Here is a 70,986-nt window from a genome sequence, read left to right as displayed (position 1 = left end):
ACACACACACACACACACACACACACGAGGAACCGTAAGTTTGCCTAGAGGGTCATGCAATGCAGAGACGGCAGCTTTCTGTGTGTATCTGAATCTCATTCATTATAATTCGGGGCCAAGGACAGAGGAAAAGGCAGAGATGGAGCAGTTTGTAAACCGTCTGCTGAAACAGAGTCCAAATGTCACTGCTGGAAGGATCTTTATCAGTTGAATAACTGGATTTAAGAGGCCTTTTGCTGAATCCCTTTGTACTGTCAAAATAAATATCAATCACAGCAGTGTGTGATGACCACAGCTAATCTCTATTATAGTCCACAGCTTAGTGCCTCCACCTCCTTCTCATTTCAGGGTTGGTAATTCTGATGGACAAAAGACAGAACATCATCTTTGGACAGTTTCTCTGAGTCCACTCGCGTTTGGGAATCATGGACGATCACCCCGTCGACCCAGGCCCAGAACAGCCGCTCCAAGTGGCAAACACTGAACAGGAAGAGGAACAGGAAGAGGAAGAAAGGGTCAAATTCATTCGTCAGACCACCAGAGCCGCTATTATAGTTATAGATGTGCTTTTTGTTCTCCTCCTTCCCACTACAGGACAGGCTCTGAGGCCAATTGATTAAATCAGGTATGAACTGATGAAATCTATGTCTGGAGAGGAGGTACACACTGGAAGGGGGCAGCAGCAGTAGGTGGCATGTCGTAGGTGGAGGACTTGGTCATCTTGTTGAAGAAGAACTTCATCTTTGAGTTCTTACTGTACGCCATTGTCCACGGCTCTGAGGAAGGGAGGACACATTTTAAACATTTTTATCAGAAATATGAAATACTAACAGTGTTCTCTGACGCTACACTCACAGGAATGAGTCAACAAATCTATGTGTCACGCAGTCGACAATGAGCAGCAGCACAGACGCTTCTACGTACCACTGACAGTCTTAATGATGTAAAGGCCTGTGGGAAGGAAATGTCGGTCATCTCTGCCTGTGTAGGACAGACGTGGGACGCCTCCTGAACTCTTTGTCACCTTCATCTCTAGTCTAAATTGAGGAGAAGAAAATTGTTATTCTTTGAATCTTGACTTGATGCTTCATAGATAATGTCATTAATAACACGATGTTGGTCGTACCTGACAAAGATTTTCTCCATTTCCTCCAGTCTGTAAACCTCCTTCACTCTGTTTGGGACATAACAGACGTTACAGTCAAGACAGACACAGTAATTCTTTGTGTCTGATGACGACTTTAAGTTTTATGAAGTTATTAACTTGTTGAGAATATGAGACTTATATATACAAACGGCAATGGTGTTAATTACATGGTAATAAACTTCTTGTCATGATCACCCTAACTTCCTCCAGTATTTAAATGTTTTGCCCGTAAGAAAATAACAGCATCAGAGTGGTTACATGCATTTAAACCCATAAATATGTGTCTTATCAATAAGCGGATACCTGATAGGGTTCATGTCTGTTCTGCTGGGTTTGGCGACTGCCTTCACAAACTTCTCAGCCATCTGGATCCTGAACAGATGAGAATGTTTGAGTAAACAGGGAAAAGACACAGAAGCCTACGGTAGGTGGAGCTGGCAGCGTGTCCTACCTTTGGTTGAAGTGTTTATCTCTTACATCAGTTCCATTCAGTATCAATGCATCCATTACATGAACCGCATTGATTCTACGCTGAGCTTTTCCCTGACGATTGTTAAATGTACAAAACAAAGAGAAGAAATTATTAGTTTGTTCAAGTGTTTCCATCAGTGAAGAAATAGATTCATCCAGTTTTTGAGAATAAGATTACAATGATCACAAACTTCTAAAAACACAAAGATAAAAACTATCTTGTTGCTCAAACAGCTGTTTCCAGCACTGATCAGACGGATAATAGGTACTAGAATACTGGCTCCCATAATCCCTCTGTTCAGCTCCCTACCTCTTTCCAGCCCCTGTCCTTACCTCGCCTTTTAGCTCTTGGACGATCTCCACGCTTAAAAGTGTATCTCTTGGCAGCTCAAGCTTAAAATTCTCTAGTTTCCTCCAACGCAAAGGCATCTTTCCGTCCCACGTGTATATCTGAGACTTCTGCACAAACGGTGAGGAGAGAAGAAACTGTTTAGTCACAGGAGACTGAGCTCCAGGAGAGCCTCTCCGGCCTGCAGTCACACTCCAGATAAAAATAAAATCATTATTTACATCTTCTCCTGAAATGAGGTATCAGTCTGACACATAAAACAGCTGAACGTGATGACACTGATCTGTGTATCTGTTCATTTTACATACACATGAGCTGCTTCCTGCTGTCAAAGTAACTAGTCACAGTCACATTATTCATACGGGCTGCAAAAGAAAACCTCAGGACTTAAAGTGAGACATGAGTTTTAGACGTACATTTAGGTGTGGTGTGTTTCTAAGGACTCACCCCCAGCGCCAGCAGGAAGACCTGCTCTCCACCTCCCACAATGCACCTGTGATCCAGGATATGACGCAGTTTCTCAAGTGTGCTGGAGTTCAGAGGTGTGAGTTTAGAGTGGAACGATTCCACATCTGAATTCTGTGGTGCAGGAGTAAGGCGAAGCAGAAAAAAGGACACATAAACATTATAAACATGCTGAGAAGTGTTTTCTGCTCTGCTACTCGCTTCAATTTCCAATGAAATATTTTCTTTAAAAATCTGATTTCAAACCGAGAACGCTGGACATATCCAAACATTACTGTACTCGTGCACAAAAGGATGCTCAAAATGTTCTTTTTAAAAGTGTGAAAACAACCAAGCCCCATCTAATTTCTTTTCTTTTTTTAAAATCCCATTTAATTAACTGACCTTAACAAGTTCATAGAACTTGGACTTTGGATCTGACGAAGCAGGAGCGACTCTGGCCTTATCAGGAACCTGGAATTGGAAATAAAATGTTTCTGGAGATGGAATTACATTTAAGGTTGAATTATTAACAAGCTTTTGTTTCTATGAGCTAAGTTTAGTCTTTTAGTTCCAAATTAGTCCATGTTACTGGAGCTTCTCCACTAACCCCCCAAAGCTTCAGACATTCCTTCCTGATGTCTGCTTGCCGTGGCTCTGAAAGGGTCCTAGAGAAACAAATATAACGTCACTGGTTTTTGCCTGCATAAACAGTCCTGCACAAAATACACAATCCTTGAAATGTCACTCACGGGTCAACGACAAAGGCCTGTATCTTTGCCAAGGCTTTGATCTGGACTGCACAGAGGCTGCAGAGAGTTAACACGACCTCTGTGAGTGGATGGGTTTGAAAAGACATGAAGGCTTCTCTGATGCTGTGAGTCTCTACCTCTCGTTGGAGTTGACCATAAACTGATAGAAGTCAGTGTCGTCCTTGATGATGCTCAGAGGAACCACATCCGTAATGTCGGTGTCCGTGTTCCTGAGTTGGTTCATTTTCAGGTTGACTCTGAACATGTACTCCCTGACGGCGTCTGAACCCGGCTTCAAACCACGACACACTACGTACCTGTGTGTGTTGTCAGTGATCAGAAGCTTAGAAAAGCACGAAAAACTCAGCTGTGATTCAAGTAAAGGAAAAGACAGTTTACTTGTGTTATAATATTACACCTATGGATATTTAGTCTTGAACCGCCCGATGTTCAAAGTGACGTTCAAAGCTACTGTGGTATAAATAATCACTTGGAAACACTCAGGCCCACCTCTCAGAGTTGGCAGGTCTGCTTGTAACGGGTTTGAAGATGGAGATTCTATCGAAGCAGAGGTAGAGCAGGTAGACCAAGCCCACACTGACGGAGGTGAAGAGGTCAAAGGTCTTACAGACAAAGTGGCCGCCTGGAGAAGACAAAGAGCAACACAATGATGTCACCTGAAACCTGAACACGAGCACACAATTGCCTGAAAATGAAATTAGCTTTACAGAACATTTGGACACCAGCTTGCAGGTAAACGAGGCGACTCACCCATTCATGCACATACCTGTCCTGAGAGTAGAGAGGGCTGTGAGCATCTGACACAGCAGGAGCTGCTTGCTCAGGATCTCCTGGAGGTTTTCCTGGCCTTCAACAGAGAAACCCTTCCAAGCCAAAAGTAATCCAATCAATAACTAAGCTAAAAAGAAACCTCAGTTAAACCCACCAACAGCAGGACTCATTTGAGTAGTACATGATAGACAGACATGGCCACAGACAAGCCTAAAGCTGAACATGTGAAATCGTCTCACCCCATCTGCCATGAGGAAGTGCAGCCCTCTTTTTTCTGTACTCTCCAGGACAAAGTTTCTGAAGGCGGTTATATTTTCAGGTCGAGTGATGTCGCCATCTCCATCAACTCCTCCCTCACCTGAAGGCAGGAAAGTCTAGTTTTCACTGAGGTATTCGCCACTTGAGACATAACCATTCTGTTCTCACTCTGAAAGTGATGCACATACCATAATAAGGCTCAAACAGCTCACTCGGCGCTGCATAGAAGTCTTCCAGTTTGAAGTCACAGGGTCCTTTCAGTGTCATGCCAAAGCCCTTGGCGTGCCATCGTCTCTTCCACAGGATGTATTCTGAGAAGCCTCCAGGTCCGGCACAGACATCACCGAAGTAGAGGAGCTCACCTTCACGGTCTTTCGTCAGAGGTTTCTACACAAGCAGGGGTTTCTGTTTCAGTGTTTGTCACCTTTCTACATATTGAGTCTTTGCATGTTGAGCAACAGAAGTTCAGTGCCTCACACATCAGCCCCTCAGTCGACCCACTCACCGCTTGAGAATCCTTCGGGTTGGTGAACATATTGTCAAAGCAGTGGTCGATGTCTGACATTTTCATGGCTGCTCTAAAAACAGAAAGAATATGATATGGTCATTGCCTTTATAGGATAGTTATGCTATTAAACTATGTAAAAGGTTAAAGTAAACTTTAACTGAAGCATTCATTTGGTATAAAAAAGTCAAATAGGAACACATCGCCCACGCAACAGTGATTATTATAACAAGCAAGACAATAAACATTGCTCTAAAGGCCTTTAGTGCTAAAGAAGAAAACATGACAGGCAGAAATCCGGAATACCTGACATACCATTTATTTATCATTTGCTTTCTATGCATTAATATCACAAATAAAAACCCAAATAAACAAAAAAAAACCCCTTCTAACAGGAAGGTTTTTTTTTTGTTTATTAGGAGTTGCCACACCTCGTGATCCTGTTTCCATATTAGACGGATGCTCATATTTGTTTGACAAAGTTTTTTATGCCCAATGCTCTTCCTGCTGCTATCCTCTGTATTTATCTGGGCTTGGGTCCGGCCTACAGTTGACACTGGCTTGTGCCCCCATGGGTCTACAGATGCCGGGTATACATGCAAAGCATGCACTCTACAATCGAGCTAAATCCTCGGTTTAAACAAAAAACAAAATATGACCCAAGAAAAAAAATACACACTGATAATTCCTCCAAACTGCAGCTGACCAACGACTGACCTGTTGAGGAAGATGCCTCCTCTGATCATCTCAAAGGGATTGGAGCGTGTCCGTGCTCGCCTCATCTCCTCGCCCTCCAGGTTATCAAACACCGACTATAACACAAACAGACAGAGGCAACACAACTCAGGGTTGTTGAGCTACTATGACATGGTTCCATCTGGTAAAGAGAAAAATTCACAGACCTTTAGCCACAGACAAGTCAGTTGTTATCTTTTTTAACAACCATGCAGTAAATGAGGTCTCCAAGTACACACAGAAAATAAATGCTGTAAAACTCCTCTGTTGCTGTAGACACATTAACATAAGATCAACCCACATACAGCATTGCCACCAGATCGATCTGAGTTTCATCATGTTGTTTGTTTTCAGGATGAATCTCTTCTAGTTAATACTTTTATTGTAAACATAGTATCAAATACAGACTCTTTCATTAAATGTTTATGAAAAAAGGAGAAAAAGAGGACAACTCACCTTGTACTTTATAAGAGTTTGCAGGAAGTCTTCAGTGCAGAATTCTGTCTCATCCTCAATCTTAAGTTTTCTCTGTAAACATTCAAAAACAAAAGTGTAAACATAAATGCCAATGAGAGAAGAGAGTATGCCTGATCAAAAACTGTGTTTAGTATACATGTGAGTGTTAGTGTATGTATTAACCTGTCCAAGAGTCATCCAGTCACGCAGTTCATCTGAATCTGGAATCTCTGTGGTGCATTCTGGGAACCATTCAACCTTCTCTATGGCAGTGGGCTGGAGAGAGGAACACAAAAGGGGACGGAAAATGCAAAAGACAGGAAAAAGTTGATATAAACAACAAAAATTGCTCTCAGAAACAAAACAATAGACTCAAGTGAATTTTCTTCAACGCTGTACCTCTGGTTCATCTCGCCAGTCGATGTTGAGTTCCCCCTGAAAGCCCTGCAGTGTGAGACCAAGACCTCTTCTCCCTCGCTGAGTAGAAGCCTCAACAATCTCTTTGCGCCCCTGGCCAAACTTCCCCAGACCTTCTCCCTTACGGTAACCCATCTTGGCCTAAATTTAAGAAGTGATGCGTTTAGGAAAATATGGTGGAAAAATTTGTTTGTTTGAAAATGTTTGCAAAAAACACAAAAAAGATATATAGCCAATGAAACTTTAGTTTATAGTTTTTTTCTTTCAACACAGACTGCAAGCTTTAAAACATTACCATGAGTTTCTGTGACACACTATTGTACATCGAGAAACTGGAAGAGTTCTGAGTACTGTCAGTGTCATCAAAGGATGAGCCAGATGCGAATCCTGGTCTGCGGTCCTCTGGATCATCGAATGACTCATCTTGGCCAAATTCTACACAGAAACAAGCCCATAGACACACAGATTTAATCATTCATGTAGAAAATCAGCTTAACACAATAACATTAGAAAACTAATCTACCTTGTGTGGATAACTGTGACTCTTCATCTGAACTGCTATCATCACGATGCCTTTTAGTCCCATGCAGCAGTGCAGACGTTTCTTCAGTTCTCCTCTTCATCGTGGCTGAAAGACAGATGACAATTAGACCAGGATCGTCTGCTGCATGAGTGGATGAAAATTATTTATAAAATCAAAGTAGCAACCTGCTGATTTTACAAATTAAATTTTATTTAGGCTTATAAATTCTTTAGAATCAGAATCCCGAGGGGGTAATTACTTAAATCTTTACGTTTACATATGACATTAGTGGATAACTTTATATTGGACAGAATTAACCAAAGGCTGCAGGATTTACAACGTAGCATACAGTATATTCAATTACATGTTTTACATTCTGTATGCATAAAAGGAAAATAATAAGCAGTTCTGCAAATAGCATGCATTTTTAAATGTTGTGGTGTCCTGTCCAGACAGGTACAGGCAGCCATCGCCAATGAACATGACTGTCAACAAGTCTCGACAGCAGCGCTCAGTGAACCACACTCTTCTTTTGGGGCAGTTCTCGCTGCCTTTCGTTGCACACAGAAAAGACGTAGATTTAACAAACAAACACATCGTTTTCCACATTGATTTAAATTGATGGTAAAACTTGGGAGATATCTTTTCAGAGAATTCAAAACGTTACCTCTTCTAGTTCTGTTGTAGTTAGCAGCAGTGAGATATCGAGAGTTGGTCAAATAAACCCATGCCACTCCGATATAATGTCTACAGGAACAAAAAGCTCAACAGGCTTGACTAGTTGGTGTCAGTGCGGGTGTTCGCGGTGTTTTCACTGAAACAAAACTGCGCAGCTGTAGCAGCTTTAGCGCTAAGCTAGCTGAATTAGCCGTTTTTCAAAAACAGTTCAGAAGAAAAACGTGTTCTCCTCTGTGGTGAGGTTGCAGCGCCGAAACGTTGAAATGGCATATGTTTCGAGATTTATCGGTTAAGTTTTTATTTGCAAGTACACACTGTGTACAAAAAATGAACAGTTTACTGATATTTGCACTAGCCCGCGTTCTGATTTCAGAGAATCCAGGGGTCCTTCCTTTGCCGGCGACGCAGTAGTGACGTACGTGCAGTTGCTGTCTAGTCAAGTGCCGGTGTGTTGTTATTGTTATTATGATTATTATTATTATTATTATTATTATTATTATTATTATTATTATTATTATTATTATTATTATTAAAATTTGAAGAAAAAGTGCATGAAAAACAGTATCTTCAATTTTAAATCAATCATTTTGTGACAACAGTCTTGTCAACAGGATTTTTTGTTTTTTGTTTGTTTTTCTTTAAATATTATTCATAAAATGAAAATCACAATAAAAACGAAAAATTAACAGGCTTGTAATCACACTTTAGCTGGCTGAGGTAAGCCGTACATACACAAGCCTGACAATTGCTACAGCACACTTATGTTGCTGTAGACCACATGTGTCAAACTCAAGGCCCAGGGGCCAAATGTGGCCCGCCAAATCATTTTATGTGGCCCACGAGAGCATAAAAGGTCAGTGTTTAAAAGTGAATAAGTCAAAAGTTTGCTTTGACCAAAAACTACATTTCCCACAGTGCAGTAAGCACGCCCATTTTAACTTTAACAAAAACGTCTTGAACAAAGTTAAATGTCCTAACTTGTGTTTGTTATTTTTCTTTATTCTCTTGGATAGTTTGATCCTTAATTGATGGAGTTCTGTGTGTTTAATACCTGACAAATTAAAGTATGTTATAACAGAGCAATAAGCAGACATTTTTTCTGTGCAACTGTAATGTTTGTAACTTTTATAAGTAATAAATTCAGAGTTATTTAACATTACAGAGTAGTTGTTTTTTTTTTACATTCATAAGTTACATTTGGCCTTTAGAGGACAGCCATTATGCCGATATGCCGGCCCTCGGTGAAAATGAGTTTGAGACCCCTGGGGTAGAGTTAGATCATACCATTTTGAGGATTATCAGTATGTTGGACTAATTAACTTACAGTAAAACTCTAATTGCGTTGTTTTGTTTGCATGTGTGACTAAGTGATTAGATTTTCTTTTTTTGTCAGTGGTGCATGTCTGTGCCAGGAACTAATCCGCTCCTGGTGTGTGAGCTAAGGTTTACTGGGTGCTTTTCAACATTCATAGGCTTTTAAAAAAGATATTCTGTACAATATTTTATCATGTATTTTATAAAAGGCTTATATGCAGTTCTAGGAAATTAAAAGTCACTCTGAAATATGTCAGCAATAGTTCTGTCTGCAAATTTAATGAAAATAATTTGACTCCCGTAGGCAAAATAATAAAATTTCTAAATTTCTCATCTAAAATGAAAATGTGCAGCCGCAACAGACACTGTAGTAATATTATGTCTAACGTGAAGTCTTCTTCTTCCGTGATACGCCTGATAAACCAGCCAGGAAGTAAGTAAGTCAGTAAATTGCATGCCATCATTGGTGAGCCTGTGAAATCCTTCTCAAGAGAACCTGTGTCACTACCTTGTTTGCATGGCACTAAAGAGGTAGCAAGAGGAAGCACGCATGCAATAGTTAATAAACAATTAAGGAATATTGCATAAAAACCTGTTATGTTGCTTTAAATCACAGGTGTGATTTCCACAGGGTATGGAAAATGGCTTCACATTTTCTCTTCACATTTCACCAACTCAAGCTATTCATTCTGCTTGTTTATTTTATTTTAGATGGTCAGTAAAGACTTTGTAATGTACAATATACTTTTATGTGCAATTTTTTTTTTTCATTTAAATGTGGGTGATGCATTGGGTAATAATGTTGTTACAGCATGAAAGTTCTTAGTTTGATTCTTTTCTGTGTAGAATTTCTATGCTCTCTATGTGTCTGTGTGGGTTCTCATGCAGCTTAAGTGAACTGGTCACACCAAAGCTGTAAGTGTGTACAGGCATGGTCAGTTAGCTTTTATGTTGCCCAGTGATGAGCTGGCAGCTTGTCTGAGGTGTACCATGCCTTTTGGCCCTACCTTTTGCTCCTAGGATAGGGTCCAACAGATGGATGGATGGATAGATGGATGGATGGATGGATGGATGGATGGATGGATGGATGGATGGATGGACAGACGGATGGATGGACCTGTGGATGACCGTTTGCAATTGTTTTATCGCCAACATAATGCTCTTTACACACACATAAATGTCTTCTCACCCACATTGTTTAACAATGAAATCTATTTATTTCCACCTATATATTTGAATAAGCTCACTTGAAAACCTCACGCTATCACGTTTCCACCGTCTACGCAGCAGTTTGGGCAAGTAGGTAGCTCCGGTCTTCACATTTGTACATGTCTCCCACTTACGGAGCTGTTTTGGCTTTGTCAGACATAGTGGTTTGTATTCTTTGATTGTGACGGACCTCACGTTGTCGTGTGGGGAACCCAATGCTTTATTCACCAGGATCGAACTCACAAGGCCAGAATCTACCAGGATGGCCGGACTGTAACGCCGAAGCAGCCTTCGTTTTCGCATTCGTCTGTCCCACACACACAGAGCCGTTACGGTTAAGGTTAGCGTTAGGGGTTGGGGTTAGGGTTTAGGGTAAGGGATTAGGATTAGGGTTAGGGTTAGGGGTTAGGGTTAGGGTTAGGGTTAGGGTTAGGGTTAGGGGATAGGGGATAGGGGTTAGGGGTTAGGGTTAGGGGTTAGGGTTAGTGTAAGGGTTAGGTTTAGGGTTAGGGGGTTAAGGTTAGGGTAAGAGTTAGGGCAGGTTAGGGCTTAGGGGTTAGGGTTAGGGGGTTAGGGTCAAGGGTTAGGGTTTTGGTTAGGGTTATTGCTTTGGTTAGGGTTAAGGGTTAGGGTTAGGGGTTGGGGTTAGAGGGTTAGTGTTAGGGTTTAGGGTTAGGGTTAAAGTTAGGGGTTGGGTTAGGGATTAGGGGTTAGGGTCAGGGTAGGGTTAGGGTAGGGTAAGGTTAGGGTTAGGGGTTAAGGTTATGGTTAAGGCTAGGGTTTAGGGTTAGGGTTAGTGGTTAGGATGAGGGTTAGGGTGTAGGGTTAGGGGTTAGGGTTAGGGGGTTAGGGTTAAGGGTTAGGGCTTTGGTTAGAGTTATTGTTATGGTTAGGGTTAAGGGTTGGGGTTAGGGGTTGGGGTTAGAGCGTTAGTGTTAGGGTTTAGGGTTAGGGTTAAGGTTAGAGGTTAGGGTTGGGTTAGGGATTAGGGGTTAGGGTCAGGGTAGGGTAAGGGTAGGGTAAGGTTAGGGTTAGGGGTTAAGGTTAGGGTTAAGGCTAGGGTTTAGGGTTAGGGTTAGTGGTTAGGATGAGGGTTAGGGTATAGGGTTAGGGTTAGGATTAGGGGTTCGGGTTTTGGTTAGGGTTAGGGGATTAGGGTTAGGGTTAAGTCTTAGGGTTGGGGTTAGGGATTAGAGGTTATGGTCAGGGCTACGGTAGGGTTAGGTTTAGGGTTAGGGTTAGTGCTAGGGTAAGGGTTAAGGTTAGACGTTAGTGTTAGGGTAAGGGTTAGGGGTTAGGGGTTAGGGTTTAGGGTTAGGGTAGGGTTTGGGTTAGAGTAGGGTTAGGGTTTAGGTTTAGGGTTAGGGTTAAGGTTAGGGGTTAGGGTAAGGGGGTTAGGATTAGGGTTAAGGGTCAGGGGTTAGGGTTTAGGGTTAAGGGTTAGGTTAAGGTTTAGGGTTAGGGTTGGCGTTAGGGATTAGGGGTTAGGGATAGGGCTAGGGTAGGGTTAGGGTTAAGTTTAGGGTTAGGGGTTAGGGTTAGGGGGTTAGGGTCAAGGGTTAAGGCTTTGGTTAGGGTTATTGTTATGGTTAGGGTTAGGGGTTGGGGTTAGAGGGTTAGTGTTAGGGTTTAGGGTTAGGGTTAAGGTTAGGGGTTGGGTTAGGGATTAGGGGTTAGGGTCAGGGTAGGGTTAGGGTAGGGTAAGGTTAGGGTTAGGGTTAGGGTTAGGGGTTAAGGTTAGGGTTAAGGCTAGGGTTTAGGGTTAGTGGTTAGGATGAGGGTTATGGGTTAGGGTTAGGGGGTTAGGGTAAAGGGCCTGGGCTTTGGTTAGGGTTATTGTTATGGTTAGGGTTAAGGGTTGGGGTTAGGGGTTGGGGTTAGAGCATTAGTGTTAGGGTTTAGGGTTAGGGTTAAGTTTAGGGGTTAGGGTTGGGTTAGGGATTAGGGGTTAGGGTCTGGGTAGGGTTAGGGTAGGGTAAGGTTAGGGTTAGAGGTTAAGGTTAGGGTTAAGGCTAGGGTTTAGGGTTAGGGTTAGTGGTTAGGATGAGGGTTAGGGTTAGGGGGCTAGGGTTAGGGTAGGGTTTGGGTTAGGGTTAGGGTTAGAGTTAGGGGTTAGGGTTAAGGTTAGGGTAAGGGTTAGGGTAAGGGTTATGGTTAGGGTTAAGGTAAGGGGTTAGGGGTTAGGGTTAGGGGGTTAGGATTAGGGTTAAGGGTCAGGGGTTAGGGGTTAGGGGGTTAGGGGGTTAGGGTTAGGTTACGGTTTAGGGTTAGGGATTAGGGGTTATGGACAGGGCTAGGGTAGGGTTAGGGTTAAGTTTAGGTTTAGGGGTTAGGGTCAGGGGTTGGGGTTAGTGTTAGGGTAAGGGTTAAGGTTAGGGTTAGGGATTAGGGTTAGGGATTAGGGTTAGGGGTTAGGGCACAGTTAGGGGTTAGGGTTAAGGGTTAGGGCTTTGGTTAAGGTTAGGGTTATTGTTATGGTTATGGTTAGGGTTACGGTTAGGGGTTGGGGTTAGAGGGTTAGTGTTAGGGTTTAGGGTTAGGGTTAAGGTTAGAGGTTAAGGTTGGGTTAGGGATTAGGGGTTAGGGTCAGGGTAGGGTAAAACAATGTGTAAAAGTAATCAACAAGAAAAACCTGTGTAACAGAGCACCCACTACCTGGGCCAACAGGATGACGGGAAATGGACCTGACCCACAGTGGAGAAAAAAACAGCCGACCTCCAGTGGAGGATTTTGCATGGTGCCGTCGGTTCCAATGCTTTTGTCTCTGTTTTCGCCCCTGCGTTGTCCAGCCAGTGTCCCTTCTGTCCCCTTCGTGAAACAGTCTTTCATGCTTTCAGTGAGTGTGGGAGACTTGCAGTGCTCTTCACTCTTCTAACGAATGTTTTTAACTTGTTCAATGAAAACTTTAGTATCACGCAATTCATGTACGATGCTGGGTACAATAGATCGAATTAGAGAAAGTGGCAGCTTTTAAATTTTATTTCTGGGGAGGCCAAACTTGCAATTTATGTGACCAAGAAAAGGAAAATTGAAAACAATACTGTTCAAGAAGCAGCTACTGTTTTTGCTGTAACATCAGATGTCGCTTAAAACTAGAATTTGGTTTCTATAAATTGACAAAAGACCTGAATAACTTTAGGAACATCTGGTGTTACAAAAATGTCCTATGCACTTTAGTTGATGACCACCTCACTTTTGCAAACTTCCTGTTATAATGCACTAATTTTTATATTGTATTTCCTTTTGTTTCTTGGTGTTCAATGTTTTTGAGTGTTTAGTGTTTTTGAAATTTCATCTAATGAAAAATTGTAAAATGTTCTAAATGTTCTAAATGTTCTAAATGTTCTAAATGTTCTAAATGTTCTAAATGTTAAATGTGACTGGAGTTTTTTTGGAAAAGATCTTCTGAGGCACTTAAATGCTTTCATCTAATGTAAAACTGCAAAATGTTTGAATGAGTGTTTTTGCAAAAATCAAAAAAAAAAAATTCTTCTTCTTCTTCTTCTTCTTCTTCTTCTATACATCCTTCTGGGACATTCTAGCATGTGATATGCTAGAAGTATTCACCGAAAGTCTATCCTCAGGCTCTTTGCCACTGTCCTGCCGGAGGGCGGTCGTTGCCCTCCTGCCTAAAAAAGGCAATCTGCAGGACATCAAGAACTGGCGCCCTGTGTCACTGCTCTGCACCGATTACAAGATTCTGTCCAAGCCTTTGGCTACCAGGCTGAGAGAAGCTATGGAGCAGGTCATCCACCGGGATCAAACCTACTGTGTGCCCGGCAGGTCCATGGCAGACAATGTCTACCTAATTTGTGATGTTTTGGAGGTTTCCAGATCATTGGGTATAAACGCTGGTCTCATTTCATTAGATCAGTAAAAGGCATTTGACCGTGTTGAGCATAGCTTCCTCTGGACAACTATGGAGAAGTTTGGGTTCAGCACCGAGTTTATTGCCAAGATCAAGGTGTTGTACAGTGACGCTGAGAGTATTCTGAAGTTTAACGGCAGTTTATGTGCCCCCTTCAGGGTGCAGCGGGGCATCTGGCAGGGCTGTGCCCTGTCTGGGATGCTCTATGCACTCTCTCTGGAACCCCTCGACTGTAGAATCCGCAAAAGCATTGACGGTTTGATTTTACCTGGTGTTAGAGAGAGCATTCTTTTATCTGCCTATGCTGATGATGTTGTTGTTCTTATCAAAAACCAAAGGGATGTTGATGTCTTGGTGGGTTTGACAAACTCATTCAATGTTTTAACTGCTGCAAAAGTAAACTGGAACAAAAGTGAAGCCCTTGCTGTTGGTGAGTGGCATGGCAACCTCCCGGTTCTTCCTCAAAACTTGTGTAGGAAGACTGATGGTCTTAAATATCTCGGTGTGTACCTGGGAAATGAGACAACAACCAGGAAGAACTGGGAGGGCCTCATTGAAAAAATAGAAGGGAAACTTAAAAATGGAAATGGTTGCTCCCCAGAATGTCGTACAGAGGTCGAGTTTTAGTGATAAAAAACCTGGTGGCCTCGCAGCTGTGGCACCGCTTGGCCTGTATGGACCCTCCATCAGGGTTTCTAGCCCAAATCCACACCAAACTTGTTAACTTTTTCTGGGATGGGCTGCATTGGGTGCCTCAAGGAGTGTTTTTTTTATCAAAAGAGGAGGGGGGACAGGGCCTCATCCACCTAGCTAGAAGAACAGCCACGTTCAGATTACAGTTCATCCAGCGGTTTCTGACCGGACCAGCGGATCTGACGTGGAGAGAGGTGGCCAGCTGCACATTCAAACGTGTGAGTAACTTGGACCTGGACGCTGCACTGTTTTTAATGGATTCTAAGTTTCTAAATTTAAGTGGTTTGCCTCCGTTTTATCATGGTGTTTTTAAGTCATGGGCCCTATTTAAAAACAGCCCAGGAAAAAGCTCTGACTCTGTGTTCTGGTTACTGAAGGAACTACTAGTGCATGGAGCCAGGCTGGATGTCTGCAGTGGAGCCACACCTGGGCTGTCTGCAGCGGTTTGCAGAACCGGGACCATGACTCTCCAGCAGCTGGTGGACAATGGTAGGATTAGGGTTACGGGGTTAGGGTAGGGTCTGGGTTAGGGTAGGGTTAGGGCTAGGGTTAGGGGTTAGGGGTTAGGAGTTAGGGTTAACGTTAAGGGTTAGGGTTAAGGTTTCAGGTTAGGGTTAGAGGGTTAGTGTTAGGGTTTAGGGTTAGGGTTAAGGTTAAGGGTTGGGGTTAGGGGTTAGGGTTTAGGGTTAGGTTTAGAGGTTAGGGTTGGGGTTAGGATTAGGGTTAGGGTAGGGTTATGGGTAGGGTTAGGGTTAAGATTAGGGTTAGGGGTTAGGGTTAGGGGGTTAGAATTAGGGTTAAGGGTTAGGGTTAGGGTCAGGGTAAGGGTTAAAGGTTAGAGTAAGGGGTTAGGGTTAGGGTTAAGGGTTTAGGATTAGGGGTTAGGGTTAGAGTTAGGGGTTAGGGGTTAGGGTTTAGGCTAGGGCAGTGGTTCTTAACCTTGTTGGAGGTACCGAACCCTGCCGGTTTCATATGCTCACTCGCCGAACCCTTATTTAGTAAAGCAAAATCTGTTTTTTTCAAATTTAAGACATACGTATAGGTTTTACTGGTGTATTTAAAGAATTGTGCATTAATGTCACCTTTTTCAAAGAACAAAGCCAAGACAGTGCATGACCTCACATGAAATTACCTACCTGCATATCAGTCTGACTTCTGCTGTTGTTATTGAGAGACCAGTTCAGATATGCATGGTTTCACTTTGGCAAGTTCTACTCTTATGTCATTTTCACAGCAAAGTCAGTTTCTTTTGTTTTCCACGCAGTTTAAGGAAGCATTTCCTTATTTTTGCCAGTGCGAGACCAGAGTTGCTCAACTTGACATTGTAAATCATACAGAACGCTGACTCCCATCACGTTCCGTTATATAGTACATGTAAATTCATGTTGCACATATTCATCCGACCACTTTCTTTTTTTGCTAAACATAGTTACTATGAATTAAAATATTAAGAAAGCAATCAGATGACGTACCATCATGACAGGCATAAATGGACAACTGAGTGCGAAAAATTCCATGTAGCACAGGTGATCACCTGCAGCCAGTGATGGCTAAGGGGGGCGTGTCATCACGAATTGACACGATGCGTCAAACGTACATAGTGATTTGTGTATGTTCAGCAGACACGATGTGTCGGGTGTTTTGTCTTGACCTCCATCTCCGCCGAACCCCTGAGACTGACTCACCGAACCCCTAGGGTTCGATCAAATCCAGGTTAAGAACCACTGGGTTAGAGTTAGGGGTCAGGGGTTAAGGTTAGGGTTAGGGGTTAGGGTTAGTGTTCGGGTAAGGGTTAGGGGAAGGATTAGGGTTAGGGTTAAGGGTTAGGGTTAGTGTAGGGTTAGGATAAATGTTAGGGTTTATGGTTAGGTTTAATGTTAGGGTTAAGGTTCGGGTTAGGCTAGGGTTAGGGTTTAGGGTTAGGGTTAGTGTGGACAGGGTTTTAGCCCCGTCGGGGCCCAGAAAAGAATTGTTGGTCCCTCCGGGGTACAGGACGTGCATGGTCCTCTCGACCGCCCTATCCGTACCGCTTCCCAATATCATTGGGGCGGGGGTTACAGCGACATTTGCCGTACCTTACAACCGTCCAATTTTCATGGAGCATTTTTGATTGTATTGAAAATATATATACCCTGAAATGAAATAATTTATAAGCAACGGAGAACTAAAAAAAAAAAAACTAAAATAATGAATTTATAGATGTAAAATTAAAAAAAAAAATCAAATTAGTGTAAAATAAAGACATTAAAATAAGGCCACAAAATCTAATGAAAGTCTAGATCAAGTGCCCTGTCGTGACGTTTCTAACTCAGTGGTTCTTCATCAGGCTTAGGGCACTAAGTAGTAATATTGAGCTTTAGCATACTCACCAGCTTGGGAGAGAGTCTCAGCGCACGTGGGTATCTTCACAAAGGGAAAAAGAGTTATGGTTAGGGTTAGGATTAGGGTTGGGTTAGGGTAGGTTTAGGGTTAGGGTTAGGGTTAGGTTAGGGTTAGGGGTTAGGGTTAGGTTAGGGTTAGGGTTAGGGTTAGGGTTAGGGTTAGGGGTTAGGGTTAGGGTAGGTTTAGGGCTAGGGGTTAGGGTTAGGTTTCGGCTTAGGGCAGGGTTAGGGTAGGATTAGGGTTAGGGGGTAAGGGTTCAGGGTTAGGGGTTAACGTTAGGGGTTAGTGTTAGGGTAGGGGATTAGGGTTAGGTTAGGGTTAGGGTAGTGTTATGGTTAGGGGTAAGGGTTAGGGTCAGCAGCCTCGGTTGCCATTGGTAACCAATCAGTCAATCAGCTGTCATTTGTAAAGTGCTTAATCATATCAACGGACATTTCAAGCCGCTTAAGCTAAAATTCGTCAAACTCTCACGTGATGTATAGATATAATAGAGTAGATTAAAGGACGGAAACAAGTGAGTTATTGCAAACCTTTACCCTAACCCCACCATGTTACAGTCTGTTGCTCAGGTAAGACTCATCATACATCCATGATTCATGAACCGACCCAGACCATTTTTTCTCCACTTCATAAATGTAGTCTGCAGCATCATATATGATCTGAACAGATGTTAGTTTATATATGATGCAGTCTTTAACATGCTCAAACCAGGGCTTTGAACCAGAATTTTTGGACAATCCATTCGTTCTGAATAGAAACAGTATTATAACGTCTCTGGTTTTACTTTCCAAGAACTTACGTTCTTGAACTGGTTAGAACAAAAAAAATGTAGTTCCAGAACCGGTTAATAACATTCCTTGTAAATATAAATAGGTAGGTAGCTTTAGGACTTTTAAATTGGTAATGAAGGAAATTAGTTTACAAACTGTGGACATATCCCTACAGTAAACAGAACAACAGCACTGATGCAGTTATGGACCAGAGGATGGAGAATCAGAGGAAGACGGAGAAGTACGATCATAAGCAGCAGATTATGATGCAACAAATTTTCAAAGTTTCAAAGCTTCAAAGTTTCAAAGACTCAAAGTTTCAGAGCAGAGTCTGGGGAACTCTGCTTTGAACATGGCTGCAGCCAATGAGTTAATTGTCTAAATCAAACTTTTTTTAAGATGGGCAGACAGCAGTTTTCACCTGTTATGAATATAATGAGATTGGGAGACTGCCTTTTCCTTGACTGCTGGTGATATGCCTCAACCTCAACTCAACAATCCTCTCTCATCATAAACTGAGTGAATGAAAGGCAGTGAAACTTGAAGTCAGATATTTGTTTTCAAGAACAAACAAAGGGTATTAACTAGTATTTTGAATGGCCAATTCTGTTCCAGAACATTAAAAAATATGAAATTTTTGGTTTCTTTTTCGTTCCTGGCAAAATTCAAAAATTGCTGGTTTTCGTTTTCGTTCCATGAGCTGTTTCAAAGCCCTAGTTGAAACAGTAGTCAATCTACATGTAGCTGCACATTTATGCTTTGAATGGACTTCCTATTCACATCATTATCCTCCTTATATGAGGGAGCCTTGATGGGAATGTGGGTACCATCTATGCAGCCAATTACATTGGGAAATTGTAAAAGAAATAAACGTTAGTAATCCAAGTCTAAGGTTACAGAGGAAGCAGGCCTAACCAATCAGCTACAAGCTCAGGCAGGCTGCAGCCCCATGAGCAATGAGCCTGAGAAGGAGGAATACAAAAATTGGATGATTGCAGCTTGTAGATTGAGATGTAAAAAATCCTGTTCTTACATCAATATATCCACATTTGTCATTCCAGTAGGAGTCATGTTTGTGAACTCAGAATCCAATTTACCTTATAATTGCACCTAATCTTTCTTTGGCCTTGCTTCGTCATTCACTGATCAAGTTATGTGCTTCTCCTGAATGCCTGGACTTAAAACATCTCTGACAGGTCGTCTTCATAGCAACTCTAGTTACTCTAATACTGCTAATCCTTCACTGACACATATGCACATCCTCACAAAGACACAAACAAACACGGTCCAGCACCATGTGATCGGCTTATGCAATGAGATCCAAGGCTTTATATACTCCCTGTAGGGACTCCTGTGGCTCAAGAGGGATCATTACGGTGCAGGTCTGTGTTGTGCATATGAGTGAGGAGTGTGTTTTCTGACACAGGGGAGCTACACTCAGACGTTTGGGAGGAGACCAGAGAGACACAGCAGGCAAAGCAGCGAAGGGATTCACAGGGACAGAGTTGCCAAGCAGCAGATCCTGGCAGCTGGTTGAGGAGAGTTTCTTACACATCTGCTGTGAAACACCGGAAAGAACAGCAACTATGTTTTTTCGTATCCCACGATTGACCCCAGGATACATTAGATACCTCCAGGTGCGTACCAGCTTGCGGAAAGTCTCTTTCTTCAGTAGATCAAAGAATAGGACATCAAGGGACATCTGCATCAGTACAACAGTTGATGTTAGTTTATCACTCCAAATTTCTGAAGCTGCAGTCAGAGAACCCTCAAACCCCCCCACCCCCCTTAATGCTGTCTCTGGTTTGAATTTAGTTGATAAATTACATTTATTATGGAATTGTCCCTTCACTGCTGAGATTGATACCACTGAGTCATCACTGAGCACCAAGGGCCCATTTCTGTCTGTGTCAGAAGGATTTAGAATGGAGGATTACTTTAGCCTGTGTTTGAATGGATTTGAATTTGAAGTACCTTAACTCCCAGGGACAGGTTAATGTTTTCTAATTGGATCTCTAGAGGAACAGCATGAACATCATCCAGGGGACTTTTCAGAGACCCAAATCTGGATTCAGGATCCCACAGAGTGGCTTGTGTTTGTGCTGTCAAACCCCCACCATCTGCTCATCAGAGCTCACAATTGATAATTTTTACTCCTTTATGAAAGGCCATCATTATACACAACAATATTGTGTTAGTTGCATAAGGGAGTTATGTATTTTTACATAACTCCCTTATGTAAAAATACATAATACTGTTCTGTCATCTTCTCTGAAGATAAGCTATCAAACATTCCTATTTTCAACTTGCATAATTGGCTAATTATGACAAACTTAGAAAATAATGCAGATAATGAACACACAGTTAGTAATGGTATTTAAACTGAACTAAATGGAGATTGTTGTACTGTATATGTAAGACCATCACTAGGACATGACCTCACCTGGTGGTGGGTGATGTGTGCTGTGATGACCCCTCTGCTCTCTGTTACAGACTCAAGCTGCCCAGACGGTGCTGCAGAGCCGGGAGACCCCGTTGATGCCCCGCATGGCCTTCATGCTGGGACTCATGGGGATTGGAATATCAGGCTACAGCTCCCGACAGCTCACACTGCACTGCAAGCCATCAACTCACCTCTTCAGATAATGTGCAACACGCACACACGCACGCACGCAAGCATGCACGCCCGCACACACCGTCCATCACTTGTCTTGCAGACAAGACAATCTTAATCGTCTTGTCTACAGCCACTTATCCTACTGGAGCCTGTCCCAGCTGGTTATGGGCAACAGGCGGGGTACACCCCCGGGTAAGATGCCAGCTCATTGCGGAGCCAAGAGTAAACATACAAACTATCGTTTTACTTGAAGCTTCATTTTGACATTTTGGAAAATCACCTTAAATCTTCTTACTCCAACTTTTTTCTCTAAACCACAAGTGTTTTTATACTTATTTTATTTGGAAGAAATAAAACAACATAATAACACAATATAGAACATGTTAATCACTGAGCTTTAAGCTAGACAGCTACTGCTTTTAACCAGATTCAATCCCCTTACATTCATCATCTTACATACAATACAGACGGAATTTAGTGCATTTTCTAAAATGTCACACTATTATATTTGGGATGATCAGGTTTGAGGGCAGTGATGCTACCTGGTTCTGGTACCTGATATTGTTTTTCTGTGTCCTATTTTTGTTTGTGTGGTTCAAGTTCAGGGTCATGCTCGGTCAGGATGTCGGTATGATTTTGTTTTAAAGCCTTCCCCCCTTTCAAACAAAGCACTTTTTTGTCATTTGTAATGAATGCAGTGAAACAGAAAGGCAGCTTTTGATAATTATGATGGTTGATGCTGCACTTGAACCACAGTCCTTTCCTATGATCTGTGCCTTAACATGGGACTTAAAAATAAATCAAAATGTAACGAACAACAAAAAAACAAAACATGGGAATTTTTAGATTTCAATGACTCTATTGGCCATTAAAGCAAATTTATATAAATCATCTTTGAAAACAAAATTTCCCCATTTAAGTCCTATAAAATCTCTTTCAAATTCTCCAACTTTTAAACACCATGACTTTCCACAGTCATTTTATCTATTTCTATGATGCTGTTGGGGCTTGAGCTGAGATAATCAACCAAGCGAAGAGAAGGACTGTAGAGGTGACAGCAAGAGTTCTGATCTCCTCTTCTCCCTGTGTGACTGTGGACTGACTAAAAAACAGACACAGCAAGTATTTAACCTTTAATATGTGAACAATGCTACTTTGCACGTTTATGAGTACGTCTCTTGTGCGTATTCATGTGTACATATCATGTTGATGCTGAATGAGATTAGTAGACTGCGACGGTGGGTGCTACCAGCCTGTGTTGTGAGCTGGACAGAGCGACTTCTAGCTGGATTGACACTTAACAACATGCTCCATGTGTTGTTGTCAGGCGAAGGAACCAGGACAGCCACCCTGGAAACCACCTGAGCTGAGGTGTGAGTCCACCCGGAGGTCTCTCTGGTGCACACCGCCGTCAGACGAGATGAATGTAGATGAATGACCACCAGGGTCTCTTAACATAGAGAGAGGTTATTTTGTATCTGATGTGCACGATACTTTATTTGTAAAATTGTAACTGAACAAGTTTATCAATGACAAAGATTAAAACTAACAGTTAAGTTGTTGTTGTGAAAATGATCTATCCTGTTCTGGTTCAGAATGAGAGGCCAGTTAAGATACAGGAAAAGATTAGCATGACCATGTCCCCGGTGTTCGCCATCAGAGATTCACCCGCCGGTTTTAAACCAGCTTAGGAGAGAGGTCACTGACACTGAAATAAAGACACGTAAACCTGTTTATGTCATGTGATCTCGAACAGGCATTCTCACAGGAGGGGTAACTTCAGTACTGGTTTTGTTGGTGTTGTGATGTCTATTATTATATATTTATTTTTTTATTTACTGCAAAACCAGTTTAGAAAGTAGGTCCTCGTTGTGAAAATTAAAATGTAGTCTACCTTATTGTTATTTTTATTTATTCATATATGAATACAACAACTAGGAGTGCTATTTGCCAATTATAAGAAACACTGGATATGCTTTAGTGTATTTATTATACATATTTTTATAGTTGTACAAGGGTTGTTTGTTTTCATCTTCATTTTTCATTTGTTTTGCACGGTGACTTTCATCCAACTGTGGTGGTGTTAGGTTAGCGCAGATTGTCAGTCGTATCCACCCGCTACTGTTTAATGATATATTTATTATTGACTCAGTTTTCATAACTTTAATCTGAAGTCAAGTCAATGGATTCATCATAGGAGACATTATCCTTTATATTTAAGTGAACATGTATTATCTTTGTGCAAGAATAAAAATGTCGTAAAGAACTGACTGCATCTGTTAGTGTGTCCTGAAGCCTTGTGAAAAATAATGTGTAAAAAGAACTACTTGTGTCATGCACTAGATGTCAGCATGGATTTGCAGCCATTTTCTCACTCTGACACAACACATCTGTGAGCTGCAAGTCTCCACAATCCATTTCCTATACAAGCAGTGCCATTTGATCAGAACCAAACACTTTCAGAAAAAAGTTTTAGTCTCTTAACCATCAATTCAACTCAACTCAGGCAACTTTATACCGCAGAGATCCTCTAGTTTCTGCGATACATAATTAGCTCATGAGGTTTGTGCGTTGTCACTCTACACCTAGAGCTTGTTTCTCCAAGTACAGTTTCTTGCTGATTAACTGCTGCTTAGTTCAGAGAAGTTAATCTGCTCATCAGTCACCTCCACTGCTCCCAGTTAGCTGCTAGCCGTTCAGGGCTAAGAGTTCTGACCCAGTTTTATGTCTAAGCTGCTTTGGAAAGAAGCCCAAATATATCCCCATAACCAGCCAGAGTTACATATGAGCCACTGTAGGTTAAATGGGAGCTCTTTTTCAAACAAAATTATTTGCTGAAATAATTGTAACCCTGTAATGTCTTATTTTGAAAGACAGGGTTAGATAGAGGCAACTGATTCGCTGTGGCGACCCCTGAAGGGAAAAGCCGAAGGGACAAGAAGAATGTCTTATTTTGAAAATGTGTCTCCTACAATTGGTTTTATTTTATCAATTTTATTTCCAGTGTTCTTTCTAAAGCCATGATGATACACAATCCAGGTCAGTAGATTATGCTGTGGGAACATCCATCTTAAACATCAGCAGATGGCCAAATCGGAAAAAGAAGAACGAGAACATCACAATGCAGGTTTAAAAGACAAGTACATTGAAATACTCATTTTTCTGCTTTAGAGAACTGTTTTGGTTTCCCATCATGACACAAGCAAATATACTTCTGCTACTTCAGAAAACTCGTCCAAACATTCCTGTTGATGTTAGGAGCTTTTTGTGGCAGGAAATACACCCGTACCTCTTCAGGTTCCCAGCTTCAGGGAGGAGAGGGAGGAGAGCCAAGAGTCACGGAGAGACTAACAGTCTGTCCTGCTCACCCTCACTTTCTCCAAGTTCACACACACACACACACACACACACACACACACACACACACACACACACACACACACACACACACACACACACACACACACACACACACACACACACACACACACACACACACACACACACACACAGAAGTCCATTGTGTGTCTGTTTCAGTGACTTCTCCTCAGGAGGCTCTTGTTACCGTCTCTTGCAGCCAACAACAAAGACATGAATGTCTTTGCTACCGGAGAGAGTGATGAGAAGGTATGACGGACATATCCACAAGGTCTTTAAGCATTTAGCGGCTCAGGAGTCTGGATATTCATGCAATGAGTCCTCAGAGGAGCTGTCAGTGCCACATTAGAGTCTAATTTTACAGTATCATCCCTGGAGCAAATGAGAGGAGTGCAGCAGATCAGTTGAACTTGGCTGTGAAACATTTGCCACAGGCAAATATTTTGAAGTCTCACTTCATGAATGAGATGAAATGGTGAGAAAAACAAGTTGTTTAGAATCAGAAGTCACCTTTGGGAGTACAAATATAAATATAAGTGATGGAATGCATTTCAACCTCTTAAGCTATATTCAGTAGGCAGTCTCAGACTCAAGAAAGTGTAAAGAAAATGAAAATAAATTTGATGTGCGTGAGGTTACAGGCCACGCAACCAAAGACAGATAAACTGCAGGAGGCACTGCTAGCATAAGCAAGCATTGTTCTCATGTGTCAGTGAGAACAGGAGACTCAAGTGTCCTTGAGCGAGATACCAAGTCGGCTCTGTGGTGGCTCTTCTATCGCACATCGTGACATTCGACCTCTTTATATCAGGGTGCCACAGTGAGATAAATTCTCTCAGGGGCTGGCAGTGTACTGTATCAAAGCACAGCTTAAGTTTTCTCCAGAGACCGAGCAAGTCCCTCGTCCTCGCGCGCGCGCGTGTGTGTGTGTGTGTGTGTGTGTTGGCAAGTTCTTTGTGTTCTTCATCAATATTTAATCACGCCAAATTATGTCTGACAGAGTATCAGTGATGATGAATGCGTAATGAGTCATAAATGTGCTTCGATGAACCCAGTCTCACGTAAGGAAATGTGATCTAATGTAGGAGAACATGTGCATGTTCAACAGCTGAGGAAAAAAGGATAATGGACAGAAGTGGAGGGTGGCGAGTTTATATTTATATACAGTGTACCCTTAAGCATTCGCGCATCAAAGCTCGCGACTTCACCTCATCACAGTTTTTTGGTAGGCAGTCATGTGATACCGTACGCCCATTCTATTAGCTGTGCGCTCCATTCCGTGAGTCTCGGACTTACGTGAGACACAAAATTGCTTTAAACAGAGTGTGGGAAAAGGTAATACAGATAGAAGGTGGCTTAATATCAGTATGGGGAGGGTCACAAACGTTTAAATAGGCATAAATAATAAGATAAATAGGTGGTCGCTCTGATGCTGAATTCATTAATCGCGTGTGGTTCCTGGAACACATTAACCGGAAAAAACGAGGCTGCAGTGTATTTACAATGAAGACGTGATAAAACAGCCATCAAAAAGTTACCACTTTGTATCAAAAAAAATAATCAAATGTATACAGTGTATACAGAATATACAGTATATATATACTGCATATACATACGTAAGTATATACTGTATATACATACTGTACGTACATTTCTTTTATGCGTTGTCTTAATTCACATAGGGTAGAGACAAAAACACAGTCTGGTGCTCATCAAGGTCCAAAATGATGAAGCACAATTCCTTTTTTAGCCTGGTGGATTTGCCTGTGTGTGTGTGTGTGTGTGTGTGTGTGTGTGTGTGTGTGTGTGTGTGTGTGTGTGTGTGTGTGTGTGTGTGTGTGTGTGTGTGTGTGTGTGTGTGTGTGTCCTCTGTGACATGCCACTTCTTGACTCACACTAACTGAGAAGAGGAGCTTAGCCTTCTTCTTCAGCTCAGCAAAATGCGTCTTGCTGTGGTGCACAATCATGGACACGTGTGAAAAGGTCTTTTTCATCACTACAGCCTCTAAAGTCTCTATAGCTCATCCAGACTTCTGCTAAGCATGCTGTCTAAAAACGCATTTCTCCACACTAGCGCCAGGCAAAATCCAGAGCAGAATATCCTCTATTGCATAACTCACAATGGTCACCACAAGAGCTTACAGTACCTTCTTACCTGAGTGGAACATGCTTCTGTCAGGGACAGGGTTATCTATGTTCTCCACAAGTGGAGCCACAGCCTTCAGTTATCAGGGTAGACGTGTTCCTTTGGAAGGTGTCATGAGATACTGTAGCTCTTCTTGTGTTTCCTTTGTGTATCAATGAAGTTACAGTACTTGCTTGACATGCATGCAATGTAAAAACATTAAATACAGACTAATAATTCCACTGCATGAATGTGGGCACACATGGTTGTTCTTGGGTACTTTACAGACTGTTGAGTACTTTACAGCCAGATGGGGGGAAGAGTAGTTGTGTGGAGGTGAAGTGTACTAAGACACACTCAGAGGTGTGACACAACTAATCCGTTAAACATCTGGTGTGAATGTTAAATGTTAAAGTCCTCAAAAACATTTTTATTTCAAAAATATCTCTTTACTAGAGCAGACAGGAGGTTGTTCACCCCCATGAATACAAAAACATTTGCTCACCGACGTATAAAAGAAAAACTAACTACCGTGCAGCAATGCCTGAGGGATTAATGGAAAGGATTTAAAATAGTCTTCAAAGCACGTCTGCATGATTGAAGGAGCACAAACTTTCCTCTGTGTCAAAGCTGCATTAATGACTCAGCATTTCAAAGTCACAGGTATCCGATCAGACTTCCTGCTCCACAGCATCAGACCCCACAGGGTGTTTTGGTTTTCCAGGTCACTTCAGGGAACATAATAGTGCTTTTTTACTTTCATCAAATTTTTATTTGTAAATATCTAAACAAACATTTCATAAGGAGCAAGCACTGTCAAAAAGGGGAAACTAATACTGGTTCTTCAATCTGGGGATCAAGCAGGTAAACAGATAATGTTTATATAGTGCAAATTCGCTTATCAGTTCTCGCGACTTCACCTCATCGTGGATTTTTGGTAGGCAGTCACATGATACCGTACGCCATTGACGTGCGGTGAGGTTCATGGCTAGTTAGGCACTGATTTCATCATAATTAGATTTACAAAAACATGAATCTACAGTTTAGCTTATTCACCATTTAGTTAGCAAAGTGAGTGGGTTATTTTTAAAGTTTAAGAGCAGAATTATTTCAATCAATCAATCAATCAACTTTAATTTACATAGCGCTTAATCGCATCTGAAAACATTTCAAAGCGCTTTACAGATAGAAAGCCAACAATGCCCTCCAGAGCAAGCATAAGCGACGGTGGCGGGGAAAAACTCCCTCATTGAGGAAGAAACTCCGGGCAGGACCCAGGCTCTGGAGGGCGGTCATCCGCCTTGACCTGTTGGTTGGGAAAGAGAAATACACTGGGGAAAGAGATAGGTCAAGTAAAAGAGACAGAGGGAGAGAGAGAGTGAGAGAATGGCAGATAAGCCAGTTTGAGTTTTATGTCCATAGTGCACTGTCGCTGAATTGGGGGCGCGGTTCCAGGCCTTTGGATATCTTGTCTTCCATCCGCATTCTCCACCTGTGGAACAGAGGCATGAAGACAGCGGCAGTATTGTGCAGACAAAGAATGTGATTTGACAGTAGTAATAACTTCTAGGAGCATAGAAAGATAAAGAGGGAAAAGTGACAGGAGCTCAGAGTATCTCCCTTTAACGGGGGAGACAGAGAAAAATACCCTCAGCAGCCTAAGCCTATAGCAGCATATCTAGTGGGGTGTGTGTTATTTCTAATTGTAAGCTCTATCAAAGAGGAGGGTTTTTAGTTTACTCTTAAATAAGCTAAGGGAGTCTGCCCCCCGGACCGAAGCTGGGAGATTGTTTCAGAGTAGAGGGGCCAGATAGCTGAAGCTTCTTCCTCCTGTTCTACTCTTAAAAACCCGACGAGTCACCAGAAATCCTGCGTCCTCGGATCGAAGGGCCCTGGGGGGGTGATAGACTTCAATAAGATCTTCAATGTAAGACGGAGCCTTACAGTGGAGAGCTTTATATGTGATAATAAGGAGTTTTAATTGTATTCTATAATTAATCGGGAGACAATGTAGTGATGCCAGGACAGGAGAGATGTGCTCTCTCCTCCTAGTTGGAGTCAGTAAGTGGTCAGCTGCATTCTGAACTAACTGTAGAGTCCTAATAGAGGAGCTAGAACAGCCCGATAATAAGAAATTGCAGTAATCTAATCTAGAAGTAACAAAGGCATGAATGATTTTTTTTCTGGGTTTTTAAAGGATAAGAAATTTCTAACTTTATCAATATTTCGCAAGTGAAAGAAGGCTGTCCGGGATACAGACTTAATATGAGAATCAAAAGACAGATCTTGATCAAAAATCACTCTCAAGTTAGTTCCTGACTTCATTGGTGGAGGATAGAGCAATGCTACCTAAGTGAATTGCAATGATAGAGATGCTTCGGCCCAATATTAATGACCTCGGTTTTGTTCTTGTTCAACATTAAGAAATTGTGAAGCATCCAGGATTTAATATCCCTGAGGCAGGTTTCCAATTTAATTAGCTGATCAGATTAATTTGTTTTAATTGATAAATATAATTGAGTATCGTCAGTATAACAATGAAAATTAATGTTGTTTCCTTAACATAACATTAATTTAAATTAATTTAATTAAATTAATTTAATTTAATTATTTAAACACACAATTAGGACATTTGATGGGAAAAAAACGTTGTTAGGTTGTTTTCTACAGGTTTACTTATATGTTTTATTAATTAATTAATTAAGTAATTAATTAATTTATTTATTTATTTATTTATTTATTCAGTTTATTTTCTTCTTTCCAGACATGTTATTGCAACAGATTTTATTTTCATCAGTGTTGAGACATCAACAACAACATCCGAAAAGAAAAAAAAAGGGTTGACGGGTAGAAGCCAAAGGCTTGTAAGGTTCTCGTCCTCTATGTTACGTTTACTTATAAATGAAGTCCATGTGCAGCTCCTTCTGAACAAAAGCATCGAAAAAGTTTCGAGTTGAGATATGCAATCCTCCATTTTTATTGTAAGGCAAGGAGAGCGGAAAACAAATGAATGGGTGGACTAGTTTGCTGTCACTTCTTCTATGGGCAAAGAAAACTCCTTGGCCAAATCCCTGGGTACATTAGTGCCCCCTACCATGAGGCAGGAGAACTGCGTGCCTCACCTTGTGCCTTTTCCCATCTGTTTCAACTCAAGAAAGACGTTACACACATACAGATGTTGACAAAAAACACTGTATATTATATGCTATACATTAGCTAAATTATGGAAATTTAGTTCAGAGAGCAAACATATTTGAACATTTTAATAGCGACGTATAGAGAGGTAGATGCGGCTGTGCCTCACCTGAGCGCACGTCACTGCCGTATGCGCATTACGGCATCCGGATGTGCGCTCGGTTCCATGAGTGTCGTACTTACGTGAGACACAAAAGTGCTTTAAACAGTCGATAAGAGTGTGGGAAAAGGTTTAATATATATATGAGGAGGGTTCATAAACGTTTAAATTACCGTAAATAATAAGATAAATAGTTTGTTGCACGATTGTGGAATTTGTCAATTGTGTGTGGTTCCTGGAACGCATTAACCGCGAGGAACGAGGGCGCAATGTATATCTAATACACAACAAAAGTGTTAGAAGTGAAAATCAATGTTTACTTGCAGTAACACTAATCCTTACCCATTTCCTCTCACTAATGATTCAATTAATGATTTACTCCACATGGCCTTTATTACTGTATGACTCTGATCTGGCTTGCCTAATGATATTGAACACATTTGATTACCTTTACACATACAAAAGACTATACTGTCAAGAGTTTGACAATCAGCACGTGCTTCTTACATGGAGGCAGTAATCCAAAGTCTGTGTAGCGGTCTGAAGTCACTCCTTGGACACCAACTGTTCATTGAAGCTCAGCAGAGTCTCTCAGGAACATCTTCAAGAGCGGCTCTGTGAAATGCTGAACAAATCAAGAATTGTTTCGTAGTTTGAAAAAGACATTTATTAATTAAAAAGTAGTGCATATAGTCATTTAACCTGATACAACATCATTACTGACCTCAGTTTTGATTTTCTAAATGACATCAGGAACATCAAATTGAGCTATGAGCATGATATAGCTCAATTAACCCTAAACCACAAGACTGTAAATAACCACAGTAGAGATAATGTGGGAATGTATGTCCAAGAAAGGGACTCAAATTGACAGATGACGGTTGATGACCTTCGGTGTCATAGGTCAATGACCTGCCGGTTGAGAGGTGATGGGTACGACCTAACATCCAGTCTTGGGTTGTGTCGGTTTGCACTAATGGAGAATGGACACCCTGCCACAGAAAATAATTTATTATGACAGAAACACACTGTAGAACATCATAAATGTTCATAATGTGTTTGTTCAGCCTGTTGCTTTACTGCTGACAGAGGCTGCAGTAAAGGTACAATTACATATTTATATTTAGATTATATGCTGAGTGTGACACTGAACAACAAATTCTGTGGTTGAAAACAGCCTTCACTCCACTTTTTCCAAATAGATGCCAGAAAAGAGGAAAACAGAGTTTCTTTAGCTCCTTCCAGGTTTCATCACATGTAACAGTTCCCCTGGTGACTTACTGTATAATGTAGACATTGAATCAGGAATTTAAAGACCTTTGAATCAGGTGAGTGGTCTTAAACAGAGCTAAACCGCAGCTATTTTAAGAGATCGGCCCACCAGCATAATGTGTCACTTGTTTCGCCTGGCACCAGAGAGAGAGAGAGAGACAGAGAGAGAGAGAGAAAGAGAGAGAGAGAGAGGATAGAGAGGATAGGATTATCTTTTGCAAATCATATTTTTCTGTTACGGCCTCTTTCAGACTGTTGTCATTTTCGTTCTCAGAGCTACTTGTGTGAGGAGGTGTCTCAGGTGTTTCGTTAGCAATTTTCTTCGCTTTGTTCATTCTTGTGTTAGTGTTCTTCCTTTTCAGGGCTATCTTTAATAATTCCTCGTCTAGAGAGAGAGAGAGAGAGAAATTCCTGTCTTCTGTTCATATAATACAGTCTAATCACATTTCTGCTCCTTCACCAAACAGGACAGCCTGTGTGTGTCAGAGATATCCCTGTAACAGTGCTGTGTGGATTTGGTTTTATACAACAGTCTTTGTCTATAGTAAATATCAGCTCAACTTTAACAAAGGGCAAATCAAACTGATGTTTGTTTTCTTGTGAAATACTGGGCTTTCATTTGTAAGAAGGAATTTATTCATTCTTAAATTTTAGAGATTTATGACACCTACGAATTCTAGCAGGACTGGATTGATGTAAATTACTTTAAAAGTTGAAGATACTCCTTTCAGTTGAAAAGCCTGTCCAGACTAACATGAATTAAAATGAACAGCAGCAGTATAATACGTCTGACATCTTCATTTATTACCCATTAATGTGTTGCATTCTATGATAACACCGACCGGAGACATTCTCTCGACTTTCATTGTTTGAATCCCTGGACCCCTGACGCGCGTCAGGGGTCCAGGGGTCCTCCATTGTGCGTCAGAATGTAAATATCCGTTTCCACGTTTTCTCCCTCCTTGATCCATTTATAACAGATAAAAAGGATCCTCTAAATTATTTAACAAGCGTGTTAAACTGGGTGCTTGCCTTCAGATGAGACGTATGACCCTACCTACTTCTACCATGGCAACTGCGGGGAACCGGAGGATATGGGAGGAGCGACTGCTGCAGTTCCAGGTGGCGGAGTCTGCGTAAAAACGCATCAAACTCACGTCAAAGACAAAGCCCTCCATCTCCATACCAAGTGAACGCTGCTATCAGTTGAAGTCTGGTGGATTTATTACAGGAGAATTAACCAAAAGGACGGAGCGCGTTTCGCTGGTGCGTCTTTGCGATCTATCCAGAAGTCCAGTTCGAAGCAAAACGTTAACATTTTTGGCCAAAAGGCAACTTTTCCAGAATTTCACAGCCTGTGGAATTATGTTCAAGAAAAGCAAGAGTAAAGTGCTGGTGGACTACGCATCGGAGGAAGACGACATGTCTTGGCACTATCATCACTCCTACAAGGTAATGAGAAAGATGCAGAGTAAACGCAGTTCATGGATGCCGTTGATTTCTTTATTCTAACATGGTTATAGAAGTGAAACACAACTTTATTCTGTTGTCCACGTTGTCTGTTTGGTATTTTGTACAAATCTCTGGAAAGTAGGGCTAGACTGCAGCAAAAACACCGAAAGATAGTTTTCACCTGTTTGAAGATTATTATTATCATTATTATCATTATAAACTGGTAGAAAACGAATGACTACATATTTGAATTATACCTGTGATATGTTATTTTAAAAGTGGTTTCTATACATCCTAAAATGATGCAGTTACGTTGAGATGGGACAGAGAAAGAACAGGAGGATGAAGAGGACTATTAATCAGAATGTCATATCTGCTGAGGAGGAGAGGTCTGAAACAACATCTTTAAATGGAAACAGTAAAAATGCTGTCTTAATGTTATTAATGGGTTATCAGGGATTAGGGAAAGCCATATGTATGGATTAGAAATATTATGAAAGGTTGCGCTTGTTTAGGAAGAATGTTTGATTGTTTTAATCCACATCTCCAGGAGACAAATCCCAACTATAAGCATGATCATTAATCCTTACCTAAACTTAACACGAAACCTAAATTTACTCTCTCCTTAAATCAAGTCCTCACCATCCAGAGCGTTGCTGCACAGAGAGCTCTACTGGGGCACAGGGGGCTCTACTGGGGCACAAGGAACTCTACTGGGGCGCAGAGAAGTCTATAATGGGGCACAGAGAAGCCCCCTATTCAGATTTTCTTAAATGCCCTATGTGAAATGTTCTACAAACCTGTTTTATATTTTTCTATTTGTGTTTTTCAAATAAGCTTGTGCTGCAGCCACAACACCTATAACTAACATTCTGAAGAATCGTGCTTTGTCACCCAAAATGAAATGAATGAGCAGAATTTTTTTTGCAAACACACACATCTACACACCCACTCTCAAGTATAAACTCACATGTGGATGGTAAGTAGTGTGTGAGGTCTAAGGAGCTCCCCATCATCTTTATCAGCATTTGTAGGCAGCTGGAATCTATCAAGCTGGTCCTTGTGTGTAGAGAAGACTCACACTCACATATACACAAACACAGGTACACACAGGTACATGAATAAAATAATTCAATAATCCTGTTCTAGTAAAAAAAAAGAAAGTTAACATTTATATTTCTTGTTGTAAAGTCCAGTCTGTGGGAACTCAGATTCGGAATGGAATTGAGACAGAAAACGTTGATTTCAGAATGGATACAGCGGCGCTTCATCTGTTTAAAGGGAGGTGAAGAAGAAGACACACAAAACATCAAGGGTCTGAATACATTGGTCTTAGTTTGTGCTTAGATTGTGCATCATTTAACTAGCAAACTGGATATGGATGCATCCAAAATACACTTGCACTGGGGTGTTAAAGGAATGTACTGTGAATCTGATAATAAATCTATCAGATTTCATTCACTGTAGCTCCTTCAGTGCACTGGACATGTAGTGGGGTATTGAAAGATCATCAAACCCTATTTCCCACAATTTCTCAACTTCTGTTGTGATAATATCGAGTTCTGTGACCCTTTCTTCTGGAAAACGATGCCAGTGGACCTCACCTTTCAGGAGCTGACGTAAACTCAGTTGCGTGACGTTACTGGTCACCAGAGCCATGACTTTGGTTGAAAATTGCTGAGATCAGAATGTCTTCCTCCCAGAATTCCTGGGAAAGTCAGCGAGTAGGTCTCGCTCAGTCACCAAGGCAATAAAGAACCTCCGGGGGTCAGAGGTCGGATCATAAAATGCAGTAAACACAGTGAAGAGGCAGAGGCAGCCTGGCAGTGTTACAGGACAAGACCATTATAAAGAGCTATGACAACGCAGTCTGGACATGCATTCCTATCTCATGTTCGGATGGTTGCAGCGTCGCCCTCTAATCTCCAGTTTTGGGAAAGGGTAGCTGAATCAAGTGGAGCATGTCTGCTTCACAACCACTAAAAATAACTCTAAATAATCAAGCTTTAAAGACTGACTCCAATCAAACTCAAAGCGTTTATTTTAATGATAAAACCAGGTTTCAAAATAACATTAATCTATTCATTAAACTGTTAATTTTTTCATTAGTCTGAAAATAGTAAAAATCATGTCTCAGGTTTGCTGAGATATTTATATTGTTCAAGACACAAATATGTACATCTTGCTATATTTGAATACAAGGAAAACAATAAATCTTCAGGTTGTTTCTTAAATAATACCCTAATCAATTTCTCACTGTGTTAGTTTATTGAGAACAGACCTGTAAATTAGTATCAGCTTCAGTTTAGTTTTGCTACATTTGGTGGTTTGTTCTTTATATGAAACTAATTTGGTATAGAACATTGTTTATTATTACTGTTCTTAACACTTAAGTGCTAGTATTGTTTCTTTGAAGTGAGAGATTCAGAGACAAATATGAGGTAATGAAACAATCTTCATGACAGGAAAAAACAGCAGGTTTTACCTCATATGAACAAAAGATGGAAAATGATCTGAATATTCATTCATTTATTCATTCATTCATCGTCAACCACTTCATCTGCTGTTGCCTATCCCAGCTGACTGAGGGTGTGAGGCGGGGGAAACTCCGGGCGCGACACCAGTGCACCGAGGTGATCTGAATATTTGCCTTTTTAATTCAATGCTGTTAAAATTTAAGTCAATTTTTTTTTTTTAATCTTTACTGAATTGACTAAAGAGATAGTGTCCCTCCTATAATGTTTCTGTGGATGTGTAAAAGATTCAAACTGTTCTTTTCTGTTAATTGTTTAATGGCCATTGTGAGTCAAGCCTGGTGTGAAGTCATTATCAGCACAGCAGTTGTTTTTACTTCCTTGCTGCTGTGCTGATAATGACTTCACACCAGGTCTGGTCAGACATCCAGTGCATTACACATCCAGCTGTTTAGGACAGGATTTCTGCCTTTCTGTCTGTTCTGTAATATGGTTGAATAGTGATGGGTCAACGCCTAACTCACTATCAGTCTCAGCGGGGTCGTGGGCCTCACTCAAGGGCCTCACAAGTGCTGCCCTGTCACTTTCTCCATCAATATGTATCCTGGTGTTTCAGGTATGGAAATGGTGACTCACGTAGCTCTCATTACTCTGATTGTACAGCTAAGTGTTTTCTATTATTTTCTCAAATCACTTAACTAAATTATAATGTTTACTTATTGCGAGATATGTAAGTCTACTTTTCTTATCGTGTTTTCTCCTCTTTAATTGGCAGAACAGATGATTATGTGCCAATTCAGTGAGCTTAAACTGACAGACCTCATCCATACAGCACATTCATCTATGGAGGAATGTTTCACCCTCACAAACCAAGAGGGAGAACACAAAGGGGGAAGGCAGGAGTAAAACTGTTCATATCTGTTCGTCCACTGTGCCCTGGGGTGACTACAGATCAGGCCCTGTGCCACAGCTTGCTTTCACAACACTCATTCTCTGTTCAAGTTCAACAGGCTGTCAGAGGCAGCTGTGAGCTTGCAGGAGATGAACGTACCTGTTTGTCTGCGGCTTACAGAGGTAACACATCTGAATAGTTCCATAAATCCACTTTACTGTCACCATTGGAATCGTCTTTGTGAAGTGAGATCAGGTCAGGTCTGAACACAGACTTTGCACACCTAAATCATTAGTGGTGAGGATAACAAAGGTAAAGCTGTGTGGATTACAGTTGTGAGTTATATCTCAAGAGTCGAAACAAAATCATCTTGACACTAGAAAATTCTAGCTTTTTTCAACTGTTGTATATTGTAATTTTAAGATTTTAATATTCCATAGACTATTTTCTGTGTGGAGTTGGTGTGTTCTCCCCGTGGTTGTGTGGGTTCTCTCCAGGTTCTCCAGCTTTCTTCTACCTCCAAAAACAGGCCCTTCAGGTGAACTGATTGTTCCAAATTGTCTATAGTTGTGAATGTGAGCATGAGTGGCTGTCTGTCTTTCGTGTGGCTCTGCGGTGCACCACTGTCGCGCCCGAAGTGTCACTTGTCTCTCGCCCGTAAGTTTTCTGGGACAGGCTCCAGCAACCCACGTGACCCATGAAATTGGAAGAAGTGATTTTGAAGATGAATGCATGAATGAATATTCTACAGACCAGTTAGATCTCTATCATCAAACATTTTTATTGTAAGCATCAAAGTTGGGAAAAGGACATGTTTTTTTTTATTAGTTGGTTGAAGGACTGGTGGTGTAAAGAACTACAAGTGTCCAAAAACCAGCGGCATCCAAATCCAATACTGCTGGCAACATGAACACAGTAACAGAAGTACAGCCAAATAAAAAACTGTACCAATTGTTTCAGCCCATTTACAAGGAGCTCCAAAATTATTTTATTTGGTTTTCCATTTAAAGAACTCAAAAGCACAAAAATCAGCACAAGCACACAACAGAACCTTTTAAATCCTATGTACCTGGTAGGAGTCAGGGTAACAAGTCAGGAATGCTTCTGCACCAGAATAAGTGGAGCAATCTCTTCTAATCTATTTTGTGTACGTCATGTGAACGCAGTAACAGCCTGGAGAGTTCTGTCCATTTTTTTCAGTCTTCATGCAAAGCTAACGTCCCCTATTTGTGCAGCAACGTGCTTAGTGTCCAAATATGTGAACATTGTGACTGTCAAGAAAGCAGAAAGTCAATGTCAGATGTACTGAATTTTAGGAAAACAAACACTTTTGAGAACTACTGCATTGATATTTGCTGTGAATCTGTATTGTTCAGTAATCTTGTTGGATTGTGCTACAGATTCAAGGATAAAAACAGATCAAGAAGGTGGAAAAAACAGAACTGCTGTTTTTGTCAGGTGTTATTCTTTGTAGAAACACTCTTTTCTCCCCCTCCAATTTCCCCACGCCTGCCTCTCCCCCTGTCTCACATTGTTAATGCCTTAACAGTCCACAGGCAGTGTGTGTTAGTGAGTTTGTGTTTGATCAACACTAGTGTTGTAGACTCAGCAGAATTTGCTCAGACATGTCCAAACTCTATCTGTCCTCCTCCTCTTCCTCCTCCTCCTCCTTCCCCCTGCTACACGTATAAAATCCTCACAGCTTTGATCACTTTACTGAATTCCCTTCAACTCAGGCTCAGCTGCACGTCTGATGACTTTTTATTTCCCTTGTTTTGTGATTTAATGCCTAGGAGCAACTTAAAGCCACATCATAAGGATTTATGCCAAACTGTACCTGATTACAATCGCTCAAATTAGATTTTGTCGATGAAGGTAATTAATGATTTGATTGTTTTTGCCCTGTGCCCAAGCATAGTTACACAGGCGTAAGAAAATACCGCAAAATTTTTATTAAAAAAAGTGCATTAATCAAATGCATAAAGTTGTTCAGACACCGTACACAAACCAAAAGAGTATTAATCGTGAATCAATCAGAGTTCTTTTTACCTCAGGAAGGTAGTGCAACACTGGGATGTGCTTCAACAAAAATTTGTGCATCCCAACATGACGTTTATGCATCCCGAAAGTAATGACAGAAAACTCGAGTGAGATCAAAACATAATGGCAATTTCCGGATTTGAAATTTAAGTGGAGAAATGAAAAAAATTGTGAATGTGTTTATTGAATGGAAGTGCATTTAAAGCTTGCGCCCCAGGGACACATGCTGTCTGACGATCGTGCTTTCCTGTCAAAATATGTCCGTGAAAGACACAGGGACGCACACAAACAAGGACACTGATCAATTAAAACTGATTAAAACTTAATGTACCTGAAGAATGCAAGTTTAAAGTGGTCAAGCTGAAATAAATGTAGAGTAAGGGTGGGCAAAGATTAAAATAGCCAATCATTATTTTCCTTTTAAAGGCCAGAATTCTTGTGGATTCAGGAGTACAGTAACCAAAAATGGTAAACAATGACAGACAGAAACATTTAGGAGGTTCTTTCATTTGTTTTTACATGAAGCTGCTAAGAGAAAAGGGACAAACAGACAACCAGTCACAATGTAAACATGAATGTAGATGAACTCCAAGCAAGCTACTGTTAAATATAGCAACGTTTAGTCAAACGAAAACGCCTCACATAAAGAAGGAAAAACAATGACATTATAACCCAAATACTTTACAAAGGATGTCTGAAAAAATGTCTGGAGGCTGGATCACAATGGAACCGAAATAGGTCCATTCCATTCTGTACCGGCACGGGTTCTGTTCTGTCATCGCAGGTCATGAATGTGTTTTCTCTCGCGCTAAAACCAGCCAGCTGTGTTCAGTAGCTTCCCCTTCCTCCACCCTCCTCTCCACATCACCCTCCATACTCAGGGTGTTTATATTATTACTTTAAAGGGCTGCCCTGCATTTTACAGGAAGGCCTTCACCCACCCACCCACACACACACGCGCACACACACACACAAAGAATTTCATGCTATGTTTACTCACCTTTGACCTGTGCTTGTGTGTTTGTGTGTGTGTGTGTGTGTGTGTGTGTGTGTGTGTGTGTGTGTGTGTGTGTGTGTGTGTGTGTATGTCTGGTGTAGGGTAAAGACATAGAAGTAGAGGAAGAGGAGGAGGACGCTGTCTCTACAGTATCTAAGGTAAACAGCATAACATCACACCTATACTCTGTTTACACGCGACTCAATGTTGACATATAAACACACACACACCCATCCACCACGCTCTTGCTTTCACACACACACACGTGTGCTCACAGTATTACATTATGACAGTCATGGTTGGTGTCACCAGAGAGTTTACCAACACATGAGTAGAAATGGCTTCATGGTGTGACTGAGGTTCAGCCTGAGGGGCAGAGGATTCCTCCACCTGCAGGGTTTTTCTGTAAACTGTGTGCCTTTAATACTGTTCTTATCCTTAAAGGGACACGGTGGAGCTGTGTGTGGACCGGGGTCTTTGTAATTCAACAGTTAAAATGTTTTAACATTCAAGTTTCCCCCAGTGGGGGAAATTCTTTTTTCATTTAATATATTAAACACATTAACAGGCCTGAGCACGCAGTCACTGTCTCTCTCACACACACACACGCATGCATGCACGCTCGCACACACACACACACACACACACACACACACACACACACACACACACACACACACACACACACACACACACACACACACACACACACACACACACACACACACACACACACACACACACACACAAATGACCTGTAAATGGGCAGTTAATGAATTGACATGCAGTCACTTAGCAGCGCCTGAGGAGGAATTTGTGGGGTTCAGTGCCTTGCTTTAGGGCACCTCGGTAGTGTTTGGGAGCTGGGCTGGTCTTTGTGGACTGAGCTACTGGTGCCCCTCAAGTTAACATGAAAAACTAGAGCAATCAGCTGGGTAAAACATTTTTGTGATAACTTTGGTAGCAAAATTTGATGCGATATATCCCAACCCCCATTTAACTGCACCACTATCACTAAATGCACAGTTATCTAACATTTACAAATAACTGACAGTTTATCTCTAAAACCTGCCTTAAAACTGATATTTATGATATTTATATAATTGTGAGGTGAGATTGTGTCCACAGGTTTTCAGACGTTTAAGACACATTATGATATTGTTTGTAGAATACGTGGCCTTATAGAGTGCGTGGCAGCTCAATGTAGCATCTTCTAACGTGTGCCGACAACCATTATTTACTTAAATGGTGTGTTTTCTGTGTGCACCTGAACTCCTCACAATGCTTTGTCTTTGACCTCTCACTGCCATCCTGCCGCACGTATACTACATGTTGAAGGTGATGCAGTTCACAGGACATATTTCATGCGCCTGTTTGCGAGGATAGAGCTGCCCATGCTGGAGAGAGGAAGGAAACACAGCATTCTTTTGAGGAGCTGGGTCTTTTGGATGGGAACAATAACGGTGGAAGAAAAACAAGGCTGAAAATAGCTGCAGACTGCTCCGACACTGTGGAAGGGTGAGACTCTTCTACCATCGGCTGTGTTGTGTTCACGTTAGGACACACAAAGTCCAGTGCTTCAAGCATTGCCAATTTCTTGCTAAACACCTGCAGCACTGGCAAACATGAATATGGTTACATGTTTGTTCTACTCTCAATTTTCAAATCCATCTCCCAAAAGGAGTTTAAGCCACTGCTCGCGTTTGTTGATGAGCAGGTCTGCACAAAGTGTCACTGAGATGCTGAGAGGCGTGTCTGCTTTCCCTCACTAGCCTTCTCTCCTGTGCTGTAGGATCACTAAAAAGCCTGTTTGTGTCAAAAGAAAAGCACTGAAACAATTCAATGAAAATTAAAAGAACTGTTTGAAATTTTGATAAATATTCTCTTGTGATTATTCACTTCCATACTGAGAGTTCAATGTAATAATGCCTTCCAGTTGTCTCTATGATGAAGAGTCAGCAGCTGGTTAGCATAATACTTACAAATATAATATAATACATAAATCCTGCACGTCCAGTCCTTTTTTTATCCCACAATAAAGACATTTATTTTACACTCAAGTACATAATTGTTTCCCATGTGTAGGCCTTGAATACACACACACACACACACACACACACACACACACACACACACACACACACACACACACACACACACACACACACACACACACACACACACACACACACACACACACACACACACACACACACAAAAGACCATTGTTATAGAGTAACCAGACATGATAAAACATGAAAGTCAATGAGGTCAGATGCATTTTGTTGGCTAAAGACAAAGTCAAGCCTGCTGTTTCCTACTGACTATATGTTTCTTTTTCAATAAATGGAGGAGAGTGGGAAATTGTGTTACTCAAAGGTCAAACTATTGTTATGAGTCACATAGAAAGATATCAAACATTTTCCTTTTTTTTTTTTTTTTTTAGATATTTTAATGTGCTCTCTTGATAATCCTCTGACATATGACACTGTAATTATGGTTCTCTGGGTTGATTGCTGGCAAACATGAATATTGTTGTGGGTTTATGTTTGTTGTAGTCTCAATTTCGAATCCACCTCCCAAAAGAAGTTTAAGTCACTAGTTTGTTGAGCAGGTCTGCACAAAGTGTCACTGAGATGCTGAAAGGCGTGTCTGGTCTCCCTCACTAGCTTCTCTCTTGTGCTGTTGGATTACTAAAAATCCTGTTTGTGTCACAAGAAAAGCAGAAATCTTACTTTACTGACCAAATGAAGTTCGACAAAAACAGAATAATTGGTGACAAAAATTTTCCCTTCGCATATCACAACCCACTAATGAACAGATCTGATAAGAGTCCGCCAACAGTGGGCTGTGGTCGACTGACAGTCATTTACTGCTCTTAGATTTTCCTCATTCTCATGCTGGTTTTGTGGATTTGCATGTAGTCATGGTTAAACACTGGTCTTGCAGCACTTTTAATAATGATTTGATAGTTACTTTTACTTTACGCATTTGACCAGTCACTAACTACATTTTCTATGCTGCACTAGCAAATATTGAAGGTCCACAGATGACGTATTAGTGAATATAAATGAGTTCTGCTTTAAGGAACAGTGTTGCTCCAGTGAAAAGAGAATTCCACTATTGGTAAATCTGGACCTAACGAATGCGTGCAAAAGAAAACAGTTAGAAAGAAAACCTAGGACTCCTGACAAGATCAGACTGTTATTGTCACATTCTTAAATATGAAGGAAATGACCTGTAGAGAAACAGACCATTTTGTTGAAGAATCAGTAAGAACAAAGACAATACAATTTTCTAGTATAATCCAAGCCCAAAAAACATCTTGGATTGTCTTTCCATTATTCCAAGAACTACTAACTCTGGTTTGGTTCAAATAAAAAATTAATGCACCTAGTTATATGTGAAAATATGACAGGGATTGTTGGGTATTAAAGAGTAAGCAGGAAAAACACTGTTTAGAGCCAAATATTTCCACAACTAATGCCCTGAGTTAAGGGTTTTTGGTGATTGTTGGAAAACATAACAAAGTGGGTAATATTTAAAATTTCATGGATTCTGGCTGGGTTAGATGGTGTTTCATAATACATTATGAGCTGCAGACCTTTGCTTTTGATGCTGAGTCAGTTTGGCAACCTGGATTTATTCTTCATACTGGATTGATGTATTTTGTGGGAGCTTCTGTCTGCTTCTTCTGAAATTAAATTTTTGTTTTTTTCCATGAACCGGATATTTTCTTCAGGGAGGTCAGTAAGAGAGAGCGTAGATGATATGTTTTCATGTGGAGTACACTTATCTAAAATGTTTGTTTTTTCCTCCCTAGTTGTAGTATTAGCAAAGTTTCATCAAATTTATATTAATCTGTTAAATGTGAATGTTTGAGTAAAGCTGAGGATTGTTCATGACATCCAGAAACAACAACTTGGTTGTTCTTTGAAAAAAGCTGAATTGTTTTAAACAAACACAACAGGCAATATTTTCCAAAGGCCCCTTTAATCTCCAAGTTTCCATCTCCGTGGTATGGATGGAAAATGTCTGGCTCAATAAGAGTTCTATTGTTTTGCCAGGCATGAATCTGTAGGTAAAGCTCCCCCCACCATGAGCCTCTGTGAGCAGCTTGGTTTACCTTCTTTTTGGCTGGAGAGGTGCTTGGCTCCTTTGGAGCTTAATGCTGGCGAGAATAAAGAATACATTCTGAATGTGCACACATGCATGCACGCACACACGTCAAGAATGTAGCTACATGTTGTAAAGACACTCGTTCCTGCTCTCTGCTTTGCAAAGTTCCAACTACAGTTCATCTGATACAGATTTTACACTCGATAACTCACAGGAAGATGAAGCAGATAGAAGAGAGAGAGTATGGCATCTTAGGAATCATACATATCTGGAATGACAAACCACATACACATTGGAGTTTGAGGCTTACTAATCCAAATGCTGTCATGAAGATCTGTAATTAGTTTTGACCAGAGAAAATTACTTTGCGGATATCAGTAATGAGTGGCTAGTCCAGCTAGTAAATGTTTAAAGGCCATAGACAGGGTGTTGTATGATGGAACTCGAAGAAATGGGCAGTGGGCTTGTTCTCAGGTGTGTTTGTGATATTGGGAGATGAGATTAGAGATGATTAATTATAGCATCTGTCTCTTCTTGAAATAGCAAAGTCAGGATGAGTCAAGTGTCTGAGAATCCATAAAATGCTTGATAATTTTAATGAGAAGATTGTATAATCATGAGGCAAACTACTCTGTCTGAGATCATGCTTTATAAACTATTCAACCATTTAACAACATATTATTGCCTGCTCACCTGTTTGCTTATCAGCTGGTTATAGCTGTAATAACCTCTGGTCTTCATCGCAGAGATAAAACATAAGCACTTGTGTTTTACATAAAGAAACACAAGGTCACAAAGTTGAGATACATTCATCACGTTATGTCGTAAGTACTGAGAATGTTTTGATAAAGGTAACCTAAGCCAGCCCAGATGCAAAGAGGAGTAAACATCATAACCTTGACAATTGACATTGGGAATTCTTCCCAGGCATGAAGAGAATCCGTGCCAAAACTGTGTTCCAGAATCAACCTGGAGGGCAATGTCCGTGCTTGGTGGAAAACTGCACTAGGAGGGAGGAATTCAATGGTGACAGGGGAATCCAGGGAGTTTACGCGGGACAGGAGAGACTTCCACTGGAATGTGGTGTAATGTTCCTGCCAAGTCAGCGCCGCTCAGGCTCTTTCTGCGGTGAGAAAGTCAACCGGTGTGTCTGTGGAAGTGTTGCTGGCCGCAGCTTTCTTTTAGAAGCACTCCTAGAAATAAGTACACACCCAGTGTTTCATTTGGCCGTCAACAGTGCATAATACAACAGACAGACAGACAGATAGCTGTTGTCCCATCTCCTCTGTTTTTTTCTAGTGTTTTCACAAGTGCTCACACAGAAGTTGTATTTGTGCGATTAGAAAAGTGTCCGGTTTGCAGAGCACCACATCATTTGGCCTCTGTTTAAAGTTCTCCCACACTTCAGATAATCAGAGGTGAAGGTTTTTAGATGCAGCTTGTTCTCCAGAGGCATCCTGCTGTAAACAGGGGTCTTCAGTGAAAATCACATGAGGCTCAGTTGACCATTCTCCCCCCGCTGAGGTCTGGACAGTCAGATGCTCATGCTCAGGCTCATGCAGACTGAAGAGCTCTGTTCAGCTCATATTTTTATTAACGTGTAAAATGTTAAGTCTTTTTTTTTTTTTTTTTTTGCTGCAGCATATTGTTGGTGTATATCTGACCTTTAACAACATTGTTCAATTTCTGAATACTTCATCTGCCTTCCAGAACACCCATACAGACACACAACAAATAAATCTGTTGTAATAAAGTATTTTTGTAGATTCTCATTTATCCAGGCCATGCTTATCCAAGCATTTAAATCAATCCACTGGATAAACAATTCATCACAAAATAATGTCCTTTCAGTCCATAAAAACATCCTCAAAGAAAAACTTAATAAGGTTTTATTTTAGGCTGAAGTGTTCTCAATCGCTTCAAGATGGAAGCATAAACAAAAAAAGAGATCACATGTCCTAATTCACACACAACTGTTTATTCACACGTGTCTGTGTTTAACTATATAGTGACATTTATTGTGACATTCAACAGCTACAACGGACTACAGAGGATGAATAAATTGATACTTTTCTGTTCTGTCAACTTCATCTGTTGTTAATAATTCAATCTTTCATACATGAAGAAGAAAGAAGAAGAAGAAAGAAATCCACCTTACTGTCCACATGGGGAAATTAATCCTTCACTCTTACTATATCTTTTGTTAAACCTGCATATATACATATACAGTACGTATATATGTGTTTACAGGCCCCCGAAACAAACACACATACACACACCAGGGGCCTGCGATTATGCAATTTATACAGTGATGTCTGCTCTTGTGCTCGCAGAGTAACTTTTGTACTACTAATAATAATTCAGCACATGATCCACTATAAAACAGCAGTTTGTGATTTTAACACTAGCTATCTTACAGGTTATATAAGCTAACATATTAATTAGTGATTTTTTGTGAGGTAAGTAAGCAGATTCTTTAACATTTGTTGGTTTTAGAACAAACATCAGTCACTGTCATACAGTACATGAACATCTGTGAAATCACTAATCGCCATTTTATTTTAGAATGTAAATTTCTTGATATCATATTTTATCACTGTGGGACCGTTATGCTTGACACACTCCAGTTTCAGTCTTTGTGCTAAGCTCACTATTGCCTGACAGAAGGCTCATATTTAGGGTTCAAACATGAGAGTACTATTGACATTATTGTCTAACTTTATGTTAAAAGTGTGTTTCCAAATATTCCTTTGAAAAAAAATTGTGTGCCTGACTAAAAATGATGAACGAATGATGGAGCTGTAGATGATTTAGTGTCTTGCTTCATTCCTTCACAATTTCAAAAAAATGCACGTTCATCAATCTGAACATGAGGCTTCTTTTCTAAATTCCTCTAAAGCTGTCTTTATGAAATCTCCCTCTTCAGGAATGATAAGTGACTCGCAAACAGATATCAGAGATAACATTCAACAGATGAGGGTAAATGTTTCATTTAAAAAGAGAGTTGCGTAGTGGCCTGGAGGGTAGCCTTGTTCCCTCACAGCAAGAAGGCCTGGGATTCAAATCCCTCTGAGGATCTGGGATGTTTCTGTGTTGGGGCTGCATAAATGGATTTGAAATTAAATTTCTCATTTGCTGGTTTCTGTCAGGAGGCTCGGGTGAAAAAGATCATGTCCAAGAAAGAGAGGAAGGACAAGAAGATGCTGTCCTCCAAAGATGATGAATGCTTATTGCTGACTGGGGTAAAGCAGGCAGCCCACAGAGGGTGAGGTTACACACAATTATTAATCATTAACAGAGAATTACATGCACTCAATGTGTTTTTACATGAAAACTTTTCATCACAATACTAAACTTAAACTTCATATTTCTACATACAGTAGTACCTCTACTTACGAAATTATTGGTTCTGGAAGAAATTACATAAGTAGATAATTACGTAAGTAGAAACGCGTTTTCCATGCAAATGCCCTAATCCGTTCCAAGCCCCCAAAAATTCCAACATAAATGTTTTATAAAGCATAAAAATACATCAAAACATGTAACAAATACATCTTACAATTAGATTATTACACAATAAATGAGAGTTGTGCATAACGTAAAAAACAAAGAATAGAGTAAAGAATAATAATGACGGTCATTTACCTTTTAACTGCTGTCCTCATTGTTTTTTGCCCTCTTGGGTTCATATGCGCTCCTATCTCACCATGAACAGAGGGAATTCCAGTCCTCCTTTTGAACTTCTCCATCCACTCACGCAATGCCTTAAACTCCTTAAACTTCCTTTTGTTTGTTTTAACGTGTTGATTGTAGATGCATTATGGCCATATTCTTTGGCGAGATCAACCAAACGCATCCCTTTCTCATGCTTTTCTATTATCTCTTGCTTTGTTTGTGCGGACAAAAAAATATTTTCTTCGTCTTTTCTTTTCCTCTTTTCTCCGTCACTTTCTTGGGGTCCATAGTGAATACTCAAAAAGTTAATACAGTATATTTGCGCAAAACTAACAGAACAACTCACGGGGCGAGAGCCAAATGACGAGGACCTTGCATAAACACTGATCTAGCTCCAAACAGAGGTCCCTCTTAGCCAATGGGATGCCAGGAAGATACTGGGTAATAGCCAGTGGCAGAGCAGCTATGAGAATGTTGCGTTCAGGAACCTGTGGGAGCTGCGAGTATCAGCCCATACTGTAATTTTACCTTACGTAAGTCAAAATTTCTTTCGTAACTAGAGGCAATATTTTCCTGCTGAGAAATTTCGTAAGTAGAAAATTTTGTAAGTAGAGACATTCGTAAGTAGAGGTACCACTGTATATAAAAGGATACACTGACATATTGCAAATATGTTCACAGTTAATTTTTTTTTCGTTAGATGATGAGAAGCAGGCATCACATGAAAGACAAACACACATGTTTATTATCGTGGACAGTTTTTTTTGAAGGTGGAAGGAAGCCAGAGAATCTGGAGAGAACCCACACACACAGGGAGAACATACACACCCCTCACGCTGATTGATTACAATTTAATTAGTAGGGTATTAGCTGGTGGGGGGTTGGCAAAGTGTCGCTGTGGATAGCGATCTTGCCTCACTGAAAGAAGGTTCTGGGTTCAATCCCCTTCTGCAAAGACTTGTTTATTTCTCACAGTGTTTGTGTGGGTTCTCTCCGGGTCTCTGGCTTCCTCCCACCTTCAGAAATATGCAGTGTAGGTGACTTGATCTTGCCATATTGTCTGTAGGTGTGGGCGTGAGTGGTTGTTCGTTTTCCGTGTGGTTCTGCGATGAGCTGGCGTCACATCCGGGGTGTATCCTGCCTTTAAGAAATTAAATAATTGCCCCCCCCCAATATTAACCAGTGTTCCTCATTGCTTTTAGCTGCTAATAAGAATTTGACAACAACATTATGAAAGCAGGACATCGCAAGCTACTTTACAAAATGCTTTTTTAGCTGTGATATACCTCGAGAAATTAGAATCACATTAGTACCATCATTAGTCTGAATTCCCATTGCCCACTCTGCTCCTTTGCACTTCCATGTCACATTCTCCACATTTTCACCCAGTTTCTTGGTGATTTGTCAAGTAGTTTGTGTGTAATGAACAAACAAAAACGACCCCTATCTGGACCCACTGGTGTTTAATCACAGGCTTTGCAAAGCAAACATGGAAGACAAAGAGTGCAGATACTGGTGTCATTACCACAAGTACAATACAGGTTGAGAACAGAAGGGGATTTACTCACAATTGATTGGAAATAATGGAGTCATGTATGACCACTTGAACTTGTTTATGTCGTTTGCCAGCACTTATTATCTTGAAGAATCTTTGAGGAAGTGGAACATATGTGAAAAGGAAACCTTAAATTAATGCTGCTACTATGATAAACAACTAGGATATTCTATACAATGGCTTGCTGTTAGGTGAAAGTCCCGCTCTTCATGATTAAGACACACACGTCTATCATTCGTATGTATGGTAGAAATATGACCTTTGAGCGCTTATTTTATGATAACATTTTGTATAACTCTTAAGGGCTCACAAGAAAATCAAGGATGATGAAAAGGAGAAGGAAAAGAAGGACAAACCAGAGAAGAGCCATTGTTTCTGGGAGAATGTTTCCATGACTATGAGGCAGATTTCACCCACCAAAAAACTGGAGAAGATGGAGGGCTGGGAGCCGCCATGTGTGGAGAACATCACTGAGACTGGGACAGATGAAACCCCAAAGGACATGAACGAGAAAGGTGACACACCAGTGTCCTTCACTGACTCGCTAGGCCTCCCTTTAGAGCTGGCTTCCTGGGCAGGCCAGGGTCTGGAGGAGGACTCCTCCCGCTATGCTAACTTGTCGGACTCCAAGAATTTGCCGGCCGGCGTGAGGTGGACCGCCCTCGCCAAAGTCAGGCTGGCTGGCATCAGCAGAATGAGCAGAGGGATTGTGTCGGAAAGCGCATGGGAGGGGTTTAAATAGTAGAGTTTTACCTTTGATACCCCTCTCTTCAACAGGATGAAGACCTGAACCAAATATCTTCCTGTCTCTATAGTTTAATTATGGATTATGGGATTTTTAAAAATCATTGGTGTATACTGTAAATTACAAGAAATAAGAGCCTTAAACTACTGTAAAATACTAGCTGGGATCCATTGGACTGACAATTAGATGTTTTACATTGTCAACAAATGTGAAAGGTGATTTCCATGTGCTTAATGTGGCCGTCAGTAGTGGGGAGTCAATGAAGAATCACCAAACCCTCTACTAAGGTTTGTCTATGCATTTACAGCAACAAAATGAAGAACATGAGTGGGAACCCTCATCTTCTTTAGGAAATTAGTGAGAAGCTTCAAAATTATGCAATATGTTTGTGTAGTTAGAGGCAAGATGGGTAAAAAGTGTCTGCAACTGTGTAAGTGCGTCACAGCTGGTTCCACAGAGGGGTTTGGTGAGCTGCAGTGCTGTGGTTGTTAAAAATGAAAGCAACCTCAAACTCTTAATTTGCTACCTGCGACTCTTTTTTGCCTGTGCCTTTGATCAGTAGAATGACATCACATGTTCGTTGTCATTTGAACCACACCAAATCATCCTCTGCTCATCACAGAGTTCAGTTTTGTCCACCCAGCATAAACCGTCATACGACCTCTGCTTGTAAGTGACCTCCTGGTTTCCAGTTGGAAACCAGTGGTCCTGGATAGCGACCCCAATCAGAACAACACTTGTGTTTGTGAGCTGTGCTCAAAAAGCTGGTTGGTTATACAATGCATGTCTGTGTAGGACAAAAACAACTCTTTTAAGTAAATGTGGCTTTCGATGCCTCTGGTCTTTCCTCTTGCCTAGATTTGTAATGAAGTCCACTTCATTTCACTCAGGATTGTACACAGGTACAGGTCCACTTTTATGGATTCCTGTCACCTTTATTAATTCACACAGAAGTGTGGTTGCATTTTATCAAGCAGAATAAATATTAAGTTGGACTGTCTGGCTCTGTTTCTTTCTTTCAACAGATGCTTTTCATTTGTACATTAAGCAACAGACACCCAAGTTCTCAATCAGCAGGTATTAAAATACCACAAAATCTTCGACTTATTTTCCCAAATTTGGACACGAATGTGACTTGCCACATCTTGAATCTCATTTCACTACATTTAAGAACATGCTTACTTGTGCGTGTCAAGGTATATCTTAATGAGCTGTACCACTGACATGTTTTCCTTGATGTAGAAGTTTTGAACAAAATCAATCACTGAATATCACTTCTCTAAAAATGAATCGCTGATTATCTTTAAACAGTGAACAAAATTTTTAAGATGCACAAAAAAATGAACAGAAACAGATTTTTAAGAAATGTTTAATAATCATTTAGAGCTAGTTCCATAAAAGTAATGATAATACCAGTAACTAAAAAAGGAATCATTAAAAAAATGTTGGAGTTAGAATACAAATGTTCTTCTTATAAATAATGTTTTGCATTTACTCTGTCCGTTGTAACATAAGACAAAAAAACCCCACACCACTAGGGGACTTTTCATTATTTTCTCGTGGTGTTAATTCCAGTGTACACAGAAGAATTCACGAAAGACAACATACAGAATGTAAACACAGACTCAAGTATGACATGCATTCAATTTCTGCAGGAAAATACCATCATCAAGGAACCAAAAAAAACAAGAGTTTGACCCGTCAAAGAAGTAATAATAAACACACAATTCATCTTATTCTGTCATGCTGTAAGTATTTCACCTAACATGACATATCACCACTTACTGACCATAAACATGCTACAACTCCCCCCACCTGCTGTCAAGAAGATAAATATTTATCCTGAAGGAGAAAAACAAATGACAAAAAACCCCCAACATTCTTAAATTTTTAAATCATGTTTAGTCTCTTTTGGCGTATAGAAACACTTGTGCAAAAGAAAATTAAGACATAAAGAGTCATACACGTATATGCAGCCCTTTGTAATTTGGTTGATAACACTGAGATGTCACTGAGGTCTTGAAACTGTTGAGATGGCAGTGAGGGTAAATGGATGCTCCGTTTGAAAAACAACTCGGAGGACCTAGAACTTAAAGAGGTTGATAAAGTGCTGCGGAGAAATGGAGATCAGGCAGCTGTCTGGGTTGATGGCTGTGCATGGATGGCCCCAGTCCTGGAACACAACAAACACAATGTTAGAAAAACAGGGGAGAAGGAGGCCGGAGGAACAGTTAGGCATGCAGCTAACATGTACCATCAGCTGCTAGTGACAACAAACGTAGCAGTATTATTATGCAAATGCAGATTTATGGATTACTAAATTAAAATTGACTGTACTAAACTAAGTAGTTCAAACTTTGACATTTGTAATAAATATACATTACTAAAAGCTTTGCTATCCTTAAGTTGAAATTTAGCAGAGCGTTTGATAAATATGAACGCACACAAGAAGACAGGACATAAATTGTGACACAAGATGATTAATTCACAAATATCTGGAGTCACATCTTGAACACTGGCATCCACAGAGAAATAATTGTGTTCAACCAAAGGACAACACCAATAAAAAGTCGGCAACAACAGCTGCTCTGTTAACTAAAACACAGTTCCAGCAAATCATGATAACATTAAGTGAAACGGCGAATGTGCGAGACAGAGATGAATTCATTGGAGAACGATGTTATAAATCTGATCATCTGGGAAACATAAGACAAATGAGCAATGATGAAATACATGCATGATGAGACAGAAAATACCTTGAACAACAAAGTCAGGTGACGATCCTTGGGGAATCAGGGAGATAAGGAACCAGGTAAAGAACCAGGAAGGGAGGGAGACCAGCAAAGAGAGGGGTACAAAGAGGGCAGTGGTTAAAACATAAAGGGACCCACTAAAGGAGATTAAGGGATTGTGGGTAGTAAAGAATTCCAAGAAAGGGAGATAAATACATGAGCAAAAACAGCTTTTTACATTCAAGTCTTCCCCAGAGGTCATTAACAAAAAGCCATTGTCTTATATTTGGATTACAATCAGATGTCACTAAGGACACACATCGTTTGTTTGGCTTCTCACTGTTACATACACATGTATAGATAAATAAATACATGGTATCCAGTGTTGACAGCACAGATGACCATGACAAACAGTGACAATGTGTGCCTATAAACATGACTCATTTTCTCCTGGTGATTAATCCGAGATCGTTGTAAAAGTGACCTACATCTAAAACTGATGTTTCATTTGTAAATGAAACATCAGTAGAATGTGAAAAGTCAGCCTTCTGAAAAGGCTGACTTTTCAGAAAGCTAACGCTACGTTATAAAGTTAGAATTTGTGAGATTTGGACCAACATTTTTCTCCCTGAGCGCCAAACGATAAAGAATGTTTTGTCTATTCGGCAAAGAAATACAAGCCGTTCTGGTACAAATTTGATACTTGGTTTAATCACCTCCAACTTCTGATCCAAGTGCAGTTTCAGTGACACTAGGTGTGTGGTGTGCGAGAAACATCTCAGTGAGCAGCGCAAGCTTAATTCATTATAGAAAAACTAATAATTACAAATGAAACCAATCTGTTAAAGTTTATTAAGCTATTGTTATTTTCCTAAAATGTAATGTCCTATTATTCACCACTGAAATCTACTGGGTATTTACAGTATATGGTGTTTCCTACATAGCATGATCACTTGTGTGTTTGTTTACCTTCCAGAAGAGGATATGGCAATGCTTGCAATAATACAACGTGTCGCCGTACTGTTCCTTCATTGGATAATGTTTCTGCAAGGTGAAATACATCAGCTTCCAGTCCACATTATCGCTCTTCGTTATGACCAAATTTTTAGGGCACTACACAGAGGGAAAAGCAGAATTAAGATACTACTAAACACAGGACAGTAACATGCAATAAAATCTCATTCTGATCTTGTTGCATATTAAGATCAGGATTAGATGATCTTAAGGTGCTTCTAATGTTTGAGGAGGCTCAGACATTTATATGTCTGTGATAGCATCCTGTGTATCTAAGAGAGAGAGCTTCGTCGAGAAAAAAAAGTCAGGAAAAGAAATGCTGCTCTCTCTTGGTCAGACTTGGGAACTACTCCACCATTCTTATCCCTTAAAATGGACAATCACAAGGAACATGACATCTGCAGCATATTCCAAACAGAATTAATGAATGCAAAACATGTGAATCTTAACGTTCTTTGACTTATTAAATTAATTGTTTTTTCACCTCTTTGTCTGTGAAGTGGAAGTAGCAGAGTTTCTTCCACACCATCCTGTCCTCACTGAGGGCCTGTAGAGTGGCTGTGGCCTGTCCCAGGTTGATGATGTCATGGGCGTCAGATAATTTGAAGAAGATCTTGATTTGCATGTGTAGGGGCAAGTCATCGAATGACATCCCACTGTACATTTGCTGAAGTGACAATTAGGAGCAACACATTAAAGTTAGAGCTGGACTCATCAAAACATGATTCCAATTAAAAAGTGTCCTTCTAACAAAAAATTTAACAATTAATCACTAGATGCATGAAAATAGTTTCAATAATTTGTATCCCTAAAACTAGTCTAAAGGTGCTGTGAGAAAAACACTGATACATCCCATACCTTGGGGATCTGGAGGTTGTTGAGCTGCTGCTGCCATTTGAGAATGGTCTCTTGTCGGCACAACCAAATGTTGATGTTTCCCACAAGGACACACCTGCCAGCATGGATCATTAGATTCTGTAATGTTGAGCTCAGATTTTTCAGCAGCTCCCTGATGAGGCCAGGATTGTATTGGTCCTCGAGAACTAGTGTCAAAATTTCAAGAAAGAACACAAAACATAAGAGCAGTGAAAATGCTACAAAACGTTTCCTTATTCAACAAATTCTACTTGAATATGAAGAAAATTAACACCCAAGGTATTTTTAAAGAGGCAGCCATAGAGAATATAGACTAAAAGAAGTGAAGGAAACCACAAACCAGTATTCAAACTAGCTTTGAACTAGAAGAGTTCATATCTCACCAGCACTGCAAAAAATTTCTGAATCTACATTTGGATATTTATTTTCTTCAAAATCTAACCACCTCCCCAACAGTTCCAGTGTCTACCCCCCCCAAGCAAATTTCAGTTAAATCCACTGAGAACTGAGGAAGATATTTTTTTGTTTGAATAAAAAACAGCAATGAAAACACAACCTCTTTTATGAAAATAGAATCTACACAACACACTTTAAAGGGTGCAACTTTATTGTACAAGATATACAAATAGTAGAAGAGATTTGGTCCATCAGGGAATGGTAGAGCATACTGGTCCTCCTGGTTTTGGGACTGGTAACAGCAGTCAGAGAAATGACTGTTTATTTCAAGTGTTCTTACCTTTTTGTACAATCTTTTCCAGTATATTGAAATAGTTTTTCTGGGCAGCTCCACTCAAACTGGGCAGCTCAGACTTAGCTATTATTTGGAAAAGCTGTGAGAAATAGAAAAGAGAGACAGATGAATAGATTCAAATATAATACTGTCAAACAATTTCAATCATTAATCTACATGTGCAATCATTATCACTCACTTTTGCCACGTAGGTGAATCTTCTCAAGTCATTAATGGCACTGGAGAAGTCTAGACGGTTGAGGGCCTCACCAAGCGTGGAATATCCATGACGCTGAATGTTAAAATGCAATTACACACAAATCAATGAAATCAGATAATTACTTGATAAATATATGCTTAAACATTCAACTGACAGCAACAGCGCTTACTTCTTTTGTGCTGCCTCGCAGCACGTAGATCCACTTTTCCCTGAAAGCAACTGGACAAAAGAAAACATACGATGGATTCTTAAAATGTTTCGGTGTAAATGTTCATATTGCCTACCAGACCTACTATAGCTTGAGATACTTTTTTTTTTTAACATTTGTTTGTAACACTTTGTACAGTGCTGTTACCATTTACCCCCTCCCTACACAGTGCTGCTGTTGGGTTGGGGTGCTGAATAACTGAATACTGCATAGATGCAGGGCACAGAGGCACTGTAGGTAGCACTGCTGCCTCACAGCAAGGTCCTTGGTTCAGTTCCACCTGGAGCATTTCTGTGCAGAGTTTTCCTGCTGACTTCCTCTCAACTCCAGAAACCATAGGTGTGAGTGTGTATGTGAATGGGTGTTTGTCTTTCTACGTGACCCTTAAATAAACCGGTGACTTGACCGGGGCGTACCCCGCCTCCCGCCTAACGACTGCTGGGATAGGCTCCAGCGTAAACCTGTCACCCATATTTGGATAAATTGTTGAAGATGAGCGAATTACTGATTGTCTCATTTTCAAGATGATTAAATAATGAATGAATGCAAATATGCACTTTGAAGTTCACATTGCAGAGAATACATGTGAACTTGAACGTAAAATGCAAACCAACAACATTTAACTTTCTCAAACTGCTACTGACCTTTAAGATTAAAATCAATGGGACATGGCTGCAGACAAACAAGGGGATCATGTTTAGGTCAATAGCCAATCAAAATAGTAACTTGCAGCTCCTTGGTTTCTTGTACCTTCTCTCTTCTGTAGAAATCAATACCGAAAACATGAAAACAGCTGTAGCAAAGACAAAATTAGAATTAATCATCATCTAAGTTAATTGGGAATTTGTTGAGATGAGGAGATTTAAAAAAGACTACATGCAATGACCTAATTCTGGTAAAGGAAATGGACAATGAAATGTCAGAACTATTTGACCTGTCAGGCTCGTCTGAACTGATATTAGGTCCTGTTGACAATCAAAGCAAAACAGATGGGACATCCGACGTTGGCATTCCTCACGGCTTTACTGATTTTTCAGAGCCAGAAAATATGATAGTTATGTTGCTGATAATCAGGCATGACCACTGAAATGTCAGAGGCCTGCCTCACTCCAGGGTTCATCACCAATGCCACTCATGTTGGACAGCTACCCCTCACCTCCCAAGGAGGTAACAGTAGCAGAATTGTAGACATAAACCTGTAAAACAGACTAAACTTAGGACTAAACCATTTCCTGGAAATAGCTAAGAGTGAGTTTACATTGAAGTACTACAGTCAATCAAAGAACACACAAACGTAATTATCATCAGATTACTGGTGAGGTAATAACAGAGTAATGATATCACAACCCAATTACTTTTTATCTTTTTATCCTGTTTTAACTTGCTCTCCCTGCTGTGTTTGGCAGCTGCACCATGTTCCTTTAATCCAGGACCGAGAGTCTAACAATTTCTTATCTACTCTCAGTTTGTAAATATGCTACTTTGCTGCCAAAAGACTGATCATACCACGTGCCACAAACACTGCCTCTTTTATGTGAACTCGTTCATTGTTAAAGTACAAAAGTAAATTTACTGAGTTGACAAGTATCTTCATATGAACACTGAGCAACAGTGTGGCGGAAAGGATGAGTGGAGCCAGATGACTGGGATGGTTTGTTGAGCTTGCTTCATAGTTTGTACCTCTGGAGGCCATATGTTCAGATCATAAATACCGAGTTATTAATAAGGATAACAACCCACAAACAGAACACCCTTACCTACAGTCAGTTCTCCTTAAGGCTTATATACACTTACACTCCCCATAATTAAGCTATAATGTTTTTAATGGCCTACACATTTTCTACAGTATTTTAGGACAATTCAAGTTACCAGTATTGCCTATTTGTTTATCCACATGATTGAATGTCTCATCACATCATAAAACAAATGCACAGCCATGCTTTAAATCCAACAACTTTACAATCATTGTTTTCTTGCTCACGTATGGACTTACATTGAGATTTGGTGCTACTATTGTACAGATCTTTTTTCTTCTTTGTGCTGGCCAGCTCACATATATCTCCAACAAACAGGTTTTCTTTGTCTTCAGTAGAGAGCCTGTTTGGACAGAGGAAGCATATGAGGAATTTGTTAATGACATACACGCAACTGTGACCAGTGCACCAGAGTTACCATGTAATTACAACCTGCTGTCATGTGTAAAACACTCATTCTGTGGGGAAAGTCGGTACTGTACTTACTGATGTCCAGTAGGTCATCCTATTGCATGGCATAATAAATCCATGGCAGTGTAGGTACGGGAACATTTTGGGCAGTAAATAATGTGTTTATCAGCTGTATTTTGCACAAATCAAAATATTCATAAAGTTGAGAAAGATCTGACAGAAGCCAGAATAGTCACGGTGTAACATCAAAATTTCTGAAAGGGTCAGCTATGACACAGGAAACACAGCAGATGGCAGACATACAGTGGTACCTCTACTTACGAATGTCTCGTCTTACGAAATTTTCTACTTACGAAATTTGTCAGCAGGAAAATATTACCTCTACTTACAAAAGAAATTTCGACTTACGTAATGTAAAAACACTGTATCGGATGACCCTCGAATAAAAACACAGTATCGGCTGATACTCAGATCTCCCACAGGTTCCTGAACGCAACATTCTCATAGCTGCTCTGCCATTGGCTATTACCTATTACTTATCTTGCTGGCATCCCATTGGCTAAGAGGGATGCCACTCAACCTCTGTGTGGAGCTAGAACGGTGCTTATGGAGTGTCTCAGCATTCGACACTCGACCTGTGAGGTGTTCTGATAGTTTTGCACAAATATAATAACTTTTTGAGTACGTATTCGCTATGGACCCCAAGAAAGTGACGGAGAAAAGAGGAAAAGAACAGATGAAGAAAAGAGTTTTTTTGTCCGTACAAACACAGCAAGAGTTAATAGAAAAGCATGAGAAAGGGATGCGTTTGGTTGATCTCGCCAAAGAATATGGCCAAAAATCTACAATCGCCACGTTATTACAACAAAAGGAAGTTTAAGGAGTTTAAGGCATTGCGTGGGTGGTTGGAGAAGTTCAAAAGGAGGACTGGAATTCACTCATAGTGAGACAGGAGCGCATGAACCCAAGAGGGCAAAAAACAATGAGGACAGCAGTTAAAAGGTAAATGATCGTCATTATTATTCTTTATTCTTTGTTTTTTTTACATTATGCACAACTCTCATTTATTGTGTAATAATCTCATTGTACGATGTATTTGTTACATGTTTTGATGCATTTTTATGCTTTATAAAACATTGATGTCGGAATTTTTGTGGGCTTGGAACGGATTAGGGCATTTGCATGGAAAACGCGTCTCTACCTACGTAATTTTCTACTTACATAATTTCTTCCGGAACCAATTAATTTTGTAAGCAGAGGTACCACTGTATATCAAAATTATGAAGAGACAGAATTATAGATGTGAGTCAGTCTTTTATAGATGTGAGTCAGGAAAAACATTATGAGGTCTCTGTTTGATCTGTTTTTTCTGGCTGCCATTCTTGGCCTTCATGGTTAAAGGAAGTCTTTGTTATTACTGATAAAGCTTATAAGACCTACAAATATTTTGGAAGTTGACCAAACTTGAAATAGAGTGTGACCAATAAGTATTGGGAAACCTAAAAAATTTGCAAGTTCACCCATTTAAAAAGAGTGATTTTCATCACAGGTACACATCAAGCGTGAGACAGAATATATATAAAAAATAAAATCCAGTAAATCACATTCTATGATTTTTAAACAGCACTACCTACAACTTTACCACCCTGTTCAGAAATCTAAAATAAATAGTTTTGACATCAAAAGCTCCAAAATCCAGTATTGTTTGTTAAAATTAAAAATGTTTAAATATTTTAAATGTGTATAATCAAAATAAAATAAACAACCTCATCTTATCAATAAATACCATTATTTACGGTGGCGAATCATTTTGGAAATGGATTAACTTCCCTAGGCATTTTTCACAAGCCAAAATACCAAATACCTTTTAATTTCTACTCCTTAAAAGTGTGGATTTGATGCTCTATCTATCAAATAAACTGTCATACAGTTGGATTGTAATGAGAAATAACTATCTATGGACCTCAAAAACAATCACAGCCTTCATTCAAAACAGATTCATTACAAGGCTGAATTCTCTTCCATGTGTTCTGAGGATAAATGGAGAAAATCTGAAGAATGCATCAGCGCACACACGCACACAAACACACGCACGCACGCACGCACGCACGCACACACACACACACACACACACACACACACACACACACACACACACACACACACGTTTTGGAGAAGAAGCTCATAATAAGTCAATAAAAAGTTTGGCTCTAGCTTTGTTGTCTGAATATGAGGTTAACTAATTTGAGATAAGGTCTCTATCTATCCATCACCTCTATTTATCCAATTGCCAGAGCATACACTTTGCAAAGGAGTAATGCCCGCATGGTTTTAATTATATATGCTGCATGCAGAGCACCAATTAGCCTAAAACAGGCATCACACAGCAGTGGGACACACATTGTTAAAACCATCTGATCAGAATCAGATAAATGAACCATCAGAGCGATTGGCCCTTCACTAACACACCAATACTCAGCTACCACTAAATCTGACAAAAGACAACAAACACATGATGTCAGGCACAAAATGATCTTATCTACTTGTGTAACAGTGTGTACCATGCCAGGAATACACGAATTGCTCTGCCATACTCTATACACCATTGTATGAAGTCAATGAACTTTCTGAGTGAGGCTGCATTTGGAAAGTGGCCAAGTTTAACAGATGATGTCATTAATTACCATCTGATAATGGCTGTTTGCTTGTTCATGAGAAGAAGATTGCTGAAAAGCTGATGGGACATCAGGAGATTCTGTCGATTGGTAGGTTAACTGACAGACAGTGACACTGAGACACGAGGGAGACATCACCAGCAGACACCCTGAAGCCGACCCGTAACACACCACACACTCCTAACAGCACAGTCACAAACGTTTTCCAACCTGCCTTACTGTGCCTGATTGGATGGATTGTTAGAACGGTGAAATTTCTCACTTCTTTCATGAGAAATGGATTCGTAATACGTCTCTAATCCATGGCAGTGTGGAGGCAGGTGATGGTGTTGCAGTAGTTGGTTGGTAAATTTGTTTTGCAAGGTTATTGAGTTACAGTTATTATTTTCAGGCAGTATTATTTTTGATCAATAGACAAGAAGCCAAATTGTGCTAGTACAAGCAACCACTGACTTTCATTTGAAATTTTCAACATCTGAATTAAGCAGTCAATCAATTCCTCAAGTGATGAGCTGTGTGGCCCCTAAACAAGTTAGTCAGATTCAGTTTATATGTGGATAATTTCTCCCCAGGAATTGCACCAAAAAACCTAATAAAATGCTATTGTTACAAAATATGTGTTGATGAAATTAATTATCAATTTCTTCAGTTTGTATTGATTAATTATGATGCTGCTAGAATCCTGCAGTGTTGCTAGTTACACCAAAAATAGATTTCAAGCTAAGCACCAACTTCGTGGTGGACTTTGATTATGGACATCTTTACACTTCTAATTAAATGCATAACATAACAAATGACCTAAAGTCAGCATACATTGCAAGACTTTAATTTTAATGTAAAGTAAGGGTAGGATTAACAGCGCTATTGGAAGAAAGAAGTAAATGAATAAAAATCCTTGTGCATCATAAAACAAACTTCAAAAAGACAAACTAGAGGGCCTCCTGCCCTGAATGTGACAACTCTTTGCCAGCTGGCATCTTTCAAAATTATACATATTTCATGCAAATTAGAAAGTGAGCTCTCCCAATAGAATCTGACCCAGAACCCCTCATTGGGACAAATATAAGACAGACCACAAGGCCTGAAACTGAAATGGCCAGAACATTTTAGTTCAGTTGCCGTCCATAAATTTGTGGGTCTTTCAAGAATTTTCAAAGACTTCGGGAAGGACATTATTATGAAAATAAACAACAGCATTGTTTGAACTTGCTATTCTTCTGTGCTCTTGTGTGATAGACCGGTATGAAAACAATTTATCACACAAACTCAAACAAATACCAATGTGACAGGATTTACAAGTTGTATCGTATGTCCAAAAGTAACTATAGGTTAAAGTTTCTGTACAAAAAGTGCTGGGTTGGAACTGGGTTGGATTTCAAGGCATATGATAATATATCTTCATCACACCCAAATAATAATAATAATAATAATAATAACAATGAATTAAATTTATAGAGCATTTTATTTTCATTTTTCTATTATTTGAAGACTTATTCCATAATGGACTAACCTGTGATTGTGTTTGTGGCTTACATTAACAAAATTAACATAGAGAGAACTATATTCATTAAAAATATTGGGCAAACAAAGAGAGAAAAAATGTTTTCAACTTGATAGTCCAAATCCAAATCAATTGAGTCCACTGTAAATCACAGTCAGCCAGTCAATCAAATGAACACAATGAATAATTGTCTAATTTTTAAAGATCTGTGGTTTATGAAAACCATTCAGTGTTACAAGAGTTATATTATAACCAGGTTGCAAGGCATACAGTGCCTTGCGAAAGTATTGGCCACCCAAGAACTTTCTGACATTTTGCTACATTTCAGGCTTCAAACTTATAAATAAAAAACTGAAAATATTTTTCAAGAATCAACAACATGTGAGACACAATCGTGAAGTGAAACCAAATTTATTCAACATTTTATATTATTTACAACTAAAAAACTGAAAAGCAAGACGTGCAAAAGTATTGGCCCCCTTTGAGTTAATACTATGTACAACCTCATTCTGCTGCGATCACAGCCGCAAGTCTTTTTCGGTATGTCTCTATAAGTTTTGCGCATCTGGAGACAAACATTTGCCCATTCCTCCTTACCAAACAGCTCAAGTTCCTTAAGGTTTGATGGAGATCGTTTGTGCACAGCAATTTTCAGATCTTTCCACAGATGCTCTATTGGATTGAGGTCTGGACTTTTGCTTGGCCATTCTAACACCTTTATATGGTTAGTTTTAAACCATTCCATTGTAGATTTGAATTAATGTTTAGAACTATTGTCCTTTTGGAAGGTGAGCCTCTGCCCCATCCTCTGGTCTTTTGCAGACTGTAACAGATTTTCTGCCAGAATCGCCCTGTATTTGGCTCCATCCATCTTCCCATAAAAGCAACCCCAGAGCATGATGCTGCCACCACCATGTTTGACAGTGGAGATGGTGTTTTCAGGGTGATGTGTAGTGTTACTCTTACACCAAACGTAACATCTCACATTCAGCCTAAAAAATTCAATTTTGGTCTCAACTGATCAGAGCACGTTGTTCCACATGTCATCTGTGTCTCCCATGTGGCTTCTTGCAAACTCCAAATGGGCCTTTTTATGGTTTTCTTTCAGAAATGGCTTTTTCCTGCCACTCTTCTATTAAGGCCATATTTATGCAGAGTACGACTAATAGTTGTCTTATGGACAGATTGTCCCACCTCAGCTGTGTATGTCTGCAGGTCATCCAGGGTGATCATGGGCCTCTTGGTTGCTTCTCTGCTTAGTTTCCTCCTTGATTGGGCTGAAAGTTTAGAGGGACGGCCAGGTCTTGGTAGGTTTACAGTGGTTTTATGCTCTCTCCATTTTGATATTATTGCTCGCACAGTGCTCCGGGAGACATTTAAATATTGTGAAATCTTCTTGTATTTAAACTTTTCCACAACTTCATCCCGGACCTGCCTGGTGTGTTTTTTGGTTTTCATGATGCTGTTTGTTCTCCAGTGTTCCTTTCACAGACGTCTGAGACCATCACAGAGCAGGTGCTTTTAAACAGAGACCAAATGACAAACAGGTGCACTCTGTTATTGTTAGTCATTTAGGTCAATATTGGATCATTCAGAAGTCATCAGGGAACTTCTGGAGTCGGTTCACAACTGTGGGACAATAAAGGTCTATTATTATTATTAGCTGAGCTGAGAGAACAGGGGGCCAATACTTTTGCAAGTCCTACTTTTCAGTTTTTTAATTTGTTAACACAATATAAAATTTGAATAAATTTGGTTCCACGTCACGATTGTGTCTCACATGTTGTTGATTCTTGAAAAATATTTTCAGTTTTTCATCTTTAAGTTGGAAGCCTGAAATGTAGCAAAATGTCAAAAGGTTTTTGAGGGGCCAATACTTTTGCAAGGCACTGTATGTTCAAAAACAAGGAGCATGTGCTTTTGCTTTGAGGCAATATTTTTCACAAGAAATTTAACTCAGTTCACAGACAAACTTAAATCCGTCACACGTCATATTCTGAACATAATTGGTTCAGAGAGGTTGTTCGTATGGTAAATACTGTAGTTAGTAAGTCGTTATTTATTAAATTTCTATCTATAATCAACATTTGAGGTCATTTAAATGCCATTACTTCTCTGAATATAAAAATACTTACTAGAAACATTTACAAGAAATTTAAAAAAAAACACACAGTAAATAAAATACTGTAGTACCATAATGTAACTTTAACATTTCTATCTCTGCTGAATGAATGTTTGATTACTGTTTTTTATTTCCATTAAGTTTCTCAGTTAACTCGACCTATAGTTAACATCAAATAGTAAAACATTCAAAGTTAAGCTTTTAGCGTCAGTTAATGCTTCCGAACAAAAACCTTACCCAAAAACATGGTTCCTACATCATTTAGCTCCTACAGAGGGTACAGGTACAGGTCATTCCAAGTTAAGTCTTTCTTAATTATGTATCAGTTTTTAAAAAATACACGGAAAGATAATAATCAAGTTTCTCATTTCACCCAATTTAGAGTGAAATCCGCCACAAATATTGAATTCTTAAAAACCATTAAAAGCACATAATAGTACTCTACAATAAATAAGAATAAAAACATATAATCATATTAAAATACATACATACATGTATAATTCCAGTATCTACCGTTAAGCGTCACTAGTTTTTCCAACGATTGTTTTAAATTCAGATTAGTTTATGGTAAGATTTTCATCTTCATAACGCTTCATCCGCTGTGGTAGGACGCGGGGAGCTGGAGCCAATCCCAGCTGGTTTAGGGTGTGAGGCGGAGGAAGCTCCGTACGTGACGCCAGTGCACTGCAGAGCCACACAGACAAACACGCACGCACGCACTCCTACCAGCGATTTTGGAACGGCCAATAACCTTAAGCATATGTTTTTGGAGGTGGGAGGAAGCCGGAGAAACCTGAGAGAAAGAGAACCCTCACTGACACAGGGAAAACATGCAAACTCCGCACAGAGAGGGACTCGAACCCGGAGCCGCCTTGCTGTGCAGCGACAGCGCTACCCACTGCAACACCGTGCCGTTGTTCCTTATAATTCAGTTTTTGAGGAGAAGAAGAAAAAAACACTTCAAGGAACTCTTCGCCAGTTTTTAAGTACATCCAACAACAAGTATATTTGACTGAAAGTCAAAGATACTTGAAAGCCCGATGTACTAAAATGGTCAGAGCCAACAACAAACAACAAGAAGAGGGGGAGACGAGTTTAGGATATGCATGAACACAGCGGTGCTGCTCGTCGGGGGTTGTTGCAGAAAGAAGAACTGCAGGAGAATAGTAGATATGTCTCCAAATGTTCGTAAGTCTAATGTTTGTAAGTTGAGGACTACCTGTATTACAAAATTCTACACAGGCTCAGCCTATCATAATTTAAGTTTGACTCACTTTCAGTAGTCTGCAGGAAACACAGATCCACTTAAAACAGTAAAGTGAACAGTGACAATGAACAATACAATAGATACAGAGCTAAGAAGTGATCTACACTTGACTGCATATATTTATACTATGTATATAACAAATATATATACTGTATATAAATGTGTGTATACTATATATATATATACACACATATATATACACATACACACACACACTATATATATATATATATATATATATATATATATATATATATATATATATATATATATATATATACATATATATATTAAAGAAATAATTCATTCCACAAGCTTATTTTAAAATGTCGAATTTCGTCACTGAAGAGCATAAACATTACACTGGTTAGGACTGATTATGTGAAGTTGGACACAAACAGATCTAGCAAGAAAATGATATTTAAGGAAGATACTATTAATAGATATGAATAAGTGTCTTACTCTTCTAAGTCTATTTCTCTTTTGTTATCATGTCCATATATGAAAATCCTCTTCCAGCCATGCTCTGTCTTGGTCCAGTTCCAACCTGGTGACCTCCAGTCCTTGCCCAAGAAAGGCATTTTAGCCAGAGGGGGCTGTAACGAAAGAGCAATTTTGTCACACCACACCTGGAGGAAGGGAGCAGCCTTCATGTGCGGGGACAATGGAAGCGAAAAAGAGGTCAGGATAAGTTGCTACATACCTCATTGATAAAATAATGGATCCAGAAACATGTTCACGTAACTCATTTTTTTTCATCTTTGAAATTTCAATCAAATTAAAAGTTTCCCTGAAATTTCTCAAATATGAAACGCTCCAGCAGTCAACATTAGAGTACAGCTATTCAAGCCAAACCAATGACAAGACCTGTGAAATAATTCAAAATGACACCTGGGACACTAAAATCTGAATTCACCATTTTTATGAAATGATTAAAATGAGCTGGAATGGCCTTCTGGGACTTTCAATGGAATAATTAAAAATACAGAAATCAACAGAATCAAATCTAACTTACTTGCCATCGATGATAAAACAATAATAGCAGTCTTCATCTTAAAACTACACGCTTTTTTAGCTCGTTGTCAAAAAAAGTAATGTCAAATAAAGGCGAAGACAAAAACAACAGATTGAATCTACGTTCAATCTGTGTTGTGGTATGATGGCACACCACTGAGGAGCATCCTGACACACTGAACCAATTCCCTTTATAACACTTGTGACAACAACTATCTCCATTTGCTTTTGCATTTGTAAACTAAACAGCTGTCAAGGAGTTTAAACGGACTTACATTAAAACACGAAGACAAGACAGGCTGTCAGTCGCTTCAAAACATATAATATCACGGAGAGAATAAAATATTACATCTCAACTATACCATAATAGAGCTGTGAATTTATAAAATAAATAAATAAATAAACGTGTCGTACAAACCTTGCGTGTGTCCTTTGTTGAACCTGTCTCCTTCTGTTTCTCTTATCCCTTCCAGCCGTTCTGAAAATATTGACGGAAGTAAACACAGTGCGGACATCTGAATAGGGACACGCCTCCCTGCTGCTTTCTGATTGGACAACATCGTGACATTTAATTTGTTGCTAGCCGATTAAACATCTCTTATTGGCTAAGAAGGCATATCAATCATGTTCTTATTTTATCCCCGCCGTTCTGTTGGGGTTTTGGCCACGTGACAGAGGACTGCGCACATGTACTTATGTTTTCATTTCGCGTTGGGGGATGAGATGAGACCGCTGGACAATTATATGAGTGATCATGTGATCAAGGAACGTTTTAAAACATGCTGCTTCAAAGTGGATTAACCGGTTTATATTGTTCCATCTGCTGTCACTATATTTCCTGATAATTTTGACAGGCATATTTCTGTGCAATTTTAGCACTTTTTAAAAAATATTATGTATTATTTATATCATTAATGTTTATATCATGTTCTGCTGAGGATTATCTCAGTCCACATGTCCGTCCGTCCATCCATCCATCCATCCATCCATCCATTTTGCAGGAGCCTATCCCAGCTGGCTCCAGGTGAAAGGTGGGGCAAACCACAGGTCATTCTAAAGAATTCCAAGAGTCAAGTTATAAGTTACAATGCCTGTATATAAGTTTCAACATGTTTTTCCTAAACTGTATCAAAGAGCGTGCTCTACATAATCAAGCCATTATTTTGTTTGTGGCCAGCATCTTTATAATGAATGAGAAGGGATATATGTAATAAGTTATTAAACTTCTGGTGTAAATACCCTTCAGTATTTTATGTGTTTTGAACATGTGAACTGAGTATGCCATGGCCTGATTCTTTCTTACAAACCCCTCATTACTCCTGTAGTCTAACGAGTAAAACTGTCTCAGATTCAAGTGTGAAGTAAGCGTGGACTTTGAATATTTATAATCCTGCCAAACTGGAAATGCAGGACTATATAAATGTGCCATAATCATAAAACACCAAAATTTTACGTGTGCTTTGTAGGGGCCCTAAAGGCATGCATCTCATTTTTGTTTTGTTTTTTTATTTGAACAATTTCTATATTTTTAGGCAAATTTGACCTTAGATAATTTTCATACAAGTCTGCTATTATTCTACTTTAGTGCTGTTGACCCACATCAGTGCAAATTGATTTTTTTGGTTGTGGGGAATATACTGTATGTCACTGAACACACACATTTCATACACTTTTTTGGTATATTTTCATCAGCTGTTATCATTAGACAGTCTTTGAAGGAAAAAAATACCATGTAATTCTGTTGCTTTGTTTTCCTAAAATCACTTAAAAATTACATTTCATTGATTCAGATTGTCTTGTGTGTGATTATTATTCCTGTGAGCTTTGGAAGTCCTACATACATAATGTTACAGAGGTTAGTATGACTGCATCCATAACAGGTGTTAAAGAGTTTAACTCAAATATGTTTATTATTGTACATACATGCTGCCCCCATCCATCCATCCATCCATCCATCCATCCATCCATCCATCCACCCTCTGCATGGTCATGTGATGGGGAAGGAACCCGCCCAGTGCAGTCTGGACAGGTTACCAGTTCACCACCAGCAGTAGACAATAATACTTTATTCTCACATTCACTTTCTGCTCTTTAAACCTTACCAATGTACAATACATCAATATTCTTCATTGAAATAACAGTACTATAACTGCATATATTTATTTTCCGTGAATTTGGTTTTTAAAATGATCGGTTCCACATATTTACCAACATTGGTGGAAAAAACTGACACGTTTTTGATATTGTCAAAATGTCATCAGTCTGAATCTATTATCTTAGCCTTTATAGATTGAGACATAGACACAACCTTAATAAAATCCAAACAACTAATAATTTAAGAAAAGAATACATAAAAAAAACATAAGTGAAGTTGTATATAGGTTTAAGAAACTATAGCTTTGATAAAGACCAGTGTTACATAGGCAGCTGTGAACAAAGATTGAAGTTGATTGGGGTAAAAATGAGCTTTGATTACTTTTTCATGTTAAAAGTCTCACTAAAAACACACTTACATGCCGACAGCAATGCAAGAAAACCACATTGTCAGTCAGTAATCAGGAAGTGCCAGTCTATTGTTCTCCTTGCATTTTCATCTGAGTGTTGAGGTTAACTGTAACTTCTGGAAACTAACGTGTGTGGTGAGGGCAAGACATGACTTGCCTTAATGCTCGGCAGACGACCCACAAAGAAATGATAGGTGTGTTTGTCTGAATGAAGTCTACTCTCGTGTAAAAAACATAAATACTCCCTCTGTATGTGTAAAAGAACAACAGGCAGGGAGGAAGTTCTGTTTAACAGATCGAGTCTGTAGCTTTTTTCCCTGCCAGTTTCAGCCTTGGCTTGTGTGTCTGTGCATGTGTGTGTGTGTGTGTGTGTGTGTGTGTGTGTGTGTGTGTGTGTGTGTGTGTGTGTGTGTGTGTGTGTGTGTGTGTGTGTGTGTGTGTGTGTGTGAGATGACTACACTTATTCGGTTATGACCTTAAGAGGCGAGTTAGGTTGATTATGACTTAAGGGTGCTTTCATGCTTGTGCTGATAAATATGCAATCATATGACGACTAAGTCTTTATCTAGAATTGCTGTTAACACTTTCTATCTAGATTTTTTTTCATTGATTGATTCAAGAAAATACAAAACTGTGTGGTTATTTATTGATGGTTGCTGTTTAAATTCTTTTGGCTAATGCATCATTTTTGCTCAATATACTTTTTGCTAAAAATTGATTTTTTCTCCACTCTGTATTTGTGTATCCATCATGTTCCTTTCAGTTGAATACATGCATTCAGTTTTCAAATTAAATGTAAGTTAGTAGTCAGGGCTATTTTTTGTGTGTTTGACTTTCTCTGTGTGTGACGTGATGCTGTCTGTGGTCCCCTATGTGACGGATAACACTGAAATTCTGACAAGTTTGAGGTGATGCAAATGTGTATTGAAGGCTGAAACTGGCACATACATTCAATGTGTGGAAAAAGTGTGTCGCACATAGAGACAAAAAGACTCACACATTCATGTTGTGATGTAAGTTCTGGGAAAAATTGTGTTAAAAGGAAATCCATCCCACAGCCTTTGGATCATGTGGTCTCTGTAGACAAGAACAATCGTCTCACTCCAGGTCCCTCAGTCGTTTTCCCGCCTCTTTAGCGTTCTTACAGCTGTACAACCATTTGATGATCCTCGCATTGCGCTCAATAACTGACGTCCCCTGACGTATTTTCTCATGCAACTCATCCTCCAGTAGCCCATTGCTGTTGCCGCTGTACCTGGTGAAGCTGTCCTCTGATGTAGAAATGCTTACGCTCCGAATGTTTATTGCAATTTCATCAGATCGTGCAGAGAAGTTCTCCTTCCCCAAAGACTCGATAACCTCCCCTCCCAACCCACAGTACTTGAAAAATGCATCAAAGTCTGCAAAGTTTTTGGAATACCTGGAACTAATGTCAGAGTGAGAACGACCAACCCCTTTACCAGACCTCCTCTCACACTCAGGAACCATCAGGAGATTGGCAGATTTATTCACATTTCTAGCTGCTCCTTTAGTCCCAGATAATCTGTGATCTGCTGTCTCATTTCCCTTCCTCTGTAAATGAGAGTTAACTTCATTTGAGCTGCATTCCTTTGTCGTCCCCTCAGGCGTGGTGACTTTTTCCATGTTTCCAGCAGCATTGTACTCTTTTTCTGTTGCCTCAGGTAAAGGAACACTTTTTGTCACAGAGCTGAGCAGCAACTTACGTTTTACATAATGTTTCTGATCATTTCCCGATCCTCTTAGTAACTCACATTTCTGTCTGTAAAGCAGGAGGGAGTCTGGTCTTTTTTTGGAGCTGGACCGACGTACTTGCCCTGGTGAGCTTTGTTCACCACATGTCGGGTCTGTCGAGTTATTCTTTTTCATTGCATTCTCCTGGTTCAAACTCCATGTAGAGGATCCAGCACTACTCACAGAGGCAGAGGCGAGACAGATCACTGGCTCCTGAGTCGAGTTGACCACCTGTTGACTTTTGACATATTTCGGTTTGCTCGCTGCGAGCCTCTCCACTGCACTCATATATCCTTTTGTTTCACCCTCGAGCTCCATTTGCTTTCGAAGGTATTCAGGACCCCTCTCCAGGATTTTTGTGGTATCGCTAGTTGCCTCCATTGCGGTGTCAGCAAAGACTCAAATCACTTATTTCCAAAGAGTGGGAAGTCCATTCGCATGTAATCTATTCAGTATCAGAGGCAAAAAATTCCATTCAAGTCTGCTCTTTGTCTGAGCTTGTATCCCAAGAGGAGATTTCACCTTGTCTGTTCAAACAAATTACCCCACCCATTCTGCGCAAGGCTAGTTTTAACCAAACACAAGCTTGTTCAAAGTACACTTGATACCATCGCAGGTGAGAAATGTGAAAGCTGACACTTCTGAAGACAATTATTTCCCCTGTCCTAATGAAAATAAAGGCCTCTACTGTTTCCCAGTGGAGAACAAAATCTGTCATTTGTCCCCGAAGGAGAAAACTGGTTTGTGTTTTTACAAAGTGCTGTTTTTTATCAACTCTTTCACCAGAGACACTGACTCATCCTATAGGTTTGGCACCTCTTACATTGTAAATGTTAGTGTTCACTTTAGCATATTCATCCTTAAATCACACAGGGTGCGTGATGTGTCACAGTGTGAGTGCAGATATCAGTCAGCATACTACTATATTGTGCAATTTTCAAAAAACGTGTCATGTCGTGCAAGGTCACATTAGAAGGAGTTTATATTTGACTTAAAATCTTTACGTGTGACTTAAATTAAGTTAAATATAAAGATTTTGACTTAAATTGAGTCAAATAATGTGTGTGTGTGTGTGTGTGTGTGTGTGTGTGTGTGTGTGTGTGTGTGTGTGTGTGTGTGTGTGTGTGTCTGTCTGTCTGTCTGTCTGTCTGTCTGTTTGTCTGTCTGTTTTTCTGTCTGTGTGTGCGTGTGTGTGTTTATATATGTATGATTGTATACACACACACACACACACACACACACACACACACACACACACACAAACACACACACACACACACACACACACACACACACACACACACACACACACACACACACACACACACACACACACACACACACACACACACACACACACATCCTGAAGCAAACAGTGAGGGCAGCTGAAAATATAGTAATAATAATGGATTAGATTTATATAGTGCTTTTCTAGACAGTCAAAGTGCTTCACAGTGGTTCCATTATTCATTCACTCCTCATTCATACTTGGTGGTGGTAAACTACACATATAGCCTCTGCTGCCCTGGGGCAAACTGACGGCAACATGGCAGCCAATCTGCACCAATGGCCTCTCTGACCACCACTGGAACAATCACACACATTCACACAGCAGTGAGTCCCTCACTGGAGGCAAGGATGGTGGTGTGTCTTGCCAAAGGACACAACGACAGATGATTGGGGAGCAGGAGTCACATCGCCAATCCTAAAATCATTGGACGACGTGCTCTACAACCTGTGCCACTCCCACCCCAAATATTATCAGAGCTTCTCCTTCATCCATCACAGACATTTACAACACATGCTG

General features: G+C 40.0%; 5 protein-coding genes across 8 annotated transcripts in view; 2 read left to right on the top strand and 3 right to left on the bottom strand.

Annotated features, from left to right (window-relative positions):
* Positions 1–19,465, bottom strand: part of cmtr1 (cap methyltransferase 1) — a 20,015-nt gene extending 550 nt beyond the window's left edge. Inside the window, exons 1-25 of one of the 2 annotated variants that reach the window (XM_068343211.1) lie at positions 19,395–19,465; positions 9,849–9,958; positions 6,850–6,954; positions 6,622–6,761; positions 6,309–6,467; positions 6,093–6,185; positions 5,910–5,981; positions 5,436–5,530; positions 4,719–4,791; positions 4,402–4,600; positions 4,195–4,313; positions 3,951–4,047; positions 3,674–3,806; positions 3,301–3,480; positions 3,164–3,220; positions 3,022–3,079; positions 2,817–2,885; positions 2,415–2,546; positions 1,952–2,077; positions 1,599–1,690; positions 1,451–1,519; positions 1,127–1,174; positions 925–1,037; positions 668–776; positions 1–480 (exon numbers count right to left, since the gene is read on the bottom strand). The exon at positions 1–480 is cut by the window's left edge and continues 550 nt beyond it. In XM_068343211.1, the coding sequence (XP_068199312.1) occupies positions 345–480; positions 668–776; positions 925–1,037; positions 1,127–1,174; positions 1,451–1,519; positions 1,599–1,690; positions 1,952–2,077; positions 2,415–2,546; positions 2,817–2,885; positions 3,022–3,079; positions 3,164–3,220; positions 3,301–3,480; positions 3,674–3,806; positions 3,951–4,047; positions 4,195–4,313; positions 4,402–4,600; positions 4,719–4,791; positions 5,436–5,530; positions 5,910–5,981; positions 6,093–6,185; positions 6,309–6,467; positions 6,622–6,761; positions 6,850–6,954; positions 9,849–9,958; positions 19,395–19,465 (2,655 nt within the window). In that variant the 3' untranslated portion in view covers positions 1–344. Of the gene's footprint in view, positions 481–667; positions 777–924; positions 1,038–1,126; positions 1,175–1,450; positions 1,520–1,598; positions 1,691–1,951; positions 2,078–2,414; positions 2,547–2,816; positions 2,886–3,021; positions 3,080–3,163; positions 3,221–3,300; positions 3,481–3,673; positions 3,807–3,950; positions 4,048–4,194; positions 4,314–4,401; positions 4,601–4,718; positions 4,792–5,435; positions 5,531–5,909; positions 5,982–6,092; positions 6,186–6,308; positions 6,468–6,621; positions 6,762–6,849; positions 6,955–7,516; positions 7,917–9,848; positions 9,959–19,394 lie in introns of those variants that run through there. The other variant, XM_068343212.1, reaches the window with a different exon arrangement.
* Positions 19,140–22,638, top strand: zgc:193593 (uncharacterized protein LOC564090 homolog). Its single transcript, XM_068343213.1, has 2 exons — positions 19,140–19,400; positions 20,257–22,638. Exons 1-2 carry the CDS (start codon positions 19,350–19,352, stop codon positions 20,407–20,409), a joined length of 204 nt encoding a protein of 67 aa, XP_068199314.1. The 5' UTR covers positions 19,140–19,349; the 3' UTR covers positions 20,410–22,638.
* Positions 22,639–31,499: 8,861 nt separating this feature from the next.
* On the top strand, positions 31,500–49,399 carry si:ch211-225h24.2 (uncharacterized protein LOC564539 homolog). Its single transcript, XM_068342745.1, has 4 exons — positions 31,500–31,902; positions 38,407–38,463; positions 45,574–45,689; positions 47,958–49,399. Exons 1-4 carry the CDS (start codon positions 31,816–31,818, stop codon positions 48,394–48,396), a joined length of 699 nt encoding a protein of 232 aa, XP_068198846.1. The 5' UTR covers positions 31,500–31,815; the 3' UTR covers positions 48,397–49,399.
* Positions 49,400–49,752: 353 nt separating this feature from the next.
* fbxo25 (F-box protein 25) lies at positions 49,753–65,409 on the bottom strand. 3 transcript variants are annotated; one of them, XM_068343373.1, is made up of 11 exons: positions 65,342–65,409; positions 64,372–64,505; positions 56,173–56,276; positions 54,141–54,190; positions 53,951–54,043; positions 53,758–53,851; positions 53,004–53,188; positions 52,630–52,812; positions 52,101–52,244; positions 51,156–51,182; positions 49,753–50,572 (listed from the first exon to the last, which is right to left on the bottom strand). In XM_068343373.1, exons 2-11 carry the CDS (start codon positions 64,488–64,490, stop codon positions 50,483–50,485), a joined length of 1,089 nt encoding a protein of 362 aa, XP_068199474.1. In that variant the 5' UTR covers positions 64,491–64,505; positions 65,342–65,409; the 3' UTR covers positions 49,753–50,482. The 3 variants fall into 3 exon arrangements, with proteins under 3 accessions (XP_068199474.1, XP_068199475.1, XP_068199476.1); XM_068343374.1 differs by having other exon boundaries at positions 64,372–64,556; positions 65,342–65,403; XM_068343375.1 differs by lacking the exon at positions 51,156–51,182.
* Positions 65,410–68,023: 2,614 nt separating this feature from the next.
* fam110c (family with sequence similarity 110 member C) lies at positions 68,024–69,623 on the bottom strand. Its single transcript, XM_068343095.1, has one exon. It carries the CDS (start codon positions 69,558–69,560, stop codon positions 68,526–68,528), a length of 1,035 nt encoding a protein of 344 aa, XP_068199196.1. The 5' UTR covers positions 69,561–69,623; the 3' UTR covers positions 68,024–68,525.
* Positions 69,624–70,986: the final 1,363 nt, after the last annotated feature.

This window comes from Antennarius striatus, chromosome 19 (assembly GCF_040054535.1).
Source record: "Antennarius striatus isolate MH-2024 chromosome 19, ASM4005453v1, whole genome shotgun sequence".
NCBI classification, from domain to species: Eukaryota; Metazoa; Chordata; class Actinopteri; order Lophiiformes; family Antennariidae; genus Antennarius; species Antennarius striatus.
This window is presented reverse-complemented; position numbering and strand designations above follow the sequence as displayed.

Excerpts from the sequence above, each read along its gene's own strand:
- fbxo25 (XM_068343373.1), bottom strand. The coding sequence starts at position 64,490 with ATGCCTTTCTTGGGCAAGGACTGGAGGTCACCAGGTTGGAACTGGACC. Across the intron at positions 53,189-53,757 it reads GGAAAAGATTGTACAAAAAG|TTCTCGAGGACCAATACAAT; the intron begins GTAAGAACACTT and ends TTTTGACACTAG. Across the intron at positions 52,813-53,003 it reads ACAACCTCCAGATCCCCAAG|CAAATGTACAGTGGGATGTC; the intron begins GTATGGGATGTA and ends TTGTCACTTCAG.
- zgc:193593 (XM_068343213.1), top strand. The coding sequence starts at position 19,350 with ATGTTTTTTCGTATCCCACGATTGACCCCAGGATACATTAGATACCTC. Across the intron at positions 19,401-20,256 it reads GATACATTAGATACCTCCAG|ACTCAAGCTGCCCAGACGGT; the intron begins GTGCGTACCAGC and ends TCTCTGTTACAG.
- si:ch211-225h24.2 (XM_068342745.1), top strand. The coding sequence starts at position 31,816 with ATGTTCAAGAAAAGCAAGAGTAAAGTGCTGGTGGACTACGCATCGGAG. Across the intron at positions 38,464-45,573 it reads CTGTCTCTACAGTATCTAAG|GAGGCTCGGGTGAAAAAGAT; the intron begins GTAAACAGCATA and ends GGTTTCTGTCAG. Across the intron at positions 45,690-47,957 it reads AAGCAGGCAGCCCACAGAGG|GGCTCACAAGAAAATCAAGG; the intron begins GTGAGGTTACAC and ends ATAACTCTTAAG.
- fam110c (XM_068343095.1), bottom strand. The coding sequence starts at position 69,560 with ATGGAGGCAACTAGCGATACCACAAAAATCCTGGAGAGGGGTCCTGAA.